General features: G+C 37.7%; 2 protein-coding genes across 4 annotated transcripts; both read left to right on the forward strand.

Annotated features, from left to right (window-relative positions):
• Positions 1 to 27459: 27459 nt before the first annotated feature.
• LOC145042706 (protein FAR1-RELATED SEQUENCE 6-like) lies at positions 27460 to 30809 on the forward strand. Of its 2 annotated transcripts, XM_078991168.1 has the most exons (4): positions 27460 to 27487; positions 28205 to 28313; positions 28465 to 28517; positions 28748 to 30809. In XM_078991168.1, exon 4 carries the CDS (start codon positions 28748 to 28750, stop codon positions 30728 to 30730), a length of 1983 nt encoding a protein of 660 aa, XP_078847294.1. In that variant the 5' UTR covers positions 27460 to 27487; positions 28205 to 28313; positions 28465 to 28517; the 3' UTR covers positions 30731 to 30809. The 2 variants fall into 2 exon arrangements, with proteins under 2 accessions (XP_078847294.1, XP_078847293.1); XM_078991167.1 differs by lacking the exons at positions 27460 to 27487; positions 28465 to 28517 and having other exon boundaries at positions 28211 to 28313.
• On the forward strand, positions 28214 to 32348 carry LOC145042707 (Hus1-like protein). Of its 2 annotated transcripts, none has more exons than XM_078991169.1 (2): positions 28214 to 28313; positions 31098 to 32348. In XM_078991169.1, the coding sequence occupies exon 2, from the start codon at positions 31221 to 31223 to the stop codon at positions 32187 to 32189; it is 969 nt and encodes a 322-aa protein (XP_078847295.1). In that variant the 5' UTR covers positions 28214 to 28313; positions 31098 to 31220; the 3' UTR covers positions 32190 to 32348. The 2 variants fall into 2 exon arrangements, with proteins under 2 accessions (XP_078847295.1, XP_078847296.1); XM_078991170.1 differs by lacking the exon at positions 28214 to 28313 and having other exon boundaries at positions 31000 to 31159; positions 31227 to 32348.
• Positions 32349 to 67306: the final 34958 nt, after the last annotated feature.

Raw genomic sequence — 67306 nt, forward strand, 5'->3', positions numbered from 1 at the left:
AGGATTTTAGACACAAATATACGCATTGAGGTCTTGGTATAATGGTTGAGCTTGAATTGGATTGTTCTATTTAATATTAGTGATAAGAGTTTAAGTTTAAAATAATTGGATTTGCTTAAGGGCAAGCAAAGAATAAGTGTGGGGTATTTGATATTGCCATATTTATACATGTTTTTAGGCAATATTTAGTTATATTTTTTTATACTTATTTTGGTTATTTGCATTGAATGATGATACTTATAAGTTTAAATTGTACTTTGCAGCCAAATAGAAGCATTTTTGAAGAAAATGGCTAAAATCAACAAAGCTTGGAACTTTGGAGGCTTGGAGAATGAAAGAAGAAGAAACCCACATAAACAGCTCAATTCACGACGTGAGGATTGAAGACTCACGACGTAAGTTAGAATATTCTAGAAGATAAGATGTGCGTAAAGGAGACCTTGTTCAACACAGACTATCACTATATTCACGTCGTGAGACATATAAGCTCACAACGTGAGCGCGGAAAATTCAGAAACTATATATTCGCTTGTTCCCTACGCCTTAAAGGACTTTTGTCTGACTTGGAGATTTTCTGGAGTCGAAAATCATAAGGAGTGAAGGTCTGGAAATTGGTTTGCATACCAAGGAAGAAGGAAGAGTTCATAAATAACTTAATAGATTGGTACTTTTAATATGTTTTTTTACTATGGTTTGTTTATGTTTATTTGTTAGCATGTCCAACTAAATTTAGCTCCTTCTGTTAACTAGATGAAGCTGGAACTCATGATTTTATTTTATTAATCTAGACTTTGCTTTTTGGTTATGTCTTGTGTTTGATTGGTATTCCTAGCATGTTTGATTTGATAATTAGATTGCTTAAACTTCTTATTTTGTGTAGTTAAAGACCATTATTCTGCATGAATTTGAACACCTAGTAATTTAGTGAACATTAGATTATTAGAGCTAATATTGAACCAATCTTAGTTAAGGAATTAAATTAATAAATTTTGTTGTGCTAGAAAACTCATGTTATGACCATAATTTGTGTTTGTTAATCCAATCTTACATAGCTACAATATTATTCAACAATTGATTATGTGTTAAATTATGTGTGACCATACATAGAACTACATGAATTAGTTGATAATTAGTACATTTAGAACTGAATTGCTAATAATGTTTTAATTGGTAACCAATAGGAATTATCATAATTAATTTATAAACCATTGAGGGAAAGTGGATTCGAACTAACAGAAGTGTTTTGTTTATTAATTGAATTGTGTTAAGAAATTAAGTTCATCTAAACTTGCAAAATTAGATAAAACCACTACTTTACTAGGAAATTAGGTTAATTTAATAGTAGGTAAATTAATTAGTTAAAATCGTTCCCTGTGATCGACACCCGAATTAACCAAACTATTGTATAATTCAACTAGGTACATTGCTTAGGTGCATTTTAGTTAGTTAAGTTAGTTAGGTTATAAATTTAGAATTAGGTGTAGCTATTTGCACGCATCATGTATCTTCACATTCTCTCTAGATCTAACTCTTCCCAATCTTTCTAGATCTCTTTTTCTTCTCATTATCTCTCTATCTCTAACTTTCATCATTCTCTCTATCTTTATCTCTTCTTATTTTATATATCTTTTTCTCTTCTCAATATCTCTTTATCTCTATCTCTAACTCTACCCATTCTCTTTATCTATATCTCTTTCTCTTCTCATTCTCTTTATCTCTAACTATCTTCCTTCTCTTTATCCCTGTCTGTCCTATTCTCTTTGTCTCTAACTCTTCTCATTCTCTCTATCTCTATCTTTTTTCAATCTTTTTATCTCTAACTCTTCTCATTCTTTCCATCTCTATCTCCTCTCATTGTCTTTCTATCTCTTCCCATTCTTTTTATATCCTTTATTCTCACTATCTTTTTATCTCTTATCATTCTCTTTATATTTTCTCTTCTCATTAACTCTCCATCTTTAGATATTCTCAATCTCTATATCTTTATCTCCTCTCATAATCTTTTTATCATCATATCTTCTCATTATTAACATATTCTTGTTCCTAAAGTAATTATATATCTCTATTCCCAAAGGAATCACATACCTCTATTCATTAAGGAATCGCATATCTCTATTCTCAAATGAATCACATATCTCTATTTTTAAAGGAATCACACATCTCTATTCCTGAAGTAATCACATTTCAACATTCTCATAATCTTCCATATCACCTAGCACATAAACATTATATCATATCATTTCATTAAGAAATATTCTACTATCAAGAAAGCATTAATTAAATCATTGAGCCTTATACTAAACATTTATTTAATAAGTTGTAGGTTTTTAACATAATACTACTAATATCTAACCATGCATACATACTCATTCATAGGATTATAGATTATATAATCATAATATAATAAAAAAAAGAATATAACTCACCTTGTTAGTTAGTGAAAACTAACTGTCATCAGCTCCAAAACTCCAATTAATGCATTTGATCCATCTCTTTGCCCAAGGCCTATTCAAACAACATATCAAGTTACTTAGAACTTGTCTGAATTCATTAAGAGCGTAATTACTATCCATATAAAAAATGGTCACTCATTGATTATAATTTGATGTCTCAACCTTCTATCTCCAAAATCAATCATGCATCACGAATTAAGATCATATACAACTTAATTCATTAAGTTATGAACTTATTTCTATCATTTCATCTCATTTCACTAGTTAAGGAAATCACATACAAATCTCAACAGATCCATTCTGGAAAACGGTTGTTACACGACAGCTGAAGCACGCATGAAGAAACCTCCTAGCTCAAAGCATACTCCTCTATTGTTGGCCATTGATCATGGTGAAAAAAGGAAGAGGGTTGGACAATCTGACCAAAACTCTAAAAGAAAGGTTAATACCCTACACTTGTCTTTTTGCTGCACTCAAACAACATTGATTTATTTTAAGTCAAACTCTCATGACCAAATATCACATAAGACAATCCATTGTAAACTCGACGATTATACCAAGACCTCAATGCGTATATTTGTGTATAAGGTTCCTAAATACTTCCCAATCCTAAATACTCACAATCCTTATGCCCCTTCACCCCTTAGCTTATACGACACTCATTTCTACAACCCTCCGAATCCACCCTCAGAAATCTTGTGACAACCGTCAAATTTCGGTCAAGTCAAAGTCAACTAAAGTCAGCAAGTCAAACCGTTTGACTCAATTTTCCCGTGGGTACTAGAATTTACATTATGAAACTTCTACACAACTCTCTATTCTAATGAGAGATCATAAAGCAAAAAGTGCGAACATCTAGATATCCTTAACCTTAAACTGTGGTACGTGGCGAGCCCAAACCAATAAAACAATGTTGCATACTCATCGGGAGTGTATAAGATCCTTAAACAAGGCTTAACAGGGTTTACGAACCTTGCCTTGCGAAGCCAGACACTCACAAATGCCACACTCGAAACCTCTCTCAATCGTTTTCACTCTATCTCTCTCTATTTGAAATCTCTCTAAGTATGTGAAACCTCTCCCAAAAGTCTCTTTGTATGAGAAATCTATCAAATCTCTCCCAAATCTCTCCAAGTATGTGAAATCTCTCTCAAATATCTCTCTGTATGAGAAATCTCTCCAAGAATGTCAAATCTCTCCTTAATCTCTCCAAGTATGTGAAATCTCTCGCAAAAATCTCTTTGTATTAAAAATCTCTCCAAGAATTTCAAATCTCTCCCAAATCTCTCCAAGTATGTGAAATCTCTCTCAAATATCTCTCTGTATGAGAAATCTCTCCAAGAATGTCAAATCTCTCCCTAATCTCTCCAAGTATGTGAAATCTTTCGCAAAAAAATCTCTTTGTATGAGAAATCTCTCCAAGAATGTCAAATCTCTCCCAAATCTCTCCAAGTATGTGAAATCTCTCCCAAACCTCCCTCAAAAGTTTCCCGTAACTTTTTAGAATCATTCGGGTCATTTCGACCCTTAACCGGGTCAAAAACGGCTTAAAACGGGGTAAAAACGAGAAAAATGGACCTTAGGAACTGAAACCCTTCTCAAGGAGCCGAAGCTCCTTAAGGCCGAAAGTATCCTGGACGAACCGAGCCTCTGTTGGCCGAACCCGGAGAACCGAATCACTGTAGCGAGGACCGAGTCTCGGTCTCTGTCTTCTTCGCGCCTCTCTGTTCTCCTCCCCTCCTCTCGGCTCTCTGCTTCGCTTCTCGCTCTCTGTCGCTTCTCGCTCTCTGCTTCGCTTCTCTCCTCTCTGTCGCTTCTTCACTCTCTGCTCCTCCCGCCTCTCTTCCCCTCTCGGTCTCTATTCTCTCTTCTCTCCTCTCTGTCTCTTCTCTTCTCTCGGTCTCTCTTCTCCCCTCTCGGTTCCTGCTCTCTCTCTTCTCCCCTCTCGGTTTCTACCCTCTCTCCTCTCGGTTTCAACATCAGAAGGCCGAACCTCGGCAAGAATTCGGAATATTGTCACTTTTAGCCCTTTTTTTTGATATTTTTAACATTTTAAGCCCGTTTTTCGTGATTTTAAAGCGGGATTTTCTCCAGAAATTATATTTTAACATAATAAACCCTAAATATTTATAATTTAAACATATTTTGATAAAAATCATTATCTAAATGATAAAAATCTAATGGGGGATTTATTTAAGGTGGAGTGTTAACCTTGCCTTAACTTATATCACAAGCAACCACCCCACACCCACTCTATGACCAGCCATATCTCCCCACCTTACCTAGGTCACTTCAATGTCCCTTACACTCAATTTACACTCATTCCCACGTTTTTAGAGCTGGAACAAACATCCTCTCTCCTCATTTCTCTTATTTGCTCTCATTTCACTAAGTATCAAACACCACTTTTCTCTCAAACTTTTTCTCCACCAAACTCGAGATTCAAGGCTGATTATCAAGTGATCTTCCACATTTCGTAAACATAATCCATTCTCCTTATGATTATCTCACTTATTTCCACTCAAATCATGGATATCTTACACAAACTCCATCATATTTGTGTTAGAGCTTCGAATCTTCAAGTGATTCTTCATGTGTTCTTGGGTTGAACACTTCTCTTCTTCATCACTTATCTACTGAAATCACTCAAGGTGAGTTCATACACCTACATTTTCATGTTTTCTCAAGTTTTCAGGGGGGGAATACAAGTTAAAACACCAAGAACATAACTAAAATTTTCTAACAACATTCATCAGAAAAGTTCAACTCCATTCACGGACTGTTTTGGGAATCTTAAAAATTTTTATTTTCAAAACTATACACGGTGAAAATAGTTCAAGTTTTTATCTTTAAAATGACTACTTGCACATCTCCATACGATTTTTCTACAATTTATGGTGATTTTTACAAAACTGCCTATCATTTCAAACAACAATCCGGACCAGTCTGTGATTATGGACTTATTCACCCAAGTTGGAGGTCATTAAAAATCGTGATAAAAATTATGAGTAAACTAGACACATCTTTTGAACTCTCAGAATTTACGGATCTAGTTTTCGACTTTGTATGATTTTTCTATGATTTTTCCAAAACAGTGCATAATGGCTAAAGTTAGCCAACAGCATGTAAATATCGTAACACTTTGTATTATGTTGAGCAAAGCGTATAATCATAAGTTCTAATTATTGAATGTTTTTCTTTGTTAGTTTATCATCATGAGCTAAAACTAAGTCATTCATAATAAATATTATTCATTCATTTTAGAATACGTATATTAAACTATAAAAAGTATAGTTTAATAAATTCATAACACTAATACATTTCCATAAAAGAGTTCATACATATTACAAACGTTTTAGATAAATTATAATAGGTATAGTTTATGATACATCACACAACACACTCGTACAGAAAGGGTACATTCATATAGAAAAGATTTATATTCACACACATTTCATGTAAACTTGTTAACCTATATTGTGAGACATTCTCTCCCCGTACGTCCGAGTGTGGGATATAATTTCTGGTAGTTATAATCAGAATCTCCTTGAGGGAGAACGTGATACTTGTATATAGATCTATATTGGGTTTGACACCCCACACCTTGCTGCTAGCTACAGTGGGACCTGCAGGTCTACGGGTGACAAATGTCATTTCAGTTTTCGCGACGCCTGAGAAATGTCGTGGCAGGTTCACATAGTCATAGTATGATTATAGCGACTCACATAGGGATATAACGATCCATAAAGTTTACAGGATTTTATTTATAAAACCTAAATGAGTTTTATGTCAATTTAAAATCACTTTTTATCTCATTGAGTACAAATATTACTGTACACTTTTGGTTTTGGTTGTTATGACTACACATCATTTGAAAAGACATTTATACATTTAAGTATAGTCAATACTTGTTCTTTCTCGGTCCTCGGATTTAGGACTACATATACATAAAGTATTAACAAACATGAGAACATACGGAAATTTCATTTAATTCAAACGCGTCCATGTCCATTTAAACACATAACATTTTCTATTAGTAAGAAAGGTTACTTATACATTTTGGTCTTTGGTCATAAGACTACATTACACATATTTTAAAGAAAATATCGGATTTTCTGGATACATATTCTAACGCTTTTACAAGGAAAACGGTTTACTTTTCTAACGAAATCTCTTATGAACTCACCAACCTTTGTGTTGACACTTTTCAAAACTACTTGTATTCTCAGGAATTCAGTGAAAACAGGAAATCAACAACGTTTTGAGGATGGGACGATAATCGTCAAACAGTTCATTTTGTATCATAATGTAATTGATGTGAATCATGTAAACATGTGCTTTGATGTAATGTTTTCAATTATATTTGTGATGGTTGTTTTTACTTTGAGCACTATTATACTCATTGTTGTGATACTCTACATGAAGTGATCCACCCCCGGACGTTTCCGCCATCCTTGGTTTGGGGGTGTGACAAATCTTTCTTAACCTCAAGGTATTTTTGGTTAAGCTACCCAAGCATACATAATCTAGAAAAATTATAACTTTGATACCACAATGGAGCTCTTGGAATTCTTCACTTCATTGATATTTACTCTTTAATTTCTTTGAATTCACCACCTTTGTTGTTTGATTTGGTATCTTTAACTTTTTTTTTTCTTCAGAATTTTGATCTTTTCATCTTCATACTTTGATAGCTCCAAAATTATTATAACTTTTTGGTAATTTCTCTCTCTCTCTCTCTCTCTCTCTAAATATCTCACTTTTTTCCAATTAAATCCTACATGCTTAAGCAAAGGAGCTTAACTTCAACCTTTATTGGTTAGAGGTATTAGTCTAAATGCAATGAGTACATAATCTCTTCTGGATAGATTTCGGGTACATGTTGCAAAACTTATTATGTCATATAAACTACTAGATTATCTTTCATATCTCATGACATTTCACTAGAACTTGGAAAGCTACAAATATACTATAACATATGTTGGCTTAATTAAACATTTGAGCTCGCATTGGATTATCACACATAACACTAGCAAATAAAGTTTTTAAATTATCCCTAGATTCAATTTTTAGATTATTATTTCAAATCTATTATTTCTAAATTTTTAAATTTTATAGCAATTCACTTTTTCGACTCCCTACCCCACACTTATTTCATATAATGACATCATTGTATGCATAAAATAATTTAAAATTATTAAAATAGAGAAAAAGGAACAAACTCCCCTGGGTTGTAGTGGCGAGATTGATTCTGGACGCGTGTGAAAAACTTGAACACATTGAGTTTGTGATTGGAACTTGGATCTTCTGAGATACGTAATTGTGTCGGAAAAATGTGAATCAGAAACTTGCATCTTCAAAAAGTATGGTGCATAAGATCTTCAAAGCATATCATCTCAATGTGGGAAAGCATATGTCACATTGTTAGTTTGCTTGACTCGTTCTAGTATTTGAATTTCTTCTTCCATCAATTTCTCCAGCTCTTGAAGCTCATTTACTTCACCCATGAAAAATACTTCTTTTTTAGCATAATCTTTCTTGAATCTGTCTTCCACTCCAAATGTCATTTCTTCATCCCCACTCGCAATGTAAGTTTTGACTCGCGAATACCCACCAAGGCTCATAAGGTATTAAGCAAAGGGCGTCCAATATGTGCATGTTTGATCATGTGTTTCATATAATATCTTAATACTTTTTGGCTATTTTTCTTGATTTATGAACAAAAGGTACTTAATTATGTTAAAATTTTATTCTCAGCCTTAAAGACATGCTCAAGTGAAAAAAGAAGCAGAACTAGCAATTGGGAGCTTGGGAATTAAAGTTTGAAGAAATAGAGCTTAAAATTAGAGGAACTCATCGAGTTGGCCATTACCTCGACGAGTAGGTTAGAACATTCGCGAACTAGCAATGCCTTACCGTACACTCGTTTTAAGTAAAGAGCTCGTCGAGTCGGGTCTAATAACTCGATGTCACAACTAGAAATTTTGTGTCTTGTAATCACTACACTCAAGTAAAGGTTGAATCAAAAATTTAAAAGCATGTGTGATGCTTATTATATGACATCAAAAATTTCAATCAAATGCATCATACAAGTACTACAAATAGTCAGCAAGCAATTGGAAACCCTAGAAGTTATTGTTTAGATCTATTTGGACTAGGACTTCCTTATTGGACCCAAATGGACCAATAAGCTTCCAATTTGACTATCATGGGCTCTAATTGGACCCACATCTATTTATTTCAACATTTTGGGCCATATTGGGCCTAGAATGAAATAAATTAAAAATAATGAACAATAATGAACTTAAACTAGCCCAACAAAGTATAAAAATCACACTTATATCTTACAATCATCAAACCTAACTCTAATATTGGGCTTAGGGGCATTAAAGCCCAATACTCTCTTTTTCCTTCCAAATTTCGGCCCAAGACAAGCCCAAGAGGAAGAAGTTGACTATTACCATGACACCTCACTTTTACATGGGGGATATCCATGTTTTACACTCCAAACATCCATACAATCTCATCTTTCCATGCAAACTCCTCTCTTCTTCTTCCCCTCTCCCATTCTCGGCCGAACACCCCTCTTCACTCATCAAAAATTCATTCCAAACCTCTCTAAGTCTTGAAGAGCATTCCTCCTTCCCTCTCCTAAAATTTTCGAGGTTTAAGTGCATTCCAAGGAGATTTTTCACAAAAATCACCATCCAAGGTAAGGTTATACTAAATTCTATGATCTAGGTTCCTTGATCTATCTAAAATCTCTTCTTAACTCTCATGAAATCATGAACTTGTGTCTTAGAACCCCTCAAACTCGAGATCTTCAAGAAAAGGGTGCTAAGGCCAAAAATCACTTCATTTCTTCCATCCTTTCTTCAAAAACCGAATCAACACCCAAGGTGAGCTTCATACCCCCTTATTTTCGGTTTTTATAAGTTTTTGTGGGGGAGAATACAAGCAAAGGTGTAGATCCATCATTATGTGTATGTTTTGGTTGATTTCTATGCTTATATGTATGTTTTGTATGATTATGATGCTAGATCTAGTTATGAATTACTAAAACCGAGATATATTTTATACTAGCATAAAATATACTACTACATGCCAAGTATACCAAGAAAAATAGCCAAATGGCTTGACAACACTTATTTTGGGCTAAAAACTCATTTTTTTGACATAAAATGTTAAAAATACAAAGTTGAAGGGCCTAAAATGAAATATTTCGAAATCTGATGGGTGAGATGAGTCAAAACAGTTTCCATAATGTATTTTCTGAAAATATACTATTTGGAGGATTAAAAACATAAATTTCAAGCTTAATGGGCTAAAAATGACAATTTCGGCCCAATAGGGCCCATTATGCGAAATTTTATGTTTTGGAGGGCCAAAACTATGTTTTTCTGTAAAACAATGGACTACTAGTGTTACAAGTACTTTTCAAAGGTTTAAAATGCTTTTCAAATTTAAAAAGGACCAAAGTTGCAAAAAATTTCCAATTTGGGCCAAAAATGTAAAAATTGCGAAAAAGAGGGGTTATAACCGAGAAAACTGCAATTTCAGGGACTTAAACTGTTTTCAATGAAAAATATGCTGAAAAATATTAATTTCAATAATTTTTGGTGTTAAAATGTCAAGAAAAATGGTTTAAGGACTAAACCGGAAATTATTTTACCTAAAGGGGTGAAAAAGTAAATTTACAAAATAAAGAGGGGTTGTAAACAGAAAATTTTCAATGATAATTCAATACACTCGTTGTGAACAAAGATTGACACTACGACTCTCGATGAATTACAATACACAATATCACCAACAATCGTTATCAAACGAATTGATTCGGTCTCGAATCAATAACAAATCCAAAACTACTAACACTACAACGCTCAATACACATATGGAACTCTCGGAACTCTTTACTGTTGTGGAATTACTCAATACGTCGACGTACACTCCTTAGGCCCAAAAGTTGCAAATCATGCTTGTTGAGCCTAGCTAGCCCGATGACATGATCTTTAGGCCCAAAGGACACTTGCTTACATGTAGTTGGGTCTAATACGACTCGACCGCGTGTAAAAGGACTTTCAATGGCAAACATGTTGCTGGTCCCCAAGGGCCCTTCGGCGCTGCTAGTAAAGTCGGGAACTCACGATTGCGGGTTGGGCTTCGGGCCCTTCGCAATTGCAATGGTCTTGAACGACGTAGGGAAATACCGAGGGTTTCGCACCTTCACTTTTTCTCCTCGGTCGTGGGACTACACAAGTCCGGGAGGATTGAGTTGTGTGAATAAGTGCGAGTGACGCCTAAGGGATCGCTAGTACGGTTGTCAACTGGACGTTTTCATTAACGTACGTTACAACAATTCACCACCCTCTGTATACTCAATGCCTCCGGAGCTCAACGAACACCCCTAACGTAACGAGATAACAACACACAAACTAAGTAAAGCAAAGTGATAGGAAAACATCGGGTTTTCCTAGGGTTTTCAACAAGTACACTTATGAACTACATGTCGAATTTCACATTACGCGTACATCTATAGAATTCAAACAAGCATACTCACGGATCTTCACATATTTTTACGCTATTCTATTTTCAGAAAATATCGGATTTTCTGGTGGTTTTTCAAAACATTACAAACATTGGATTTCAAACATTACTTATGAACTCACCAACATTTCATATGTTGACGTTTTTCAAAATACTTGTATTCTCAGGTAACAGATAAGTGAAGAAAGGACTGTACTCTATGATTGTTTTGCGGTTGTTTAAGTAACAATGAACAATGTATTTTGAAATGTAATATTTCGAAACAATGTAACGGATGTAAACGCTACCAGTTGTATTATTCCAATGCTTGGTGATGTATGATGTTATGTTCCATGTATATTCACTGTGATGGTATTCAATTGAGTCACAATAGCCCCCGGACGTTTCCACCGTCTGGTTCGGGGGTGTGACAGGTTGGTATCAGAGCTTTGTTTATAGTGAACTAGCATATCTAGCCACACATTGATATGCAACTATAAACCAAAAAGAGGGACTAACATAACTCTGAACAAAACAAGTAAATAAAACACCCTTGCTTGCATTAGGAATAGGAACATAACGCCGAACCAAACAAAAATAATACTAGTATCTCGGTTAAATTCAGGACTGTTCTTAGTGGTACCAAGGAGTGGATGTAGCCTGATCAACTACACTCTCTCCAAAGTATAACTAACACACGTCCTGATGAGATCGGGATAGCTAGGGAACCTAAAACTATACCCTTCTACCACTAAAAAAAAAAGAACGCCTGGTTAGCTTGTGCAATAGCGGTAGAATCGTAGGAAAGTGATAGCTTATTCGTATACTTTCTCCCAGTCTTCATGGAGGGAGAGCATCAGGACATTCAGTTTCACCAAGCCCTAGGGGCACATGGGATACTCGGAGACGAACCAGAAGGGAATCAAGAGGGAATCCACGGCGTTGAACCTGACGAGTACATGGACACCAACTACGAGTTCGAGGAGACCGACGATGACATGGAGGAGGATCAGGCCCCGGACGTGGATCGCGACACATCTCCTGTTAGCGAAGTGCCACAGGGTCACCACGTCCCACCAGTGAATCCCGCGAGGGAGAATCGCTCCCCAGAAGCCGAGATTGCCGACTTGCGGCAACAACTGTTCGCCATGGAAGCACGTGTCGTGCAAGCAGAGCATGAGAGGGATGAGGTCATTTTAGACATGACTGAGATGGCTCAGCTGTTGGCGCAGCACTTCGGCATATGACACCACCTCCGGACGCAGCTCATCGCGGTTAGGGATAGACTTATCTTAGTAGGTCGTTAGGAACTATGCTATGTACTCCGACTCTATGTTTAAGTGACTACACTACTCATAGAGTCGTTATGCTGTCGAACCAGTGTCACTCATGTATGCCCTTACGAGCAAAATTTTCATGTATCAAATCCGGATAATATTAATAAAGTTTTACGTGTTTTGTTACGATATTACGAATTACTATGTGTTGAGAAATTATGATCGAATGGTCAATAGTAGTAGTGTTTAAGTTCGCACCATGCACCTAGTCAGTAGGATCACAACCTCACAGAAACCACATACCCTCAGCATCTTTCCGTTTTGTCACAGAAAGATGCCTCTCCGACCTACTCGCAGAAACCTAGGACCAACCCCGCCTGAAGTCGACTCAGCCGCATTCCAGGCAGCTGTATCTGCAGCAGTCACTGCAGCGATTGCGCAAATTCATCAAGGGAACAATGGAGGAGTCAATGGGCAGGGAGCCGGAAGTTCGAACAACGGAATGAACCAAGGACCCACCAAGACATGTACCTACAAGGACTTCACAAACGCCAAACCACGAACTTTTAACGGCACTGGAGGGGTGATCACTCTGAAGCGCTGGATCGAGAAGGTGGAATCGGTATTCGAGATATGCGATTGTCCTGAGCCGATGAAAGTAAAGTTTGATGCCTGCACTCTTGTAGATCAAGCGCTCACCTAGTGGAACGGACATGTAGAATCCATGACGCTCCCTGTAGCCAACTCTATGCCGTAGGCAGAGATGAGAGAAATGTTAATGGCTGAGTACTGCCCACGAGGTGAAATACAGAAGATGGAGCAAGAGCTATGGAACCTCACTGTGCAGAATGCGAATATTGATGCCTACATATCGAGATTTAGCGAACTATCTCTGTTGTGCCCGGGTATGATCACCTCGGAAGGAAAGAAGATTGAGCGATTCGTCTGGGGACTAACATCACCAATTCAAGGGAATGTGATAGCTGCAAACCCCGAAACATTTGACAGTGCGAAAAGATTGGCAAAGAAGCTGTATGACCATAACAACAAGAAGGGAGAGAAGCCAGTGGAGAATGAGAAGACGAAGGAAGGTGATGGCAAGAAGGGAAAGAACAATAAGAGGAAGGGGCGCCAGGGACCCGACACCTCCAAGAAGCAGCAGACAGTGGCGGTTAATGCTGTTACCGCGCCGGTTCCAGCCGCACCACATGCTCCAACCTCAGCCACTTCAAATGCTTCCAGACCCTATTCCGGTAATCTTCGCAAATGCAACAAGTGCGGGTTCCATCACAATGGGGAATGCAAGAATTTTCAGTGCACCAGTTGCAACCGAAAGGGACATACTGCAAGGTACTGCAGGACTTACCCTCCCCATAACCAAAATCAGGGAACCAACAACAACAACCATCGCAGAAACAACAACATCAATGCCGGCGGAAATAACGCAGGGCCTAGCCACACCTACTTCGGGTATGGGAGGACTGGACACATCCGCCGAGACTGCCCTAACAACAATAATTTAAGAAACGGAGGAACAGGAAGGATGCTGACCATGGGTTAGGGTGAGGCTATTCAGGACCCCTCTGTTGTTACCGGTATGTTTCTCTTAAACCACACTTATGCATGCATCTTATTTGACACCGGAGCGGAGCGAAGTTTCGTAAGCAATAAGTTTAAGCATTTATTAAAACAACTGCCCCAAAAGCTAAATGAAACCTATACGGTGGAAATGGCCAATGGGAAAACCGAATCCACTAGGGAAGTCTACACCGGATGTACCCTAACTCTTAATCAGAATGTCTTCCGAGTAGATCTAATGCCAGTATCAATTAGGAGTTTCGATGTGATCATCGGCATGGACTGGTTAAGCCCCCACCATGCTGAAATTATGTGCCACGAGAAGGTCGTTCGTCTTCGTCTCCCAAATCACGAAACCCTAGTGATTTACGGGGAAAAATCTAGCATGAACCTTCGCCTCGTTTCGTGCATCAAGGCACAGAAATATCTACGAAGGAACAATCTGGCGTTCCTGGCTCACGTGGTGGATAAAACCAAGGAGGAGATTAACGTTCAAGACATTCCCGTAGCGTGTGAATTTCCGGATGTGTTTCCTGAAGATCTTCTGGGAGTACCCCCAAAGAGACAGGTTGAGTTTCGAATCGACCTCATTCCAGGAGCAACGCCTCTCGCTAAATCACCCTACCGGCTAGCTCCTGCCGAGATGCAGGAATTATCCAGCCAACTCAGCGAACTCTTGGACAAGGGATTTATTCGATCTAGTTACTCGCCATGGGGAGCTCCAGTGCTCTTTGTCAAAAAGAAGGACGGATCTTTTAGAATGTGCATCGATTACAGAGAATTAAATAAACTCACAATCAAGAACCGCTACCCACTCCCACGAATCGATGACCTATTTGACCAGCTCCAAGGAGCTAGTTATTTTTCTAAAATAGATCTATGGTCCGGATACCACCAACTCAAAGTCCGGGAAGAGGATATTCCAAAAACCGCTTTCCGAACTCGCTACGGAGATTATGAATTTGTCGTAATGCCCTTCGGTCTAACGAATGTCCCTGCCGCATTTATGGACCTAACGAATCGAATCTGCCGACCGTTCCTCGACAACTTTGTCATTGTTTTTATCGATGACATCCTCGTCTATTCTCGAAGCAAGGAAGAGCATGGCCAACATCTTCGACAAGTCTTAGAAACTCTGCGATCAGAAAAACTTTACGCCAAACTCTCCAAGTGTGAGTTCTGGCTGCGAAGTGTGAACTTCCTAGGTCATATAGTCAGCCAAGATGGAATCCATGTGGATCCCTCTAAGGTCAAAGCTGTAGAAGGATGGGCAGTCCCGACAACGCCCACAGAAATTCGTCAATTTTTGGGTCTAGCAGGCTACTATAGGAGATTCATTCAAAACTTCTCTAAGATCGCCAAGCCACTTACCTCGCTTACGCAAAAGGGCATACCATTTGAATGGACAGACAAACAAGAGATTGCGTTTCGGACCTTGAAACAAGCTCTCTGTAGCGCACCTGTACTATCTCTGCCCGAAGGAACGAAAGATTTTGTAGTCTACTGCGACGCGTCAAATCAGGGCTTAGGTTGCGTTCTCATGCAACGTGGGAGAGTGATAGCCTACGCATCCCGTCAACTAAAGACGCATGAAGTAAACTATACGACCCATGACCTAGAGTTGGGAGCTGTAGTCTTTGCCCTAAAGATTTGGAGGCATTACCTTTACGGTACGAACTGCACCGTCTTCACGGATCACAAGAGTCTCCAACACATCTTGAACCAAAAGGAGCTGAACATGAGGCAACGAAGATGGGTTGAATTGCTAAGCGATTATGAGTGTGAGATTAAGTACCACCCAGGCAAGGCCAACGTGGTAGCTGACGCATTAAGCAGGAAGGAGTACTCTAATCGTCGTATGAAGACTCTCTCCATAACCATTCAATCTCACCTGGCCACTCAAATTGCAGTAGTCCAGTCAGAGGCCATGAGGACGGAAAATAGAGCAAACGAAGCATTGCGCAAAATGGAAAAGAACTTGGAGGCAAAGGAGAATGGAGTATACTATTTCATGAGCCGTATTTGGGTCCCTAAACTTGGAGGGTTTAGAGATGTTGTTATGAAGGAAGCCCACAAGACGCGATACTCCATTCATCCCGATTCCGATAAGATGTATTTGGATATTAAACAACACTATTGGTGGCCTAACATGAAGATTGAAATCACGACCTATGTTAGTAAGTGCCTTACGTGCGCCAAAGTAAAGGTGGAATACCAGAAACCCTCAGGATTGTTACAGCAACCGGCAATCCCTGAGTGGAAATGGGAGGGGATTTTTATGGATTTCGTGACCAAGCTACCCAAAACGCCGGATGGATTAGACACCATATGGGTAATAATAGACCGATCTGCCCATTTCCTACCAATTAAAGAATCTTACAAGATGGAGAGATTGACGCGTTTATACATTCGAGAGGTCGTGAGACTCCACGAAATACCAACATCTATCATCTCGGATAGGGACAGTAGGTTCACGTCACGATTTTGGCAATCACTCCATAAGGCGATGGGAACAAACCTCGACATGAGCACCGCATATCATCCACAAACGGATGGTCAAAGTGAGCGAACCATCCAAACGCTCGAAGACATGCTCCGTGCATGCGTGATAGACTTTGGAAAGTCTTGGGATATCCACCTACCCTTAGTCGAATTCTCCTATAACAATAGTTACCATTCGAGTATCAAGGTGGCTCCTTTCAAAGCACTGTACGGGCGTAAGTGTAGATCACCATTATGTTGGGCCGAGGTAGGTGACACCCAGCTAGCAAAAACACATACGTCGGACAAAGCACTAACGGGACCGGAGATCATCCGTGAAACCACGGAAACGATCGTTCAAATCAGAGCTCGATTGCAAGCATCGCGTGACCGACAAAAGAGCTACGCAGATAAACGGCGAAAGCCCTTAGAATTTTAGGTCGGTGATCGAGTACTATTAAAAGTCTCACCCTGGAAAGGAGTTATTCGTTTTGGGAAGCGGGGAAAACTAAACCCACGATACATTGGACCTTTCGAAATCGTCGCCCGAATAGGTCCGGTAGCATACAGACTGCAACTACCCGCAGAACTAAACGGTGTACACCCCGTGTTTCATGTCTCTAATCTGAAGAAGTGTCTATCAGATGAAACACTCGTCATTCCTCTTGACGAAATCGAAATCAATGAGAATCTCCTGTTCGTTGAGGAACCAATCGAAATCATGGACAGGGAGGTGAAGCGTACTAAGCAAAGTCGCATCCCGATCGTGAAAGTACGGTGGAACGCAAAGCGTGGGCCAGAATTCACGTGGGAACGCGAAGACCAAATGAAGCAAAAGTACCCTCACCTATTCTAGCATTCTCAAATCTATCTTTCAAACAGAATTTCGGGACGAAATTCCCTCTAACGGGGGGATGATGTCACAACTAGAAATTTTGTGTCTTGTAATCACTACACTCAAGTAAAGGTTGAATCAAAAATTTAAAAGCATGTGTGATGCTTATTATATGACATCAAAAATTTCAATCAAATGCATCATACAAGTACTACAAATAGTCAGCAAGCAATTGGAAACCCTAGAAGTTCTTATTTAGATCCATTTGGACTAGGACTTCCTTATTGAACCCAAATGGACCAATAAGCTTCCAATTTGACTATCATGGGCTCTAATTGGACCCACATCTATTTATTTCAACATTTTGGGCCATATTGGGCCTATAATGAAATAAATTAAAAATAATGAACAATAATGAACTTAAACTAGCCCAACAAAGTATAAAAATCACACTTATATCTTACAATCATCAAACCTAACTCTAATATTGGGCTTAGGGGCATTAAAGCCCAATACTCTCTTTTTCCTTCCAAATTTCGGCCCAAGACAAGCCCAAGAGGAAGAAGTTGACTATTACCATGACACCTCACTTTTACATGGGGGATATCCATGTTTTACACTCCAAACATCCATACAATCTCATCTTTCCATGCAAACTCCTCTCTTCTTCTTCCCCTCTCCCATTCTCGGCCGAACACCCCTCTTCACTCATCAAAAATTCATTCCAAACCTCTCTAAGTCTTGAAGAGCATTCCTCCTTCCCTCTCCTAAAATTTTCGAGGTTTAAGTGCATTCCAAGGAGATTTTTCACAAAAATCACCATCCAAGGTAAGGTTATACTAAATTCTATGATCTAGGTTCCTTGATCTATCTAAAATCTCTTCTTAACTCTCATGAAATCATGAACTTGTGTCTTAGAACCCCTCAAACTCGAGATCTTCAAGAAAAGGGTGCTAAGGCCAAAAATCACTTCATTTCTTCCATCCTTTCTTCAAAAACCGAATCAACACCCAAGGTGAGCTTCATACCCCCTTATTTTCGGTTTTTATAAGTTTTTGTGGGGGAGAATACAAGCAAAGGTGTAGATCCATCATTATGTGTATGTTTTGGTTGATTTCTATGCTTATATGTATGTTTTGTATGATTATGATGCTAGATCTAGTTATGAATTACTAAAACCGAGATATATTTTATACTAGCATAAAATATACTACTACATGCCAAGTATACCAAGAAAAATAGCCAAATGGCTTGACAACACTTATTTTGGGCTAAAAACTCATTTTTTTGACATAAAATGTTAAAAATACAAAGTTGAAGGGCCTAAAATGAAATATTTCGAAATCTGATGGGTGAGATGAGTCAAAACAGTTTCCATAATGTATTTTCTGAAAATATACTATTTGGAGGATTAAAAACATAAATTTCAAGCTTAATGGGCTAAAAATGACAATTTCGGCCCAATAGGGCCCATTATGCGAAATTTTATGTTTTGGAGGGCCAAAACTATGTTTTTCTGTAAAACAATGGACTACTAGTGTTACAAGTACTTTTCAAAGGTTTAAAATGCTTTTCAAATTTAAAAAGGACCAAAGTTGCAAAAAATTTCCAATTTGGGCCAAAAATGTAAAAATTGCGAAAAAGAGGGGTTATAACCGAGAAAACTGCAATTTCAGGGACTTAAACTGTTTTCAATGAAAAATATGCTGAAAAATATTAATTTCAATAATTTTTGGTGTTAAAATGTCAAGAAAAATGGTTTAAGGACTAAACCGGAAATTATTTTACCTAAAGGGGTGAAAAAGTAAATTTACAAAATAAAGAGGGGTTGTAAACAGAAAATTTTCAATGATAATTCAATACACTCGTTGTGAACAAAGATTGACACTACGACTCTCGATGAATTACAATACACAATATCACCAACAATCGTTATCAAACGAATTGATTCGGTCTCGAATCAATAACAAATCCAAAACTACTAACACTACAACGCTCAATACACATATGGAACTCTCGGAACTCTTTACTGTTGTGGAATTACTCAATACGTCGACGTACACTCCTTAAGCCCAAAAGTTGCAAATCATGCTTGTTGAGCCTAGCTAACCCGATGACATGATCTTTAGGCCCAAAGGACACTTGCTTACATGTAGTTGGGTCTAATACGACTTGACCGCGTGTAAAAGGACTTTCAATGGCAAACATGCTGCTGGTCCCCAAGGGCCCTTCGGCGCTGCTAGTAAAGTCGGGAACTCACGATTGTGGGTTGGGCTTCGGGCCCTTCGCAATTGCAATGGTCTTGAACGACGTAGGGAAATACCGAGGGTTTCGCACCTTCACTTTTTCTCCTCGGTCGTGGGACTACACAAGTCCGGGAGGATTGAGTTGTGTGAATAAGTGCGAGTGACACCTAAGGGATCGCTAGTACGGTTGTCAACTGGACGTTTTCATTAATGTACGTTACAACAATTCACCACCCTCTGTATACTCAATGCCTCCGGAGCTCAACGAACACCCCTAACATAACGAGATAACAACACACAAACTAAGTAAAGCAAAGTGATAGGAAAACGTCGGGTTTTCCTAGGGTTTTCAACAAGTCCACTTATGAACTACATGTCGAATTTCACAACTCTTACGCGTACATCTATAGAATTCAAACAAGCATACTCACGGATCTTCACATATTTTTACGCTATTCTATTTTCAGAAAATATCGGATTTTCTGGTGGTTTTTCAAAACATTACAAACATTGGATTTCAAACATTACTTATGAACTCACCAACATTTCATTTGTTGACGTTTTTCAAAATACTTGTATTCTCAGGTAACAGATAAGTGAAGAAAGGATTGTACTCTATGATTGTTTTGTGGTTGTTTAAGTAACAATGAACAATGTATTTTGAAATGTAATATTTCGAAACAATGTAACAGATGTAAACGCTACCAGTTGTATTATTCCAATGCTTGGTGATGTATGATGTTATGTTCCATGTATATTCACTGTGATGGTATTCAATTGAGTCACAATAGCCCCCGGACGTTTCCGCCGTCTGGTTCGGGGGTGTGACAGGTTGGTATCAGAGCTTTGTTTATAGTGAACTAGCATATCTAGCCACACATTGATATGCAACTATAAACCAAAAAGAGGGACTAACATAACTCTGAACAAAACAAGTAAATAAAACACCCTTGCTTGCATTAGGAATAGGAACATAACGCCGAACCAAACAAAAATAATACTAGTATCTCGGTTAAATTCAGGACTGTTCTTAGTGGTACCAAGGAGTGGATGTAGCCTGATCAACTACACTCTCTCCAAAGTATAACTAACACACGTCCTGATGATATCGGGATAGCTAGGGAACCTAAAACTATACCCTTCTACCACTAAAAAAAAAAGAACGCCTGGTTAGCTTGTGCAATAGCGGTAGAATCGTAGGAAAGTGATAGCTTATTTGTATACTTTCTCCCAGTCTTCATGGAGGGAGAGCATCAGGACATTCAGTTTCACCAAGCCCTAGGGGCACATGGGATACTCGGAGACGAACCAGAAGGGAATCAAGAGGGAATCCACGACGTTGAACCTGACGAGTACATGGACACCAACTACGAGTTCGAGGAGACCGACGATGACATGGAGGAGGATCAGGCCCCGGACGTGGATCGCGACACATCTCCTGTTAGCGAAGTGCCACAGGGTCACCACGTCCCACCAGTGAATCCCGCGAGGGAGAATCGCTCCCCAGAAGCCGAGATTGCCGACTTGCGGCAACAACTGTTCGCCATGGAAGCACGTGTCGTGCAAGCAGAGCATGAGAGGGATGAGGTCATTTTAGACATGACTGAGATGGCTCAGCTGTTGGCGCAGCACTTCGGCATATGACACCACCTCCGGACGCAGCTCATCGCGGTTAGGGATAGACTTATCTTAGTAGGTCGTTAGGAACTATGCTATGTACTCTGACTCTATGTTTAAGTGACTACACTACTCATAGAGCCGTTATGCTGTCGAACCAGTGTCACTCATGTATGCTCTTATGAGCAAAATTTTCATGTATCAAATCCGGATAATACTAATAAAGTTTTACGTGTTTTGTTACGATATTACGAATTACTATGTGTTGAGAAATTATGATCGAATGGTCAATAGTAGTAGTGTTTAAGTTCGCACCATGCACCTAGTCAGTAGGATCACGACCTCACAGAAACCACATACCCTCAGCATCTTTCCGTTTTGTCACAGAAAGATGCCTCTCCGACCTACTCGCAGAAACCTAGGACCAACCCCGCCTGAAGTCGACTCAGCCGCATTCCAGGCAGCTGTATCTGCAGCAGTCACTGCAGCGATTGCGCAAATTCATCAAGGGAACAATGGAGGAGTCAATGGGAAGGGAGTCGGAAGTTCGAACAATGGAATGAACCAAGGACCCAACAAGACATGTACCTACAAGGACTTCACAAACGCCAAACCACGAACTTTTAACGGCACTGGAGGGGTGATCACTCTGAAGCGCTGGATCGAGAAGGTGGAATCGGTATTCGAGATATGCGATTGTCCTGAGCCGATGAAAGTAAAGTTTGATGCCTGCACTCTTGTAGATCAAGCGCTCACCTGGTGGAACGGACATGTAGAATCCATGACGCTCCCTGTAGCCAACTCTATGCCGTGGGCAGAGATGAAAGAAATGTTAATGGCTGAGTACTGCCCACGAGGTGAAATACAGAAGATGGAGCAAGAGCTATGGAACCTCACTGTGCAGAATGCGAATATCGATGCCTACATATCGAGATTTAGCGAACTATCTCTGTTGTGCCCGGGTATGATCACCTCGGAAGGAAAGAAGATTGAGCGATTCGTCTGGGGACTAACATCACCAATTCAAGGGAATGTGATAGCTGCAAACCCCGAAACATTTGACAGTGCGAAAAGATTGGCAAAGAAGCTGTATGACCATAACAACAAGAAGGGAGAGAAGCCAGTGGAGACTGAGAAGACGAAGGAAGGTGATGGCAAGAAGGGAAAGAACAATAAGAGGAAGGGGCGCCAGGGACCCGACACCTCCAAGAAGCAGCAGACAGTGGCGGTTAATGCTGTTACCGCACCGGTTCCAGCCGCACCACATACTTGAGATTATTACTGACGATGTCTATTCCTTGAGCTTTTTCGAAATTCCAACCATCTCTTTTTCTTCTTCTTTTGATAACTTGGTTGAAATTATTACTGACAATGTCTATTCCTCTCTAAGATAAACATACTTGAGATTATTAGGAAGAGTCTTCAAGTCAAGAATCGGTGGTTGTACTATGGAATGAAGGAGTTTTGGATCAGAATCTTTGAGCTTCATGTGGGTTGGTTCAACTCTCATAGGTTTCACTTTTCCAAAGAGTTGATTGCTTCAATTAACTCATCCTCCAAATTATACTTCTCAACTAGGCTCTTGATCCTTGTCTCATCAAAATGCTTGCTCAAGATGGTGGTTATCACATTCTGGCTTGACAATTAAAAACAATCATCGGTACATGAATCAATAACATCTATGAAGTTTAAGGAATGAATATCACTAGGATAACACATGGCTTTAAAGATATTAAAGTTGATCACCTCACCATCGAACTCCATAAACAAAGTACCATTTGCTACATCTATTTTTGTTTTTGCGGTACTCATGAAGGGTCTCCCTAAAAGTATGGAACTTGATTGTGGGGTGTTGTCATCACCTATATCCAAGACATAAAAATCAACATGAAATACAAGTTCATTGACTTGCACTAACACGTCCTCCAATACACCTTTTGGGTGTACTAAAGATCGGTCGCAAGTTGAATTATGACTCTGGTATTTGTTAAAGGTCCAATTCCCATTGTTTTATAACTTGAATAATGTAAAACATTAATTGATGCCCCAAGATCTAACATGACACGTGGCACAAAAAGGTTACCCATTTTACAAAGAACCTTGAATACACCCGGGTCCTTGCATTTATTTGGTAGTCATTTTTGTAACACGGCGGACATGTTTTCTCATACTTTCACCATTTGATTTCCTTTGAGCTTTTTCTTAGATGTGCAAAGTTCCTCAATGAACTTAGCATATCTAAGAATTTGTGTGATGGCATCTAAAAGAAGGATGTTTATTTCAACCTTTTGGAACATTTTCATTATCTCGTCATCTTCCTATTCTCTTTTTGTGCTTGTTAGCCTTGACAGGAATGGGGCTGGTGTGACTTTTACTTCGATGTCGATTGGCTTCTTTGGCTTTGAAGTATCATTCTTTTCATTCTTTTTGACAACTTCCTCCACTTTAATTTCCCTTTTCTTCCTCTTCTTCATTTGGCCTTCTTGGTCCATCATAACTTTTCCACCTCTTAAGGTAATGGCACATGCATTGTATTTTAGTTTCTTCTCGATTTGAGATGGTAGTTTTCCTTGTGATTCCATTTTGCTCATGGATTGAGAAAGTTGTGCCATTTGTAGCTCCAAACCTTTTATACTAGCCTTGGTTTCTTGTTGAAAGCTTTGAGTGCTAGTGGCAAGGCTTTTGACAATATCCTCTAAAGACATGCTTGATGAACCCATTTGTTGAGGTTGTTGTTGCGGCTGCCTTGGCTGGAAATTTTGAGGTTGAAAAGGCGGCCTTTGTTGATGTTGAGGAAATGATGGTTTTTGTTGATAACTCCGATGTTGATTTCCTCCCCAACCTTGATTGTTGCTCTATGTTTGGTCACCCTGTGGCTGCTCGTATCCTCTTTAATTTAACCCGAAATACCCTCCTAGACTCTTGCTTCTTTATAATCCTCCTCTTGAAGTTGAGGACACATGTCGGTTGGCTTCCCCACTTGAGTGCAAATACCACAAAGGATGGGGTGTGGGATGCACACCTTTATCTTTAGCTAGAATCATTGCCACTTTTGTAAGTTCGGACAATTGATCTTCAATTTGAGGAGTTTGGACTTCTTTTATACATTGGGGTGCATCCAGGTACCATTCTTCATCATGAATCGAATGCTCAGTCTTCAGCCATGTTCTTGATTAGGTTACAAATTTCAGTTGGAGTCTTGTAGGGTAAAGACCTGTCATTTGAGGCATTGAGCAATCTTCTTTCCATTAGAGTCATTCCTTTAATAAAATATTAAAGGATATGGTATTTAGTAATTCCATGCTTTGGACAATGGGCACATAACTTTTTAAATCTCTCCTAATATGTGTGGAAGGATTCTCTCTTATGTTGCTTGATTCCAATGATTTCCCTCTGTAGGTTTGAAGCTTTCATTTCTGGGAAGTATTTGTCCAAGAAAAGGCGTGCAAGATCTACCCAAGTAGTGATCATCTCCAGTGGGAGGTCATAGAGCCAGTCTTTTGTTGCATCTTGCAATGCGAAGGGTAATGCCCTAAGCTTGATTTGATCCTCCGTGACATTGTGTGGTTTCATGTTGACACACACAACATGGAATTTATTGAGGATCTTCATTTTTAAGGCCTATAAAGGTTGGGAGTAAGCGAATGAGTCCGGACTTTAGTTCAAGGTCAGTAGCTGCTGGATAAGTGTCGCAAAGAGGTTGTTAAGTAACCTCTTGACTCTCCCATTGGTGAAGGGTTTTCTCGGGTGGTGGATTTGGAGGACCTTGATTCCCTCCATAGTTATCTCCTATTGTGTGAGTAAGAATTAAGGTTTCTAAGGGTGTGAAGTTTGGGATGTTATGAGTAGGTGAAAATGGTGGAGTGGTACTTCTTGGTGATGATGGTTGAGGTGAGAGTGAGAGAGTTTCTGTTTCGGATGCGGATACACTTGAGAGGGGTCTATCCTCCTAAATGTTAATGACTGGAGGGGTAGGTGATGAAGAAGACCCAGAACCTGGTTGTCTCTTATGAATCTTGGCTTGCTTCCGTAACCTCTTTGTAGTCTTCTCTATCTCTGTGTCAATTGGCAATGGTGTACCTGTATGAAAAAATCTATGCATAAACAATTAGTAACACCATGTCCCCGACAATGGCGCCAATTTGTTAGGAGTGTCAAGCCCAACAAATAAAGGGGTACAAAATGACTCCAAAAACACTGTTACTTTGCACTAAAAATCTAATGCAAGGTAAGCAGGGTCAATCCATAGAGACACGGGACAAATGTTTATACCTTTTTGCGCAAGGTACAATAATAATCATAGAAAGAGGGGGGTGTAATGATTTAAATAAGAAATTAAAGCTATAAGTAAATGATCAATTAAATGAAATAAATTCAAGATTTGTGAGAACTCCAATTCTATGCAATACAATTTAGCAATGCGATTCCAAGGATGATATAATATCTACTAAATTCTACCTAAGTTGGTACTTGAAAGTGTTAACAAACTCTAACACTTCCTATTCACCAAATTGTCAAAATCAAAACAAGCTCTTTGAAAATAACATAACCTTCTAATTTAAGTCTAAACAAGCTCTTAGATAGAAATCAGAAGGTTGCCATAGGATTTATGTGAATATTACCAACAACATCCAATACTTCTCACAAGCTCGGGAGTGTAAGAATGTGTGAATAAGATTTACACTAAATTCATTCGATAAAAATCAGTTTGGTGCTTGTTACCTAGTCCAATTTACAAAACAATTACAAATTTTGCAATTAGATAACTTGAATGACCTAACCCTAATTCAAATGACCAATAAGAATCACAATTAGAATCAAACATTCGATTCAAACAAAATCAAATTCACTACATAAAAATTGAAAGCAAACATCAACTTACATGATTGAAATCACAACTAAGAAGTCAAGACATGAAGTTGCAGAATGTTCTAGCCGCCGCCACCTTCGGCCCCCTGATATGGTTTCAGGACACTTGTGGTGGCTTATGAAGATGCAGTTCAAGTAGCCATTTTGAGCGGCAAAGGAAACGAAACACTTTACGATCTGTTGAGATTCAACTGTCATGGCTTATGTTCGTCAGAAATGAAAAAGTTCAGGTGTTGATACCTAGAAACACCACCATTCCGCCATCACTATGTTCATCAGATTCGATTGTGTTTCTTAAAGCTGAAAATGGTGTTCTTTGTATTGGGATTCAAAGGGCAAAAAAGGAAACCTTATTGAGAAATTTAATGGTGAAAGCTTCAACTGTCATGGCTGTTATGATAATTCAATGGTGTCTAGGACGGGGGTAATATGTTGCTTACTACATTTGCCCTTCCATTACTTTTTTACTTCTTGATCATGAAGGTGGTTGGAACACAGTGAGTATCGTGATGATGGTGATCTTGTGAAGGCAATAAGAAGATGGTGATGTTTGGAGAGAGAGAGAGAGAGAGAGAGAGAGAGAGAGAGAGAGAGAGAGAGAGAGAGAGAGGAGTCCTTTTTTTAATTATTAAAATAAATAAATAAATTTTATATGAAAATCTGAAAGAAAAATGAAAAATAAATACCCAAAGGGTATTACAGTCATTTCAATTTACTGAGAGACAAAATTTGCAACGAATTTAGCTCAAAATGACCACAAAGCCAAAAGAGTCGATGTTTGAACTAAACCTAAAAAAAAATGCATACCAAAGAGACCATTTTTGTATCTTTATCAATAAGATTTTAATGTGATCTTGTACGCAAAGCTAACATCTATAAAATATAAGAGGGTGTTTGACTTTCATTTTTAAATGATTTTTGTGATTTTTGGTTTTTTCAAAAAAATTAAAATTTAAAAAAATTGTTTGATAACTTTAAAAGACGTTTTAAATTAGCTTTTTAAGAAAGAAAAAAGAAGAGATTAAGAAGTTACAAATCTGTGATTTCGAGCAATTTCTTTTTTCATATTTTAAAATTTTATACAAACACATTTTAAAATATCTTTTAGTAAAAAAAAAAATTGTTTTTAGTTTAGAAAGCTATCCAAAAACCCCTAAGTTACAAAATTTGCATTTTGCAAACCCCTCATTATTTTTTTAGTATTATTAGGTAACCATCAATTGGCCATGGAAAGCTAGGGCTCCAATTGTGCAAAGCAAAACCCCTAATTCTGAAAATCATAAAACCGAAGGGCACGGATTTTCAAAATTAGAACATTCAATCATTACATAGCTTTTTTCTTTACCAGAACCTGAAGGTATCAGCCTCATCTCCACTGTTGTCAGTTTGGCGGTTTCAGACTGAGTGGACTAATTCTTCATTCACTTTCGATCTTGTATACGAAGGAAATTTGTTGATGAACGACATGGAAATTGATCCCATATCGGGTTGATGTCAGTGACGTGGGTTCTGTACATGTTCGGCCAGTGATGATACCTTGCCGGTTCTCTCTCTGCGCCTCGCCGGCTCCGCCCGCCGCCCTGCTCCGCCTGCTGCCTCTTAATTGAGGTATTTTTGATATGAATTGTAATTTGTTGTTTAGTAATTGCTAATACTTAGTTATCTGTTATCTATTTGTTATTGTTAATCGTGGGAATGTTTAGTTGAGTTAGGATTTGTTGAAAATCGATTTGTTTGCTGTTAATTCTTAGTTGTTACTACTTGATATTTTGTTGCACGATTCCTATTCCCTTCAAAACCAAAAAGTAAAAGACTCCATTAATCTCAAAATAGAAAAAGAGAAAGAGAGGAAGAGACAAACTGCAATACTCTTTTTGGTTCTCTTTTTAAGGATTAGACTATGTGGGAAAAGGCATGTACAATACCACTTTCAAGAACATTATCATAATTTAGATCAAAACCATCTTCAAAAACAAGAAACCTGGCTCGATCTCTCTTTGATTCTATCATCTTTTATACTTGCATCATGCCGATTTTCTATCATTAATTGAAAGATTATAGTTTGAAGACAGATCATAGTTAAAGGAAAACTATGATCAAGAACAAGAAAACTCTAGCAAACGATCAACTTTGTATGCATAAAAATTAAAAAGTATTGAACCCTAGAAGGAATGTAAAATGATGCTTGGGGTTTGCAGAAATGGAAGATGAGAGATGAACTGAATTGAGAATAAGTTGTTTATTATTTGTTTATATTATGTATTACATTGTATATATGTATCTAATATTTTATTATATCATATATAACACTAGATTTACGTATAGGTAATTATTGGGAAGCTTCACAAGGATTTATCCTGCCACAGACACTGCATTCCTTATCAGTGTTGACTATCCAATTAGTCAACTGATGAAGCATTTAGACTTAATTCAGGTGACATATTCTTATACTTCAAAGACTCCTTATCTTTTTTGTTCATACTGTGATTCTAGATTCCCAATTCTATAATTCTGTAACTTGCTTTTAGATATAAATTTATAGTCTCCATTCGATAGCTTATCAACTTAAAATTAGGATTTGTTAGGTTTGAAGGAACGGAATAGGAATGGAATAGACAGAGTAATTGAAAAAAGCAAGGTGATGGAATTAATTATATTACAAAACCTCATCCATTCCATGTTAAAATTAAAAAAAAAAAACAGAAGGGATGGAATCACATTCTTTCAAGAATATTTTTCATTCCAATTCCAATGGAATCGACGATTCCGATTCCATCATACCAAACACTACCTAAATCATTAAAACGACAAGGGAAAGTATAAAAGTAAATATATCCGGATATAACGATACTTTTTTTTGATTTCCAGATGGAACAAGTCTCTCCTAATAGCAAGCATCAAAACAGTGAAAAACCGGAATTGGAATCCGAAAATGGGAAAAAGGAATTCGTTGCCCCATGTGTAGGAATGGAATTCGAATCCTACGATGACGCATACAATTACTACAATTGTTATGCTCGAGAAGCAGGATTTCGCGTACGTGTAAAAAACTCATGGTTTAAAAGAAATAGCAGAGAAAAATATGGAGCAGTTTTATGTTGTAGTAGTCAAGGCTTTAAAAGAATAAAAGATGTCAATCGTTTAAGAAAAGAAACAAGAACCGGTTGTCCAGCAATGGTCAGAATGAGATTAGTAGATTCCAGAAGGTGGCGAATTCTCGAAGTTACCCTCGATCATAACCATTTACTTGGCACCAAATCTTTCAAATCCTTCAAGAAATCCGGCATTTGTGGAACAAAAAATACTATTCAATCAGATTCCGAAGGGCAAACGCAAACAGTAAAATTATATCGTGCGCTTGTGATTGACTCCGGGGGTAATAACGGAATTTCACATGAAACGGGTCGGGAATTGGGATCGGGATCGGGGCCCGTACCTGATTTTCATCCGGATCGATTGAATTTAAAGAAAGGCGATTCGCAAGCGATTTATAATTACATCTGTCGGATGCAGTTGACAAACCCTAATTTCTTTTACTTGATGGATGTTAACGACGAAGGGCGTTTAAGGAACATGATTTGGTTAGACGCCACGTGTCGCGCTGCGATTGGGTATTTTTCCGATGTGGTTTATTTCGACACGAGTTACTTGTCGAGTAAGTACGAGGTCCCGCTCGTGACATTTGTCGGAATGAATCATCATTGTCAAACGGTGTTGCTAGGTTGCGGGTTGCTTTCGGGAGGGACAAAAGAGTCTTTTTCATGGGTTTTGAAAGCATGGTTGACTTTGACCACCACATCGGGACGGGTCCCACAAACAATAGTGACCGACCGGTGTCGGGTTTTACAAAGTGTTGTTTCCGAGGTGTTCCCGAAAACCCACCACCGGTTTAGTCTGCTTCACATCATGAAGAAAGTTCCGGAAAAATTAGGGGGGTTAAGAAACTACGATGCTATTAAAAAAGTATTGATGAAAACCGCTTACGAGACGTTAAAACCGTATGATTTTGAAACCTCGTGGGGTTTCATGATCCAACGGTTTGGAATCGGGGACCACGAATGGCTCCGATCTTTATACGAAGATCGGGCCTGGTGGGCCCCGGTATATCTAAAGGACACATCGTTCGCCGGAATATCTTCTGGCGACACGCTGTGTCCTGTATTTGATAAATACATTCACAAACAAACGCCGCTAAAAGAATTTCTCGATAAATACGAACTCGCGCTACAAAAAAAGCACAAAGAAGAAGCAAACGCTGACATGGAATCGAGAAATGTGTCCCCGGTTTTAAAAACGAGATGTTCGTTTGAGTTGCAGTTATCGAAGATTTACACGAGGGAAATTTTTAAGAAATTTCAAGTGGAAGTTGAGGAGATGTATTCGTGTTTTAGTACCACACAAGTGCATGTTGATGGCGCGGTTGTAATTTTTTTGGTGAAAGAGCGTGTTTTGGTGGATGGAAGTCGGCGGGAGATTAAGGATTACGAGGTTTTGTATAATAGAGGAGCGGTTGATGTTCGATGTATTTGCAGTTGTTTTAATTTTAATGGTTATTTATGTAGGCATGCTTTATGTGTGCTTAATTTTAATGGGGTCGAGGAGATTCCTTCCAAGTATATTTTATCGAGATGGAAGAGGGACTATAAACGTTTATATGTTCCGGATTATGATGCTGCTGGATGTAATACTGTTACTGGTACTGATGCTGTGCAAGGGTTTACTCAGTTGTATAGAAGCGCGTTGCAAGTAGTGGAGGAAGGTGTTATTTCTTTGGATCATTATAAGGTTGCTTTGGAGACATTTGGAGAGTGTTTAAGTAGAGTTCATAATATTGAAGATAAACATGAATAGAATTTATGTTGGTTTTTTTTTTTTTTGGTTGAGGGGTGTTTTTGCCCATTCTTGTGCATATTTACTTTCTATTCGCTTATGCTTGGTATAAAATGTTCGATTCATGGGACTTTTTACATTTGCATGTACATGTACATATTGTAATAATTCGTCCCATCTGGATTGAAAATATATACACATATATAGTTGACTACTGTTTTCTAGTCAACGTTGTGGAATATTCCGTTTACTTTTTCTTGGCCATATGGTGACACCAAACGGAAGGTTTATAGGGTATAAGAAACGAGGTCTTAAGTGTAAATTTCTAAACATTGAGGGTGTAAATTGGCATACCGGAAAGTTTTTAACATTTCTTTTTTCTCTCCAGTAGGACGCGGGACATTTTCCCTCCAATCTCTCATCGCCATTTTTGGTCTCGTCAAGCTAAAGGTACTCTGTCTCTCTCTATCTCTAACTCATATCCATCAAAGAATCATTACTGAAGTGTGAAATGAAGTTCAAGGCATTTCTCACCGATCATGGAGTTAACCTTCTGGAGAAGAGATTCCTTCAAGCCCTAGACAAAATGGGGAAGACATGCCATCTTTACCTAACGAAAGATCACGCTATTTTCCTCCACAATCTTCTCAACGGAGATGGAATCCAATCAATTGCTCAGTTCCGAAAAGAAGCCCTTTTCGAAGACTATCGAATCTCAAGCCAAAACGACGATCGCATCGCCTTCACCATCGACCTCTCGCTCCTCCACCGGGCCCTCCGCAGCATCGTCACCATTTACACAGAATTTGGAGGTTCCCACAGTTGCCCTACTGTCAATCGCCTTCAAATCAAGTTAGTAAAGAAACTACCTCCTCATTCACAGCAACCGATGCCGTTTCTCACTTTCGAAACCAAGGGCTACAAATCCGCTGTTATCCAAGACGTTCCGATCTCCAAACCGTTATCCAGATCTGATGTTCTCGAACTCCAAGCCGCGCTAGACATGGCGCAAGATCTGCCTCAAACCCTAGTTCAAGTTCCTGACATGAATCAACTACAAAACTTTGTGGATCGGATGAAGAATGTCGGTGATGTGCTAAATGTTTCCATAAGCAAATCCGGCGACCTCCATTTGCAAATCTCGACTACTTTGGTCACACTTGGAGCAGAGTTCAGGAAACTGGTGGTCATCGGAGAGCAGGCGGCGGTTCCAGCCGGAGATGATAATCTGAGTGCTCAGACACGTTCGCGGAGGGCAATTGAGAGGGGGGATGCGTTGAATGTTCAAGTAAGCGTGAAACATTTCTTCAAGTCTCTTCAATGTCACTTGGCGAAACCAGATTCTGCTTTCTATGGGATTGGGGAACAGGGTTCTTGCTTGACAGTGGTGTTCCAGTTTTTCATACCAGGTACCCGTCAAACAGATAAATCTATCAGTCTCCATTGTCGTCTTCCTGTGCTTGACCCTGGTACCAATTAAGGCCTTTAACGGCTATTTACAGTATACATTATTTTTAAGTTATATGCCTTGCCTTCTTCTTATGGCTTTGTTGGCTTTTCCTTGAATTAGGTGGATTAAGTGTTAGACAATTGATAGTGAAATGAATTTGTGAATATTTTCAGTTTTTAAATTCCAACACTTATAATTTGGCCATTTGCATTAAAAGTTGGGTGATTTATGCTAAATGGTAACCAGATGTTACACCTGAGTAGGTCACTTCAACTTTTTAAAAAAAGGTTTAGGTATATTAAGTTTGAATTTTGCTTCATTGTTGTGATTTTTCTCTATTTAATCACTTTCGTATCTTCTCAAGTATTATTGCTTTGGCTTTAAATATTTGGAAGTCTATACATTTGAATTGCTAATTACCTTATATGAACTTTTTTCTACAATTTTTTACAACAATTCTAAACTCTTTTATATATATTTTTTATACTTTCATACAACCTTTTTAAGCAAAAGTAATTCTAAATGTTACAGCAGGTGCAAAAACAGAAAGCAAAGATCTATCTATCTATCTTCCATCTGCATGTAATTATGCACAGCTAAGAAAGCAAAACATGACCATAACATCTAACTCATCGTCCTTTGATTAAGAGCTACTATATGAAGAATATGACATTATAACACTTCATCTGCGAAATAAATCATTAATATTTAATTTTCGTCAAGTAAAATAACATATGAAGTTCATACATAATACATAAAATACACCAAATTCAAACACCACATAAACTAGTGCAATAAGTGGTATAAAGTTTCATATGACATCCCTAAATTATAATATAACTATTTATCGAAACTATCAAGCCAATCTTTCCTCATATTCTAAGACATCTTTAAGGTCGGACGGAGTCGTCGGAAAAGGTAAGGGCAGGACCAGGGGTACCGCCGGGAAACGATAATGCAGGCCATGGGTTCAGCGATTTCATTGTCTTTAAGTGGGTTGGTGAACCGGTGTCTAGGCGGCAGAATTGTTTTGTTCTTCTTGAACAATTATATGCTTTATGCATGTATGTACCTTTTCAGCCATTTAAAGAAGAGTCCTTGCACACTTACACTCTTGAATGCATGATTTTAGAGTGACTTTGACTTTGACTACATTAATAATATGATTTCTTTTTTATTATTTATTTATTTTTTGTTTTATAAATTTATTTAATTTATGGTTTTGTAGTGTTTTTCCATATTACATTAAGAAAAATACACAATTCATTCATTTATTTTTAAATGAAAAAGGGTTATGTTTTATTTTATTTTATATTTTCTAAAATAAATAAATAAATTTATCGTTTATTTTAATACTTATATTGAATTGTCCATTTTCTCATTTAATATTAATAAAGATTACTGCACATTTTCCTCATTTAATTGTTATAAATTACTTTGCCTCTTTTGACCAATCCATGAGGTTTTTATTTTTTTTAAAAAAAAATTCACTGTATAAGATTCCATGCAATATTAAATTTATAAAAACACAATTCACTTATTTGTAGTGTGTTTTGTTTGGAAATTTTATACAAATCGGTTCAATTTCTTCGGTTACATTCAATGGATTCAATGGATTCTTGAGTCAAAGATACACAAATCGGTTCTAGCCAAAGACACAAAGCCACACAAGGAGGTTCAAGTCAAGATATTCCAATTTTCTCAAGATTTTCAAAATCTAAACTATCAGCAATATCAAAACTACAAAAACTATCAACAAAACCAAAACTACCAACAACAATATTTTTTTGGTGCAACAATCTTACAACACATTTAGGCTTCCAAAAGAAAATCAGAGTTATAATCCATGAAATCAATTTTCTCAAAGGGTTCCAGAAACCTAATGCTAATTTTCTCAACCCGAGAATTTCCAGTTTCGTGATGCTGAGAATGAAGAATCTAACAGTTCTAGTGACGACCCGACTCCCAAAATAAACGAAGAAGAAACCAGTGAGGAGTTGCTGAGAAAAAACGCAACTATACACACCGCCAGAAGAGGAAGAATTGGGTGGAACGCGAAGAGTTGGCTTTCGCTAGGGTATATGTTGATGTTTCTAAAGATAAACAATACGGAAATCAACAAAGGTTCAATACATTTTGGGAGAGGGTTCTAGAGCATTTTAGTGTTCAAATGGGAGGTTCAGATCGATCACGACACTAAGTAAACTTAAAATGGAAAGACCTCTAAAAGAAATGTAATGTTTTCAAAGGCATCTATAACCGTAAGATGAACAGTGTTGCTAGCGGGAGATCTGAGGTTGATGTTTTACAATCTTCACAAAGCGAGAGTATCGGAGGACTATTAACCAAAAAGATTTTCCTCATCAACAAGTTTGGGAGTGGTTGAAAGACAATGCGAAATGGGCATTTGTTACAAAAGCGGGTGAAGACTTCCCACCCCCTTCTTCAAAACAAACAATAGCATCTTCATCCAACGCCTACACATCATCATCGGATCCACAATATCCTCATGGACCCCCCCCCCCCCAAAACAGTCGTTTAGTGTTGAAGACTCACCGCCTCAGAGAAAAAGAAAAGGAAAGAAAGTGGTATCAACATCATCATCAGAAAATGAAAATTTGATCTTGTCAAACAAATAGCCAGCATCAAGACTGCAACCGAAACAAAGGCGGAACAGAGACAACGGTACCGGGAACAAAAATTGCTCATTCTCGAAGCTGATGAAGAATGAAAATCTCAATTGTTGGATCGAGAGATAGAGAACCAAGATATGGAGTATTTTCTCCAGCCGCATGATCATTTGATTGAACGTATTTTGCGCATGGTGCTTGAAAGGAAACAACAAATTGCAACTAAGTATGGTTTGAAGTTGGAGAACCCGTGAAGTTCAAAATATTAACATCATTTGACCGGAGAATCTTTCTCTTTATTATTATGTTTATTATTTTTATTTTTATTAAGATTCTCTATATATGTATCCTTGTTCCATTATCTATATATAGTTATGCTTGTTTCATTATATATATATATATATATATATATATATATATATATATAGAGAGAGAGAGAGAGAGAGAGAGAGAGAGAGAGTCAAGATCAAATAAGAAGGAATTTTTTGGTAAGAAGGTAAGAAATTTTTTATACACATATTTTCTTAGGAAAAAAATGATGTTAATCATTAGATGATTCAAAAGTAAGATGATACACAAGAAAAAAAAAATCCTGAAAAAACACTTTTATTATTCATTTTTAGGTAAATAAAAAAAAATTCATTTTATGACAATTTTAGTGAATATTAACAAAATCATCGTAAAAATGAATCATCGAAATATTTTTTCGGGATTTTTTTTTGTGAATCATGTTATTATTGATTCATCTAATGATTCATTTATTTTGTTCGCCAAAAAAATAAGACAAAAAAAAATTTCTTACCTTCCTACCAAAAAAATTTTCTTACCGGATTATATATATATATATATATATATATATATATATATATATATATATATATATATGTGTGTGTGTGTGTGTGCGTGTGTGTGTGTGTATGTATATATGTTTGTTTCATTTTCTATCTATCTTTCCTTTTTTGTCAAAATGAATCCAAATATTCGAAAAATAGTAATGGAAGTTAATGATGATAGTTATCATCTGATGATGACTTATCAACAATAATTTGTTGCTTGTATTGTCTCGTACTACACAACTTCTTCAGAATAATGCTAGTTCAAGCAACATTCAAAGGAGAAACACAATCCGGATCGTTTAGAGGCTCAACGACTGTTGATCCGACATTATTATGCAGATGATTCAACCTATGGTCACGTGCAATTCCGTAGAAGCTTTCGTATGAGCAAAGGTTTGTTTATGTGACTTGTTGGTGACCTGGAGACAAATTATCTTTATTTTCAAACAACATGGGATGCAACAAATCAAAGAAGTTTCAGTACGCTACAAAAATACACATCATCAATATGTCAATCAGCGAATGGTTATAACCTAGACTCGTTAGATGAGTATCTAAATATGTCAGAAAGAACTTCTCGTGAAGCTCTTGAAAACTTTTGCTACAGTGTTGTCTAAATGTTTTAGGCTGAATATTTACGTCGTCCAATATCAACTGATATTCAACTTTTGTATCAAGCACATGAAGCTAGACATGGATTCCCTGGAATGCTTGATAGCATTGACCGTATACATTGGAATTGGAGGAATTGTCCAACGGAATTGAGAGGTCAATACATGACGAGTGACTATCAGTATCCTTCAATGATACTAGAAGCGGTGACGTCACAATATTTATGGTTTTGGCATGCAATCTATGGTATAGTCAATTCTAATAATGATTTAAACGTCCTCTACCAATCACCATTGTTTGATGAGAAATATCATGACACATGACCCGATTGTTCATTTTATCTGAATGGTGAACATTACAAACATGGTAACTATCTTGCGTATGATATATATCCATCATGGGCGGTATTTGTGAACGCATATTCATATCCGGTAACCGACAAAAATATACGGTTCAAGGTGGCACAAGAATCAGCAAGAAATGATGTAGAACGTGCTTTTGGGGGTCCTTAAAGGATGTTGGGACATATTAAAAATGATTGCACGAGCTATAACGGTGAAGAAAACAAAAAATATAATGTACGCTTGTATTATACTACACAATATGATATTGAAAGATGAGGGTGTTGCGATATCTCCTATGTATCAGCCCGACCCCCACCGACGAAGTTGATGACCAAGAAATAATATATGAACTGCGCAATGTTGAAACCCACCACCAACTTCGATTCGATCTTACTGATCACATTGAACATGTCTACATTTCAACTCTAGATAATAACTAGTTAATTTTAATTGTTGTTTTAGGATTTAAATTATGTTGTTTTTCTAAGTGTATTTTTTTAATTATCGTGTTTTATAATTATCGTGTTTTTCTTTTTATTTGTAGTGTGCCTTTATAATTAAATGTTATTTTTAATATTATTTTAGATTTTTTTTGTTTTAAATTAGTAAAACAAAAAAATAAATATGTTATGTTTTAATTTAATCTATATTTTCTAATTTAATTAAATAAAAAAGAATATTAAATATTATTTTTAATATTATTTTATAATTTTTTATTTTAAATTAGCAAAAAAAATGAAAAAAATGTTATGTTTTATTTTAATTTATATTCTAATTTAATTAAATAAAAAAGAATGATATGAGAAATGGATTGGGAAAGATAGGGTTTCCATATGTTATGATTTAGGAAAGATAGAAGAAAAAAAAACTGATTTGGCAGTGGTTGGGTGGGGCTTCCTCATCTCTAAGAAGATTTTGGTTCGGTTAATATTATGAAAGAATGATAATGCTTTGGTGTAAGATCTAGAACTAACACCTAGTATAGCTTCTAAATTAGTCATGCAATCACCAATGAAGTATTCTTCTATTATTGAGTTTGTTATTTCATCTAAGAGGTGACAAAAATTGACACGACACGAAACCCGATACGAACTCGACACGAAATAAACGGGTTTGAGTAATATATTTCAACCCGTTTAAATAAACGGGTTGACACGATACGACACAAAAATTAAACGGGTAAGGTTAGGGTTGAGAATTTCAACTCGAATATGACTCGCTTATTTAAATGTAAGTTTTTTGAATTATTTAAATAAACTAGAAAGATACAAAACCAAAACCATAAGTAAAAGAAAAGCTTCAAATTGAGTCGTTTTGTAATGTTGAAATGACTTAATAGTTAAGACCGAGACTTCATTTTCAGTTTTTCCATTCTCTCATAAACTACACAGTCCATTTGACCACTCTCTTATCCTCATGACTTTGTTTTCTGCCTCCCCAACTCCCACTCTTTCAATTTTGTCATCTGAACCTGATATGACTTCATTTATTCTGCCTCCAAACTATTTGTTTTTCCATTCAGCCTACCTAACTCTTACTCTTTCAACATGTTCAATCTTTTAACCTCACATGACACGATATATTTCAAGGTATACCCCTAACATGAAACCCTGCACGAACTCGATAAGAAAATAAATGGGTTGACACGACATGACACGTTAATTAAACGAGTCGGGTTAAGGTTAATCACTTCCAACCCGTTTAGTCTTTCGACACGACACGAACCCGACACGACACGACACGATTGTCACCTCTAATTTCACCATACTTTGACTAATATTGTCTTGCTTTTACTAAATCTTGCTCCTTTCTAGCAAACATTGATTTTGACAATACATCCAAAAGGGAGTCGTATTAGAAGTTTCTAGAACACTTATTCTTCTCATACCTCTGTCCCCTTATGAATTACACATCATCTTCAGACTTAATCAAACATATTGTTGCCAACACTACCATTATCTATGTACATGTCTTCAATCCTACACCCTTCTTGTGATGTTCGGGGATCACAAGTTGAAGGATCATGAAAAGCATAGAGGATGATGACTCAAGAGCGAATAAACCTTGCAACCCTTTTTTGAATGATTTAAAGATTTTATCTCGTTGCTATAGTATATTGCATAACAATACTTTATTAGTTAGTATAATAAGTCCAACATTAATAAAATTATTAGGCTTAACAAAGTTCATATCTTAAAATAATCATCGCATACAATATCATTAGCAATAATTTTTCCACATATAAAATCACATTTGACAGAGGTATTGTTGATCAATTCACTAAACTTGGTATGCGCATATCTGAGACGGTGGTCTTTTGCTTTTAACTTCTTAGGACCATATTCTAATATATTTTTTTTCATCTATTTCTATCTGATCAGTTCCTTTGAAGATTGGAAACCCATTAAGATCTCTCTTAAATCTTTCAACTTCATGTGCGTGTGTAGATTATTTATATGTTGTTGATAGTGTGTATTCAAATATAAAGGAATTTTTAGCTCCATATATTGGTGAGCAGTATCTACGTTCTGGTTGGCAACGTGTTAGTGGAGTTCGATGAAAATACGAATCATTCAACTATATGCATTCATCTGTGTAGAATGCCATAAAATGTGTGTTCGGTGTTCTTAAAAAGGGATTTCACATTTTGCAAGGTATACCAAATTATCCGTTGAAATATTAAATGTTGATCATGTATTGTTGTTGTGCATTGCATAATTACATACATATGGGATGGAAGAGAGAGTAGACAATTTATTTACTACATATGGTGATGAAAATCTTTAAGGCCGTGAAGAATATTTGAACTTTGTTCAAGAGGGGTTTCATGTGGATATGACCCATCAACATGAAATGCTTCGAGTTAGAGATTTAATTGTTGATGTGTTATGGGAAAGTAAACACAACATGGTTAGAGACATTGCAACCTTATACCATGTAAGTCGTAAAAGTTGTTTTATTTGAAATGTGTTTTTTTATGTTGATTCTTATGTTAAAATTTTGTTTTATTTTATATTCAAATTTGTTAATCCGCTTATATACCATAGGGGAACTTAACCATCAAGCTTAAGGAGATGACAACATTTGATTCATTGGGCTTATAGCCCATTGGTAATCCAACCACATTTTATAATTTCTAAATGAATAAATTCCTGAAATTGTCTTTATGGTTTGATTAAAATTGTACGTTTGGTTCTTAAATTTTATTTTGCACTCAGATCATCCTTATGGTTTGATTTTGTTGCGTTTTTCGTCCCTGTTGTTTGGTCAAAATTACACATTTGGTCCCTAACTTTATGTATGCAAGTAACGAAAAATGCAACAAAATCAAACCATAGGGATGAGCCGAGTGCAAAAAAAAAAAAAAAAAAAAAAAAAAAAAATATGAATCAAATATTCAATTTTGACCAAACCATATAGACGATTTCAGTAATTTACTATTTCTAAATTGAAAAACAAAACTCAATAGCTTTAAACAAATGTATTTTCTAATTTTTTTTACTAAAAATAAAAATTTGCCTCATTTGTAGAAGGCCAAGTTGCTTAACCATCATTTTCGTCTCCATAAATACTTACAAGAAATTTCTACCGTGAAATGGCAAAACTATGTCGTTTTTACCAATTCGCTGGAATTTCCCCCACTTCGAAACAGGCCCATGGAAAAGTGGTTGATAGTTGCATAATTTTCTTATTTTTTGGCTAATTTTTTAAGATAGTTGCATAATTTTCTTATTTTTTTTTGGCTAATTTAAAAAAAAAAAAACCTAACGCCTTGTTCCCGAGTTTTTATGTAACTTCGTTAAAGGAAAGGGAGGGAAAATTTTGACAGAAAGAAAGGGAAGGGAAGGAAAATATTCACTATTTTGTGTTCCCGAGTTCGAAGGAAATGAAAGGAAAGGAAAATAAAATTTTTAGTTTTTGTGTTCCCGAGTTAGAAGGAAAAAGAAAATACAACTTAAAATTATCTTTCCCCTCACTTTCTTCCCAAATTCGCCCAATTTGGGAGGAAATTTTGAAAGGAAAATATGACTCTAAAATCCTTCCCCTCCCCTTACTTTCCTTCCATTAATGAAACTCGGGAACATGATTTTCCTTCGATACTCCTCACATTCCCTCCGTATCCTCCCATTTCTCTCCTTAAGTTGAACTCGGGAACAAGGCGTAAGAAGTTGCTATCTTTATCTTTTTAACTTTATAGAAACATCTAAACTCATATATAATCATAAACAATGTAATTTGTACACTGCTAGTGACTAACATTTTAATTGGACATAGTAGCTCCTTAAAGTCGCCAACTCTTATCAAATTGTACATTTTTTGTCAATTAATTTTTGTCAAGTTGGTTTTTCAACGACTTGTCATCTCTGGCTACTTCTAATATTATCATAAAAAACCAAATCACTTTTCCAAACCCGACTTTCTCCCTACATTGTTTCTCCTCAGCGATCATCAAAAATGTCAAATTAGTGTTCAAATTCGAAAAGCAAAAGACAAACTATCAAAGATCTTGTATGCTTCATCAGCATCTACATAAACAAAGCAAAGCTCAAGTTGATTGCTTTTGTTTTTAGAATTTCTTTTCTACACCTCTCAATCACTAGATTTTTCACTTTGATCTTATTAAAAATTTCTTGAGAAGTTTGATTCAATTAGTTACGAAATCTATCAGAACAGTCATGCATTAAGTGAAGAAATTATGAGATCAATTGGTTATAATTAATGTACAAATGACAGTTTTTAACCCGTTTCCCTTTAATAAACAATGATTATATAAAATTATGTAAACAGTTCAATTGTAAGGTAATATTTATATCACTTGTTTAGGAATCAAAGTTATATATATTTTTATAAATCGACCCTACGAATGTGAATTTTCACATTTGGTTGCAACGATGGTTATGATTACCAATATTTGTTCATTGCTCTCTCACATGTTAGTATAAAATGAACTTTCATATTTCTCATTTATACAAAATGGAGGCACATTTTTTCCCTAATTAGAAATCGATCAGACTAATCACATGATTCAAGTTTCTTAGGACATGGACTAAATAAAATGTGAATGAATTGCTTACAGCGAATGCGATGTCAGGTCGCGTGCAGTGAGTAGCATACATCATGCTCCCAACTGCACTAGCATATTCTAGTTGGGCCACAGCTCGACCAGAATTCACCTTAAGTTTCACACTTGAATAAAAAGGAGTGTTAAATTCCTTAATGTTCAAATGTTGAAACTTTGTTAGAATTTTCTCTATGTAATGAGATTGACTCAGAGAAATCTGACCACCTGTCCTCTTCACCTTGATACCAAGAATAATATCTACTTCTCCAAGATCTTTCATCTTAAAGTTCGAGGATAGGTATTTCTTCGTCTCAAGAATACCTTCTAGGTGAGTGCCAATGATCAACATATCATCAACATAAAGACATATAACTACTATGTAATCAGATGTATGTTTAGAGTAAATACATCTATCAGCACTATTGTGCTGAAAACCAAAGGCAGTCACAGTGGTGTCAAATCTCTCATGCCACTGTTTAGGAGCTTGTTTCAACCCGTACAAAGACTTAACAAGTCTACATACTTTGTTTTCTTGTCCAGGTATTACGAAACCTTCAGGTTGCTCCAGGTAAATCTCCTCTTTGAGATAACCATTCAGAAAGGCTGTCTTCACATCCATTTGATGAATATACAATCCCTTCAAAGCTGATATTGCTATGAGAGTTCTAATTGAACTAATTCTAGCAACTGGGGCATAGGTATCAAAATAATCGATCCCTTCTCGCTGCCTATAGCCCTTTGCAACCAACCTTGCTTTATAAGCAGATATGGATCCATCAGGATGATATTTCTTCTTGAATATCCATTTGGATCCTATGGGTCTTCTCCCATTGGGTAGATCAGCTAACTCCCAAGTTCCATTACCCATAATTGAATCCATTTCGTCATTGATTGCTTCCTTCCACAGAGGAGCATCCCGAGACGTCATGGCTTCAGTAAAGGTCTTAGGATCATCATCCAAATTAATTGAAAAGATGACCTCTCTTGTCACTTTCTTTTGTGTTCCTTCGACCAAATAAGAATAGAAATCATCTCCAAAGGTTTTCTCAATTCTAGCCCTAGTACTTCTCCTTGGATCCTCCACACTGGGAGGAGGTGGGAGTATTTCTCGAGAGGTACTTGTAAGTGTTGTATGACTAGAGTTTTCTTCATCCTTAGAAAACTTGTCCTCAAAGAATTCCACATCTCCGGATTCCACAACAACACCAGAATCAATATCTAGTAATCGGTAAGCCTTGCTATTTTGAGCATATCCAATAAATATACTCTTATTAGCTCGTGCTCCCAATTTGGTTCGCTTAGGATCAGGAGTCCGATAATAAGCAACACACCCCCACACTTTCAAATAGTCTAGGTTAGGCTTTCTACCTTTCCACAACTCATAAGGGCTTGTAGGAATCACACGACTAGTGATCCTGTTATGAACATAACAAGCAGTCAATAGTGCTTCCCCCCACAGATTGTTTGGTTGACCCGATTGGTTCAACATACAGTTGACCATCTCACAAAGAGTTCGGTTCTTCCTTTCAGCCAAACCATTCTGTTGAGGGGTGTATGGTGATGTTCTCTCATGTTTGATTCCATTCTCTTCGCAGAATGTGTCAAACTCTTGGTTGAAATATTCTCCGCCTCTATCCGAGTGAAGAATTTTGATGTGTCTTTCAAGTTGATTTTTGACCTCAGCCTTATATCGTTTAAATGCATCAAAAGCTTCATCTTTTGATCTCAGCAAATAAACATGTAGATATCTACTGAAGTCATCACAAAATGTGATGAAATACCTTTTTCCTCCTCGAGTAAGGATTCCATTTAACTCACATATATCAGAATGAATCAACTCAAGTAAAGATGTGTTTCTCTTAATTGATAGAAATGGTTTCTTAGTGAACTTTGATTTTACACATGTTTCACATTTTTCAAAATCTTTTGAGTCATATTTTAACATACCTTTAGTTTGCATTTTTTCAATGTTTTTAACATTAGTGTGAGCTAAACGTTTATGCCATAAAGAAATTGAACAAACAATATAACAAGAAAAGTTCACTTCATTCACATTAGCAACCAATCCATCAATTACATCATTTCCAACACTAGACACACTAGCAACACCACTCTCAACACTAGGACCACTCATATTACCCTCATCACTAAGACATAAACGATACATTCCCGAAGTGTTGTTAGCCCTCCCAACATATCTTCTGCCTTTAGTGATCACAATTTTGCCTCTCTCAAGCACCATCTTGAACCCACCCTTGTCAAACTTGTCTGCAGAAACCAAACCCTTCGAGATAGTAGGAACATGAAGAACATCTCGAAGAGTCACCCATTCACCACGTGTGAACTTCAACCGAACATCACCCCTTCCTAGAACTTCAGCTCTATGGCCATCAGCACAGACGACAACCGTCCCATGAGGCATGGGTTGGTAGGTGCGAAAGCTCTCTCGTTGCCCACAAACATGCACCGTGGCTCCAGTGTCCATGAACCAACGTCGAGCACATATTGCTCGAGTAAGAGAGGAGATCATGAAAATCTCTCCAAGGTTCACACTAGCCACCATGTCAGTTACCTTCTCGACTGCATGTGCAACCGGTATGGATTTGCGATCTTTGCATTCTCTCGCATAGTGCCCAATCTCTTCGCAGACGTGGCAAGGACCGGCCCTTTTTGGCTTTGAGTTAGGATTTTGATGACCCGGTTTCTTGAAGCTTTGTTTCTTGGGCCCAAAATTCTTCTTGTTCTGTCCCCCAGAATTACCTTTGTGGCTAGAACTCCCACCTGACACATGATGCACACTTTGTCCAACTTTACCTCGCTTGTCCCTGATGCGAGTTTCCTCCTCAATGCGGAGGTGTTTCATTAGATCATCCAAGGAGTAGTCCTCAGATTTGTGCATCATTCTCTTAGAGAAATCTTTCCACGAGGGTGGCAGTTTTGCGATTATCGCACCAACCTGAAAGAGTTCTGGAAGAGAGATGGTGAGTGCGTTCAACTTGTTGACCATGACTTGGAGTTCATGCACTTGCTCCATAAATGGTTTGTCATCAACCATTTGAAACTCAAGTTACTTGGACACAAGGTACTTATTAGTACCTTCTTCATGTGCCTTATACTTGAGTTCCAACGCACTCCATAGCTCTTTAGGATCTTTGACTGGCGAGTAAAGATCATAGAGTCGATCAGATAGGGAATTCTTGATGTGACCCACACACAATTCCTCGGATTCTCTACGCAGAATCCTTTGTTTTTCCAATTCTGTAATGAGCGCTGGGTCCACAGATTCCCCTTCCTTTGGAATTGGATCATCAGGAATTGGTGCCAGTTTTGGGTCCAACAAAAAGGAGAGCTTCAAGACATGAAGCATGAACTTGACCTTTTCGGCCCAACGAGTGTAGTTCTGACCATCGAATTGGTCAAGTTTGGCAAACTCTTGGTTCATGAAATGGAGGCTAGCAGTAGAGTCCATTAGTCTGTTGATTGATCACAAATAAAAAACCTTTAAGATTGTTGTTAATCAAACTAATAGACGCGCAAGGAAACCGACAAATAATATTGAGAATTATATGTCGATTAGTTGTGAATAATAGATCCAATTATTATTATATTACCGAGTTTCGTCCAGAAACCAGATCTATCCTTCTCGATTAGATCCGATTATAAGAAAGGTAGAAGAAGACTGTCCTGTTATTGGACGAATTAAACACAAGATAGAAAAGTAAAACCGACCTGTTGATTGCTGACTTGATCTTGAAGCAACTGCACGGATCAGATTCCTGTCCTTAAAGGTTTTTACTTTGCTTGTATTGGCTGTAAGCAACAGAGTAAAACCCCAGGATTTAATGCAGCTAGATCGATGTGACAACCCGATATTTTTCCAAAAGCAGTGTAACGCTCAAAAGTCAAATACAACAAAAATTATTTGGAGTCAATTAAATTAACCTCAAAAATATCTAAGTTGGGATACATCAAATGTTAGATATCGTGCCAAGGTTTCCAAAAACATAAAGAGCGTTCAAAACCGGGTTATATTGAAGAAATTATAACCACTCGTATATTTACGACACACCGTTAAAACGCCATTTAACGTAAAAAGTAAAATTTCAATAAAATACATTTTAGCCTTAAGTATCTAAACAAAAGATGTAGAGTTCGTTAGACTGTGAACATACATAAAAAGATCGCCCAAATTGGACCTCGTATGAAGAAGTTACGAATTTCCTAAGTTTTGTAACAGTAGTAAAGGGCTAAAAACTCGAATTGAAGATTGAGTGTTATTTAGCTATCGCCACCTAAACGGAAGTTGAAGATCTCCACAATAGTATTAAAATGATAAAAAGACAGACAAAAACCGATGTCGAATAAAGAAACTACGAATTTTTAACGGACTTTAGTAGTCCCGACCTATTAACAATATATCATTAAAAATAAAGTCAAAACTAGCCGACGGAGTCTAAATGAAAGTTTTAGAGCATAATCTCACCTACGCGTGGATCTAAAGAACGCGAAAAACGGAGCCCATATGCGAAAGTTACGGAATTTAGAAGATGGAAGACTGGATTACGCCCCGCGTAATCCCAGAGTACGCCCCGCGTACTAGACCCAGTGTCAAGTCCCATCGGCTTGAGTGCTCTACGCTAGCTAGACCTGAGTCGTAAGCCGTGACGCATTTTTACGCCCCGCGTAACCAAAGTACGCCCCGCGTACCGAGTACGCCCAGCGTACTCCGGTAGTACGCCCCGCGTACGAGGATCCTCCAACCTATAAATAGAGAGGTTGAGCTTCGGGTTTTTGCACACAATTCTCAGATCCTCTCTCACTTTTACACACCCTAGAGCTCCAGAGACCATCCCGACACCTCGGTTTCCGTACCCGAACCCCCGACGAAAGATCTACGCTACCAAGATCCCCGAAGAGTCCGAAGACGCAGCTTTCCGCGATCAAAGTTCTGCTCAACTTTAGCCTCTCTCTCTCTTCGAACCAAACGAGTGAGTTCATACCCCTACCTTTCAATTCTTTTCATGTTTTAGGGGGGGAATACAAGTACATTACACGCTAAAGTATCATTTTATAAACATAAATGTAATGTCTATCTTTGAATATCGATACAAACATCTTTATGTATAAAAGGCTATTATATCACCAAGTTATTTTCACCAAATGGAACATACTTTCTGAAAAACTATAATGGGTATAGTTAATGAGTCAATCGTACATTTTACATATACATCTTGAAAAACGAAACACTTTCAAAAGAAGTAAAGTCATTCTTATTGTAAATCTATTTATACTAAGCAATGTGAGGTATTCAAACTTCAACGTACATTTATGTATGCATTTCAAGTCCTGTATTATATACCATAATCTCTTGGAGGGAGAGCGTGATACTTGTGTATAGATCTATACGGGATTGACAATTCCACACCTAAACTATTAGCTATAGTTAGACCGGCAGGTCTGGGGTGACAAATGTCATAACACTACAACACCTGAACAATGTTGTTACAGGCATTCAGTGTCAATAGTATGGTTATAAAACTCACATAAAAAGTATAAAAACAAGTTTGATTTATGAGATTCATATATGCATTACAGTTTTCTACATTATTTTTCATACAAAGTTATCTTTGTCATTCAAGTACGAAAAATACTAACGCATTCCAACTCCGGAAACTCTTCGAATCATTTATAGAAAATATTGGATTTTCTGAAAACCTCATTTACCGATTTGCTGCCAAAAAGGATATACTTTTCAACTCAAAACACTCATGAACTCACCAACTTAATTGTTGACATTTTTTCAAAACCACTTGTATTTCTCAGGGAACCAGTAATACAGGTAACCATCAACCTTTGGAAGAAGGAACGCTAAGAACGTTTATCGTTAAACATTTATATCATCATATTGTAATATTCTTTTGGAAATATGTATAACGCAACAATGTACGTTTTTATTATATATATGATGGTTGTGTACTTTCTTTACGATATTCAATTGTTATGGTACTACGTGAAGTCATCCACCCCCGAATGTTTCCACCATTCTGGTTTAGGGGTGTGACAGATTGGTATCAGAGCATTGTTTATAGTGAACTAAGTATATCGAACCACATAAGATATACAAACTATAAATACAACGGGAACCAAAAACCCTCTGACAAAACATTTTCATAAAAATATATTTTCTTTTAAATATATACATTTTTACCCGCATGTATCAGTCTCGTATCATGACAAGTTTTCTAAAAAGTATTAAGGCAAGTTGCGATACCACGATTGGGCCTTGGGGTATGTAATCAAATCAAGAATAAATATAGCCTGATCAACTATATTTATCCTGGATTTGACTAATGTACGTCGAGGAATGGTCATAGTAGTCAACAAGTCAAAAACTTATAAAATTATTCTAGATTCGCTAATTTGGAATACTAAAGGACTATTGTTATAAATAATAGTACAATGAAAAACTTGCACTCCGTAGGATATAGTTAAACGTAGGATGTCGTTAAATAGAAATTTCTTTTCTTATAAAAATCTCATACATCTATCCCAGTACAGACAAATGGCCGGATTTCCTTCACCGGGAGACCCCTACTACCTAAACCAAGGTAACGACGGCTGGATAGAAGAAGACCCGGAGGAAGACCCAGAGGAAATCGAAGAAGAGGTCGAAGAAGAGTTCGAGGAGGAAGTCGAAGAAGAATTCGAAGTCGAAGTCGGAGAAGAATTCGAAGTCGACGAGGAGATCGTGGAAATTTCTAGTGGGACAGACTCCGAACCGGAAGTGATCGACCTCCTGCTCCTTATCCTCCCGAAGTCAGACCATATTACCCAGGACCCATCCCCATCTGGGGAATCCATCTCTACAACTGGAGCCGCCAACTAGGTGTACGCCCTCCTTTCGGCATGTGTCGAGATTTTTACAATGTCAGTGGGGGAGGCTCAGCTGATCGAGCACTTCCTGTTATTGTGGGAACTATCGCTACCCAGAACTACCATGCGGACCAGCAAGCAGCCAGAGTTCGCGAGATCAATGCTGCTACTCAGGGTAATGCCGCAGACATCCGTCATCTGGAAGGACTACACGAAAATACCCAAATCTACACGGGGACGCTTCAGAATCAAATGGTGAACGCACTAGCAGAAATAAGAGAAATGAAGGAACAACAAGTAGATCTTGAAAGGCGCCTGATGGGAGTCAAGCGGTCAGATGCCGAATCTAACTCCAAACGTACAACAACCCGCAAGTAGAACTTGCTCAGCTCCAACAATTTTGATATAGACTAGGACCTCGGATAAAGTTTTTCCCTTATTTTCTTTTGTATCTGTAAACGGAGACCTCTAGATAGGTCAAATTTTCCTAAAACTAGAAGCATAATGTAACACACCTTAGGTGTGACATATATATAAATATGAAGTACTTCTTTATATACCTCTCGAAACCTATGAAATTAACTAAATTGTTGTTTCTAAATTGAAACCAAAAACTAAAGTCAAAACAAATTACAAGATACGACTAACCCTCAAATACACGATTGTCAAAACATTAGAAACTTATAGTATTCGTTCTTATTTTCTCTACCAGAACATGCCTCCTCGTAGATCAACACGCAGAAACTTAACTCCAGCACCACCTTCACCACCCCTTCCAACTATGGATGCAACTATGTTCCAAACTGCTGTAACAGCCGTTGTAACTGCGGCGATGGCTCAAATGAGCAACAATGGGTCAGGAGGAGGAATAAACAGCTTTATAAGTGGCCCAAGCCAAGGTCGTTCCGGAGTATGCACTTACAAAGACTTCACCAATGGAAAACCTATTCCCTTTTATGGGAATGGGGGAGTATTGGCTCTGTCCCAATGGATAGAGAAAACGGAAGCCGTATTCAAAATTTGTGCATGCCCTGAAGAAAGCAAAGTAAAATTTGCTGCTTTTACTTTCGTTGAACGCGTACTGACGTGGTGGAACAGCCACGTCAAGACACTAACCCTAGTGGTGGCGAACTCCATGGGTTGGGAAAACCTGAAACGAATGCTTCTACGAGAATACTACCCAAGAGGCGAGATTCAGAAGCTTGAACAAGAACTGTGGGGCCTTTCAATGGTAGGCTCGGACATCGCAGGCTACACCAACAGGTTCAGTGATTTGATAACACTTTGTCCAAGGATGTTGATTCTAGAAAGCCAAAAACTGGAGAGGTACATCTGGGGACTATCACCCCAACTTCGAGGAAGTGTGTTAGCTTCCAAGCCCATGACCTTCGACAGCGCCAAGGAACTGGCGCAATCTCTCGTTGATCATGGCGTCTGCCAAGGAGTCACGACTATCGTAGCTGAACCAACCAAAGGGAACAACAACAACGATAACAATGCCAACAACAACAGCAAGAAGAAATTATGGAACAAGAGAAAGGGGCAAACCTCGCAAGAACCTTCAAAGAAACAAATGGTAGCGGTTCATGCTGCTACTGCTCCCACCACAACTCCTACTACCCCGGCGCCAACAAAACAATATGCAGGGAACCTGCCCAAGTGCAGCAAATGCAACTACCATCACCACGGTAATTGCCGCGAGATGCACTGTAAAAACTACGACAGGAAAGTGCACATTGCCCGTTTCTGTAAAGCGCCAGCGCGACCAGTCACTCAAGTTCCTGGTACTGGGATAAGCCAAGCATGTTATGGGTGTGGAGAAACTGGGCATTTCAAGAGGGACTGCCCCAAGACAAGGAATGTTGGTGGTATTGGGAGAGTGCTGGCGATAGGTCAAAATGAAGCAATAATTGATCCAACAGTGGTTACGGGTACGTTTCTCCTAGAAAACATTTATGCATGCATACTCTTTGACTGCGGTGCAGAGAGAAGTTTCGTGAGTCATAAATTTAAACACCTACTTAACCAAAGACCCCAACCACTCAATAAAATATTCACTGTAGAAATGGCTAATGGAAAAACAGAAAGCACAAGTGATATGTACGTAGGGTGCACATTAAATTTAAACGAACACTTATTTCAAATTGACCTTATGCCCATTTCGATAAGAAGTTTTGATGTAATCATCGGTATGGACTGGTTGAGTCTTCACCATGCCGACATTCTTTGCCATGAAAAGGCCGTTCGTCTCAATCTGCCCAACGATGAAAATCTTTTCATATATGGAGACAAACCTAGTTCAAATTTGCAAATCATCTCCTGTGTTAAAGCACGAAAATATCTTCACAAGGAATACCATGCCTTTCTAGCCCACGTAGTAGACCAGAAACAAGAACCAAAGAACATTAAAGACATTTCGGAAGTCTGCAACTTCCCAGGCATTTTCCCAGAAGATCTTCCAGGAATTCCACCAAAACGCCAAGTCGAGTTCAGAATCGACTTAATCCCCGGAGCTACTCCAGTAGCAAAGTCGCCTTACTGTTTAGCCCCAGCCGAGATGCAGGAACTGTCCAGTCAATTAAACGAGCTGCTAAGCAAGGGCTTCATCAGACCGAGTTTCTCACCATGGGGAACACCGGTCCTGTTCGTGAAAAAGAAGGACGGATCTTTTCGCATGTGCATCGATTACCGGGAGCTGAACAAACTCACAATCAAGAACCGATATCCCCTTCCACGCATAGACGATCTGTTCGACCAACTACAGGGAGCGAGCTACTTCTCAAAGACCGACCTAAGATCTGGTTATCACCAACTACGAGTAGTGGAAGGAGACATCCCCAAAACGGCTTTCCGAACACGCTATGGTCACTACGAGTTTGTAGTAATGCCCTTCGGATTGACAAACGCTCCAGCGGTGTTCATGGACTTGATGAACCGAGTATGTCGTCCCTTCCTGGACAAATTCGTGATCGTGTTCATAGATGATATACTCATCTATTCTAGAAGCTAGGAAGAACATAGCCAACATCTCCGCCAGGTTTTGGAAACACTGAGGACAGAGAAACTGTACGCAAAATTTTCAAAGTGAGAATTTTGGATTCGGGAGGTGGATTTCCTAGGACACGTAGTAAGCAAGGAGGGAATACATGTGGATCCCTCGAAGATCAAGGCAATAGAGAGTTGGACAATTCCAAGAACCCCTACAGAGATCCGACAATTTTTGGAACTCGCTGGGTATTACCGAAGGTTCATACAAAATTTCTCCAAGATTGCCAAGCCACTCACCACACTAACTCAGAAGAATGTGACCTTCGACTGGGGAGAAAAACAAGACGCCGCGTTTCAAACGCTAAAACGAGCATTATGTAGTGCGCCCATCCTAACCTTGCCAGAAGGAACGGAGGACTTCGTGGTCTTCTGCGATGCATCAAACCAATGAATCGGGTGTGTCCTGATGCAACGAGGGAAGGTCATCGCCTATGCCTCAAGGCAACTAAAGACGCATGAAGTGAACTACACAACGCACGATCTTGAGCTAGGAGCAGTCGTCTTCGCTCTAAAGATATGGAGACACTACCTCTACGACACGAAATGTACGATCTTCACTGACCATAAAAGCCTCCAACATATCCTCAACCAGAAAGAACTCAACATGAGACAAAGACGGTAGTTAGAACTGCTAAATGATTATGAATGCGAGATTCGATATCATCCCGGAAAGGCTAACGTGGTGGCCGATGCACTCAACCGGAAGGAATACTCGGGCCGTAGAGTGAAGTCTTTAACCATGACAATCCATTCACACCTGTCCACATAAATCAAAGAAGCTCAAATAGAAGCCTTAACATCTGAGAATGTGGCAGGGGAAGCTTTAAGGGGAATGGATAAGAAGCTTGAAGTCAAGAATGATGGAGTTCATTACTTCATGGATAGGATTTGGACACCGAAGTTTGGAGGATTTAGAGAAGTCGTCATGAACGAAGCCCATAAGACACGATACTCCATACACCCCGGCTCCGATAAAATGTATCTCGACCTCAAAAAGTTGTACTGGTGGCCGAACATGAAAGCCGAAATTGCTACCTACGTAAGTAAATGTCTGACGTGCGCTAAGGTCAAGGTAGAATACCAAAAGCCCTCAGGATTATTGCAACAACCAAAAATACCCGAATGGAAGTGGGAACGTATAACCATGGATTTCGTAACCAAACTACCCAGGACGGCAAGCAGACTCGACACCATCTGAGTGATAGTCGACAGGTTAACTAAATCAGCGCACTTCCTACCGATCAAGGAGACGGATAAATTGGAGAAGCTAACTAGGACGTACCTCAGAGAAATTGTACGACTACATGGTGTGCCCATATCCATTATCTCGGACCGAGATAATAGATTCACCTCAAGGTTCTGGCAGTCACTACAAAAAGCTCTAGGAACAAGACTGGACATAAGTACCGCTTATCACTCACAAACTGACGGCCAGAGTGAGAGAACCATACAAACCCTAGAAGATATGTTGAGATCTTGCGTAATCGATTTTGGCAAAGCATGGGACACCCACCTTCCCTTGGTCGAGTTCTCGTACAACAATAGCTACCACACTAGTATCAAGGCTGCCCCATTTGAAGCTCTCTACGGCCGTAAATGCAGATCACCTGTGTGCTGAGCCGAAGTGGGGGACACACAACTAGCAAGAGGACAAGCAACAGACCACACGCTCACTGGACCAGAAATCATAAGGGAAACTACGGAGAAGATTGTTCAGATCCGGGAACGCCTGAAGGCGTCAAGGGACAGACAAAAGAGTTACGCGGATAAAAGACGAAAACCCTTGGAATTCCAGGTTGGAGATCGAGTCCTACTAAAAGTCTCGCCCTGGAAGGGGTTAATACGCTTCGGAAAGCGTGGGAAACTAAACCCAAGATACATCGGACCATTCGAGATCCTTGCAAGGATCGGTCCAGTGGCGTACAAACTTCGATTACCTCAGGAGCTCCACAACGTACACCCTACCTTTCACGTATCAAACCTAAAGAAGTGCTTGTCCGATGAGACCCTTGTCATCCCGCTAGACGAAATTGGAATAAATGATAATCTCCAATTCGTGGAAGAACCAGTAGAGATCACGGACCGGGAAATAAAAAGGACTAAACAAAGTCGCATACCTATTGTAAAGGTCCACTGGAATGCCAAGCGAGGACCTGAATACACCTGGGAACGCGAGGACCAGATAAAACAAAAGTATCCGCACCTTTTTCCTAAACCTGTAAACTCTATCTTAGATTAAATTTCGGGACGAAATTCCCCTAACGGGGGGATGATGTGACAACCCGATATTTTTCCAAAAGCAGTGTAACGCTCAAAAGTCAAATACAACAAAAATTATTTGGAGTCAATTAAATTAACCTAAAAAATAAAGTGTTCAAATATCTAAGTTGGGATACATCAAATGTTAGATATCGTGCCAAGGTTTCCAAAAACATAAAGAGCGTTCAAAATCGGGTTATATTGAAGAAATTATAACCACTCGTATATTTACGACACACCGTTAAAACGTCATTTAACGTAAAAAGTAAAATTTCAATAAAATACATTTTAGCCTTAAGTATCTAAACAAAGGATGTAGAGTTCGTTAGACTGTGAACATACATAAAAAGATCGCCCAAATTGGACCTCGTATGAAGAAGTTACGAATTTCCTAAGTTTTGTAACAGTAGTAGAGGGCTAAAAACTCGAATTGAAGATTGAGTGTTATTTAGCTATCGCCACCTAAACGGAAGTTGAAGATCTCCACAATAGTATTAAAATGATAAAAACACAGACAAAAACCGATGTCGAATAAAGAAACTATGAATTTTTAACGGACTTTAGTAGTCCCGGCCTATTAACAATATATCATTAAAAATAAAGTCAAAACTAGCCGACGGAGTCTAAATGAAAGTTTTAGAGCATAATCTCACCTACGCGTGGATCTAAAGAACGCGAAAAACGGAGCCCATATGCGAAAGTTACGGAATTTAGAAGATGGAAGACTGGATTACGCCCCGCGTAATCCCAGAGTACGCCCCGCGTACTAGACCCAGTGTCAAGTCCCATCGGCTCGAGTGCTCTACGCTAGCTAGACCTGAGTCGTAAGCCGTGACGCATTTTTACGCCCCGCGTAACCAAAGTACGCCCCGCGTACCGAGTACGCCCAGTGTACTCCGGTAGTACGCCCCGCGTACGAGGATCCTCCAGCCTATAAATAGAGAGGTTGAGCTTCGGGTTTTTGCACACAATTCTCAGATCCTCTCTCACTTTTACACACCCTAGAGCTCCAGAGACCATCCCGACACCTCGGTTTCCGTACCCGAACCCCCGACGAAAGATCTACGCTACCAAGATCCCCGAAGAGTCCGAAGACGCAGCTTTCCGCGATCAAAGTTCTGCTCAACTTTAGCCTCTCTCTCTCTTCGAACCAAACGAGTGAGTTCATACCCCTACCTTTCAATTCTTTTCATGTTTTAGGGGGGGAATACAAGTACATTACACGCTAAAGTATCATTTTATAAACATAAATGTAATGTCTATCTTTGAATATCGATACAAACATCTTTATGTATAAAAGGCTATTATATCACCAAGTTATTTTCACCAAATGGAACATACTTTCTGAAAAACTATAATGGGTATAGTTAATGAGTCAATCGTACATTTTACATATACATATTGAAAAACGAAACACTTTCAAAAGAAGTAAAGTCATTCTTATTGTAAATCTATTTATACTAAGCAATGTGAGGTATTCAAACTTCAACGCACATTTATGTAGGCATTTCAAGTCCTGTATTATATACCATAATCTCTTGGAGGGAGAGCGTGATACTTGTGTATAGATCTATACGGGATTGACAATTCCACACCTAAACTATTAGCTATAGTTAGACCGGCAGGTCTGGGGTGACAAATGTCATAACACTACAACACCTGAACAATGTTGTTACAGGCATTCAGTGTCAATAGTATGGTTATAAAACTCACATAAAAAGTATAAAAACAAGTTTGATTTATGAGATTCATATATGCATTACAGTTTTCTACATTATTTTTCATACAAAGTTATCTTTGTCATTCAAGTACGAAAAATACTAACGCATTCCAACTCCGGAAACTCTTCGAATCATTTATAGAAAATATTGGATTTTCTGAAAACCTCATTTACCGATTTGCTGCCAAAAAGGATATACTTTTCAACTCAAAACACTCATGAACTCACCAACTTAATTGTTGACATTTTTTCAAAACCACTTGTATTTCTCAGGGAACCAGTAATACAGGTAACCATCAACCTTTGGAAGAAGGAACGCTAAGAACGTTTATCGTTAAACATTTATATCATCATATTGTAATATTCTTTTGGAAATATGTATAACGCAACAATGTACGTTTTTATTATATATATGATGGTTGTGTACTTTCTTTATGATATTCAATTGTTATGGTACTACGTGAAGTCATCCACCCCCGAATGTTTCCGCCATTCTGGTTTGGGGGTGTAACGATCGATATTCCAACAGCACTGGAAATCGACAAACACAAAGCGACTACTCGGAAACTAGAAGAAAAAATGCAGAGAGAGGGAGCGCTTTCAGATTTTCGTGAGAGTCTATATGGCTCCTAGAACCTAGAAGGCATCAAACGGACCCCCATAGGCCGGCCCCAGAAACCCTAGGGCGACAGCTTGCTCTCCAAGCAATCTGTTTCCTGATCCTTCTAGAATACCCTGACTTGGCCTCCACGCCATTTCGCATACTCGCGGCGTCGGCTAGTGCTAGGCTAGGCTAGGCGCGCGCGTGGGCTTGGCCCATTCCTTTGATCCACTAAAGCCTTTGAAGGCTTACCAAGGGAATAGGCTTATAAACCCACAAAAGTTTCTTCCCCCCACCAATGTGGGATACAAAGGAAATTGCCAACTTGCAATTCCATTATATATAAAGTTCCAACACTATTTACTTTCTACGTGATATTTTTCTTAAAAACATCATCCTATCATTCTATGTTATTAAAAGAGTAGTTCTTTTGCCAAATGTCATAATATTAGACTTCATAATTAATATGATATCACTTGTCATTCTATTAATTTTCTATTTTAAATTAATTAAACCTCCTAATTAATGTGATTATATTTGTTTAATATATATGGAAAATTAACTCCACATATTTAATTGAATCATCCTATGCTAATAAAAGAATAGTTTTTTTTTTTGCCAAGTGTCATAATATTAGACATCCTAATTAATATGATTTCACTTATCATTCTATTAATTATCTATTTTAAATTGATTAAACCTCCTAATTAATGTGATTATATTTGTTTAATATATATGGAAAATTAACTCCACATATTTAATTGAATCAATGATTATAATTTTACATAATTAATAAAAATATATTTTAATTAATAACTTATTTAAAATTTTATATAAAATAAATGATTAATAATTTTGAATTTTTTACAAGTTTAATAATTTTATAACCATGGTTCCCACGAGTTATAAACTAGTTTAAATAATATAGTTTCTTTTTGGTTTATGTTTCGCTTTCAATTGATCATTTTTTTTTTCAGTTTTCTTCGGTAACAAAATGTGTTTTTTCTCATAATAAAAATAACAAAAGGTATTCATGCAACCATTTGTTATGTTATAATCGAATAATTGATCATTTTTACAATGCATTCAATCATGCACTCTTTTCCTTGTTTCAAGTGATGTTTGTAAACTTCAAGAAAATGGATCATTGAGTTTCCATCGATGTAATTTTGTAAGTATCTATTTTATGTTGTTTCAAAAGATTGTTAAAAAAAATTGTAAAATTTATGTTTGTTATCTTAAAATTTGGAGTTTCTCTCTATATAAAAGTCATAACTTTATAACTAGGAAAAATCTCCGACTATCCATGTGGATCTTGTTCCCCCTTTTTCTTTTTTTTTGGAAGGAGTGATATTGTTTAGACAAAAGCTCTAGAAACTAGAGCATAAAAAGTACAAAGGAGCTACGATTAATTGGGGGATTACACATCCAATTATCTCAGGGCATCTTGCACTTTATCAAATTCAAAAGAAAAACATACATAATATCATCAGATATATCATCTTCTTTTGGTTTTACCGCTCCAAATACGTATTGTTCCGAAATTTCCAAATAATCCAAAACATAGTTATGACAATCGCATCGAAAGTCTTTCTTTTCCATAGTAGCTACGTTGGTGGAATCTACCCCTTAAATGAAGCTAGAAACCAAGTATCAATAGCACACATGACATTTGGTGAAAAACCAATCCGATGCCACAAAACCATAATCAAAGGACAAGAGATGAACATCAAAACAGACGATCAATACTAACTACTTCTTAGTGAAATAGTATTATCATTCGGTCGAAAAAACAAAAGAATTCACACAAGGCAAACAAAACTAAATGATTGATTAAACTTTTTATAAAAGTATGAATAAACTAGTCAAAAAAACGTTGATTTTTGTTATTTTTAGGGATATTCACAAAAATGACCACATGATGTTGTATAATAAAGAAAAATTACCTAAGTTTTAATCGTTTGCGAAAATGATCATGAATCTGAAATACCCTTTTTAGAACTACACAAGAATCATGTCAGAGAGTATCTTCTTAAGAATATATGATTTAAAATGTCTCAGTCATTTTCAGCTAACTATTTATAAAGTATGTTTCAGATGTTCTTTTACCGATATAAATCGGACTAAAAGTGTTTCCTTGCATATGTGTTTGTTAACATTAGGACATACTTATCTTTACCATTAATGCAAATACACTCCAACTAAAAATGAGTTCATCCAATTGAATTCATAAAAAAGTCTCCATGTCTACTATTACGATATTGAAAATACCAATCCCGATACATTTACCCATATAAAGAGAGATGATTCCGATCAGTTTGAGTTCTTTTTTGTTGTCATTAGGTTACATGATAAGATTCATTTTTAATAGAGCACTAATTTGTTTGTAGTTCAAGTATGATTAATATTGTTTTATTTGATGGTCCAATAATTTATAGAGTCGTACATTTCTAGACCACATGTGGCCATTGATATTGATAATCAATGCACCTTCCCCCTAAAGGGAACTACTTGGGCAACATGTTATTCACGGTTTCATGGATGGAAACTACGATGTGGCGGCGAGCGTTTTCGTGATTGTTTTGGTGTATAGCCACCACGACGTAGCCATGGTGTTAGCCACTGTGTGGTGACTTGACTGTTGACTTTTGACCATTGATTTTTTCGACTAAGTGGACTTGAGCTCAAGCTTTACGGTTTAGGTCTTAGATCGAGGATTTATCCTTATTTGGCTAAGTTGGCTTAGTAATAGTTTATTGTGTGTGACGAGTTATAGGGATTTCTTCTTTCGTCTGTGATGTGAGTTTTCTCACTATACTTTGTAGTGCAGTATGTATCATTTCTATGTTAGGATGTTCATATGTTATAGTGATCTGTTAGACTGGTAGACCTGTTATGATTACTTATGTTTGCTTGTTATTGTGATTTGCATATGCCGACATATTGTAGTGGGCTTGAGGCTGTCTTGTGTTGTGATGTAGGCCAGGAGACCTGGGCGGTCCAGTTAATACTGTAGGCCCAAGGGGAGTAGCCTAGCTTAGATGTTGTAGGCTCCGAATGGCGATCTAGCCTCGTGTTATAGCCCTTGTGTGTAACATCCATAAAATTCACACCAAATTTAAACTTTTTCAATCATAAATAAAAACCACATAGCATTGTTTACAAAATGTTTTCAAATCATTTTCCATCAGAGTGTCCCAAAAATCATAACATAAGGATGAGGAGCGATACGGTCACGCCTTCACTTTTCCACGATCTCTTGAAGTACCTGAAACAGTAAACTGAAAATTGTAAGCCCGAGGGCTTAGTGAGCTACCCCCAAAATACCAATACCATACTAACAATACCACAACAGTAATAATCAATCAATCAATCAACATGCATACTGGGCCATCTGCCTGACTGGACCGCCCTACCGGGCCTACAGTCTGTCTGGATCTATCCCGAGCCTTCAGCATGACTGGTCCACCGCGTGGGCCTACAGTCTCCCCAGACCGCTCATAGGGTATGTTGGCCTTCAGCACAAAGCAGGACCGCCTCAACCCAACCAACAAGCAAATAACCATGTGCGTATAGCTATCATATACTAGCATATACAAACATCAACATATCTATCTCACTGATCACAATCATAGAATTCTCCTGTAACTAGGGTACCAACCTACCAGGTCAATAACACACCAATCCCTATGGATCATAAAAGCATAACATATTGTCTACCTCGATTCCAAACTAACAAATCATAACCACATGCAACATACCATAACAATAACAATTAAAAGGGTCGGCCTTGGTCCCGTAGACCCTATCGATATAATGAGGATAACTCACCTCGCAGATGTCGACTCGGAAGGTAAACTCCAACTCTCCAATCACTCGACACCGACCCTACCACTTATAACCATAGTTCAATATACACATAAGTCTTTAACCTTGTAAGGTATTCCATAACCCAAAAGTCGACCACTGGTCAAGGTCAAAGTCCTCAGTTAAGGTCAACAGTCCATGTTGACCTCAATTCTCCGAGTACACCCAACTACTCGCCAAGTCCCTTGAAGCACAATCTAACTCGCAAGTCATCGAGGTGACTCGTCGAGTTCCTTCGAATCCCGATCAGGCCTTAAGGCCACCCGTCGAGTTCCCTCCCTACGACTCGACGAGTATACTCGCGAACATTATTCTTGGTTAAAACTCATCCGACTCGCCGAGTTGTTCCTCAACTCGTCGAGTCTCATGAAAATCTTCATCAGACTCGCCGAGTTGTTCAACTAACTCGTAGAGTTTAATGGCCATCTTCATGCGACTCGCCAAGTCGACCCTGCGACTCGCCAAGTCCATTCAGTCCTCTTTCCATACAGATCCATTTTGAACCATGCAGCGGCTACAAATCACAGATCCAAGCTTCTAGGGCATGCTTATCACGTAAAGTTGCAAACTTTACGTGCATGCATGGCTTTAAAGGCTCAAAATGGCAAATCTAAGCTATTAATGGGTCTTTATGCACAAAGGGGACCTCAATCACAACCAAAGCTACAACTTTATGCTTCTAGAATCCAAAGATAGTCCAAATCTGAAGTTACAACTTCAGATCTAGACCATAGCTCATCATACCAACTTGATATTCCATGAAAACCCTAAAACTCACCCAATAAGGGGGATCTATAGGGAGAATGACGGATTAGGTACCTTTTGAAGTTGATATCTGAGATGAGTGTTGATTCCCACACTCCAATTGCTTCAATCTCCTTCTCCTCCAAGTCTTCTCCCTCCAAGAACTCTCTTTCAAGCTTCAAACACACACACAAGGCACACACACACGAATAAGGCTCTCAAGGGTTCTTTGGAACTGTAAGGAGGTCCAAGGGAGGCTAAGCTCCCTTTAAATAGGGGTGCAAACCCTGGGAATTAGGGTTTCACTTGCCATCTCTTACTCGTCGAGTCCCAAATATGGACTCGCCGAGTAGGTCACTTAACCTGCGATCCTTCACACTGTTACTCGACGAGTAGGTCAACCAACTCGTCGAGTAGGGCCTAGTCCAAAACTCAAATTAACAATACTTGAGAATCGGGGCGTTACATTGTGGGGTATGTATTGTATGTGTATTGTCGTGTGGGGTGTTTTGGGAAACTCACTAAGATTTGACTTATATTTGTCAATTTAAATGTTTCAGGTATTTCTGAGGATCGGGGAAGGCGAAGGCATGACTGTACACATCATCCAACAATTTTATGATTTGTGAAGAGACTATGATTTAATACTCTGATATTTCTATATATTGTGAGACTGTGTTTTAATGACTCATGGTTATTTAGAACTACTTTATTTCTCTAAAAATGAAAATTTTTACTGTGATTTTTGGGACGTTACATCGTTATAAAAGGGCAAGTGCATATTGTCGATGTCATGTACATATTGTCGATTGATGAACAAAATACATTCACTGAGGTTTTCCATGGCATGATGCAACGTTGATATTCTCAATGACATGTTGGCAGAGGTAAACATCAACATAAAACTACTTTTTAGCATTTTATGACAAGATGATGGGTTTTGATACAAAAATATAAGAGAGTTTTTCATAAAAACCGCAATGGAAGCCTTTTGTAACATTTGAAAATTTCTTAAAAATTTTAACTTTTGAAATAACTAAAAAACATCATTTATTGCATATTGTTTTCATAATAAGTTTCACATCACAGTTTTCCTAAAAATCATAACACAAAATACGATGAGGTGCACAATCAAGCCTTTGTCTTCTAGCGATCATCTGAGGTACCTAAAACATAATCAAAAACTGTAAGCCCAAAGCTTAGTGAATCTTCCCCAAAATACCACCACATAAACATAACAGACAACATCATGCATAAATGAGCCTTCAGCCTGACTAGACTGCCTCGCTGGGCCTTCAGCCTATCTGGACCGCTCCCGAGCATTCGACATGATCGGACCGCCTCGCAGGGCCTACAGCCTATCCGGACCACTTGCTGGGCCTTCGATCTGACTTGACCGCCTCACAGGCCTTCAGTCTATCCGGACCGCCCTAGGTCTGTTGGCCTTTAGCACAAAGCAGGACCGTCTCAACCCAACCACACACACACATGTCGACATATATAGAACTCATAAACACATAATCAATCGATAGGAAAGCACAGATTATACAGATCAATAAGCATAGTATCATCCTATCTACTAGGATTCAGATTTAACCAATTAATATAATACTCAATTATGCGATAACTAGGATAAAAATGCAAAGGGTCGGCCTTGGTGCCTTCGACCCAACAAGTACAGCAAGGAACACTCACCTCACAAGCAATGCTGAACTGGTAAGATCAAACTCCAAATCTCAGTTCCAGACCCAAATGCCTACAACCACCATGTGATCATTTCTATCAAAAATCCAAAATGCCCTCAAGAGTCAAACTTGGTCAACCATAGACAAAGTTAAAGTCAACATTCAAGGTCAACAGTCCATGTTGACCCAACTTGTCGAGTGCACCTACCAACTCGTCGAGTTCCTACAGTATTGCGAGAATCGGGAAAACCCTAACCAACTCGTCGAGTTTTCCCAGCTTAACACATTCAGACCTTTTTCATCAAGTCTAATACCTTAAAATATAGATCTGATACTCAAGAAATGGAAAACCACATAAAGTTGCTAACTTTACGTCCATGCATGTCACAAAGAGGCTCCAAAACTCAAGAAAGGCTTAATAAGGGACCTAAATCATGAAAGAGTCCTAGAACTTGATAAAGCTTGAAACTGTAAGTCTAATGAGGCCATAGAACGTCCAAATCTGAAGTGATAATTTCATGAAATACCCAACCCATGAACAATCCCAAAAATATGACAATAAATTTCCAAAAAGGAGATCTAAGCAGTAGATAATAAAGGTGTCGACTTTATACCTCAAAATGACTACAAAAAAGAGTAGTTTCTGGATCCATAGCCTTCCTTTCAATCAAACCACTTCAAACTTCAAGCTTCTTCAAAAGAACACCAAGAAATCACTCTTCAAGCTCACACACACACACACACAAATATAGGAGAGGATGCACGAACTAGGGTTTTCTGGACAGAGGAGACGGATAAGGAGGCCACCCAAAGGGTATAAGGCCTTTAAATAGGGTGCAACACCCTAAAAAATAGGGTTTCTTAGTCAGCCACCAACTCGTCGAGTTTTCCCTCACCAACTCGTCGAGTTGGTCCAAAAATATATGCGGACCAAAAGTCTTCAACACGTCGAGTTGAGGTCATCAACTCGACAAGTTCCAAGAGGAATTTTCCTTTTAAGAAATAAAGCTCTACCTGGAAGTTGGGATTTTACATATTAAAAATAACAACATTATTTTCAAGTATATTTCAAAAACAAAATCACTAAGGATCCTTTTATAGAGGTCGGAATGATATTAAAATCAACCATATGGTGTTGTAGAATGACAACCTTTGAAGCCTTTCAACCCACTTAGTTTTGGGGTGTTGATGAAGATAGAGATATCAAAGAGGATGATATTCTCTACAAGTATCCACCATCAAAAGTAAGCCACCAAGAATTGCTAGATTCTATCTTGTATGCTTTGTTCTTTAAGCCTTTAAGTGCTTAACAAATAAGCACTAAAGGAAGACACAAAGGAAAACATTTAACATTAACAACTAGCTTCAAAAGAAGATGATGATATATAGAGAAAGATGTCACGATTTTAGGAGGAGAAAAAAAGACCAAAAAGTTTATTTTCTCATGCATAAGACACTCTTATATACTTCATACAAAGTAAGGGCAAAATAATATAATACTCTAAAGTATTATAAAGTGAAACTAGATATGAGGGACAAGTAAGTGAAGATACACAAGTAACCTCCCACATCCCTACGCACTTTCAGCCATGAAGCCAAATAGAAGACAAAAATGTCTTCTAGTTTATTTAATCAAATAAACTTAACGAATTATTTAAATCATGGTTAACCAAAGTGTCAAAAAATTTTGAACACAACTTATTAATCATACCATATGATATAATAACTAGTTTCTTTTTTCTTTTATTATTATTTTCATAAAACGATAATTTTATCTAAAAAAAAATACAATAGTTGAATTTATTTATTAATAGTAAATATTCAATAAGTACCAACTTGATTAAGATGTGACCCTATATGATCATAAGTTATTAGCAATGTCACTCAATAATGATTCTTAAGCATATAGATCCAACACAAGAATCCTAATATTATGAATCATGGCTTCATAGTGAAATCACCCCTTATACATAACTCATACTCAGAAGGAAGATAGTCGAGTGTGGATCTTAGAAGGTACACCGCATACATAACTTCATCTATGTCGTTAAAGAAGGTATAAATAACAATGTTTTCAATCTACAAGATTTGACTTGTATATGTCGGAAATCACAATGTTCTGGTATATCATGTGGTCATGCGATAACGTTTGTGAAATCAACTGGGTTTATAGCAATGTTTTAAAACTCGGGTTTTTAGTTGACCCGGTGTGATGACCGGTTCACGGGTCAACCGGTTCAACCGGTTGAACCGCCGGGTCAACCCGGTTTATGATCTTTTTCTATTTCTATATATTTTTACTTTCATGCATAATGCATAAACATATAAAACCAATAATTTGATGTCCACAAAGTTTAAACATTGAAAAACATTGAAGAAACCGCAAACGGCTCGTTGTTTTGGCGCTCACTACTTGTGTCCAACTATCCAAGCTCTATTAAAACGGGTCAATCCGGTTTAACCGGTTCAACATAAGCGGTCGAACCGCGGTTTAGGGGAAACCCGGCCGGTTCGATCCGGTTCGTATTTTTACAAAAAATCGGTCTCAATTGACCCGCCTTTTACCCCGGGTCACGGTCCAACCGGTTGAACCGGCCGGGTCAACTCGGGTTTTAAAACATTGGTTTATAGACTTTCACAATTTCCTTCAACTTTGTTCACTGTCAACAGTTTATAGATCTATGTATCGGTTAGGTAAAATGCATCACTTTTGCATATTTATTTCATGTTTTTTTTGTATTTTAGGCTTAGTTCTAGCATATAACTCATTTTTGGTGGTTTTCAAAGACACATGAAGGTTGGATCTGGGTTAGAATGACATTAAAAGGCTCTGGGTCAAATTTCAGAATTTTTGGACAAGAAATGAATGAGTTATGAAGTCGAGGAGATTTGCATATAGAAGACTACACGACCGTGTAAATTAACACAGAGATTTTATATGACCGGGTAAAAGTTGGAGGTTGGCATGTAGTAAGTTGTTTACACAACCTTGCTTATTACAATACAAAATTACATGGTTGTGTAATCGAAGAAAATGCATATTTTAGCAACGTACTTTAAAGACTTTTCTTATTTTCGGAGACCTACTTTAAAGGCTTACACGACTATGTAAATTACAATGCAAATTTACATAGTCATGTACATACATAATGAAGTTTTGGACAACTTCTCTCATTCTGTGAAAGGCAAACCCAACTTCATTTTTGAGACACCATGATTAAATAGAAGAAAAGACGATTCTATAGAGAAGTTCTTTATCATTTTAAAACGTGGAAACATCATGATTTTCATTTTTTAAGTTGAATTCATAATTATCTTTACACTTAGATTTTGATTCCAATTTAGTCACGTGTAGCTAAACTCTTTCACTTACGGTTCTATAGTTGTTTTTTAATTATGTTGTCAATCATATGATTTGATGTTGAATTCAACTTCTATCTAGAAAATTTTAGTTTTGCTTTAATTATATGTGTGGTTTTTTTACTCGATTTGATGTTTAATTCAACTTCTATCTAGCAAATTTTAGTTTTTTACTCGATTCATTTTTTCCACTTGAATTAGGGTTAGATCATTCATGTTATTCAATTTATGAAATTCATAATTTTTTTGTGAATTGATAATAAGTAACAAACATTAAAGTGGTTTTGTAATGGGATCAATGTCAATGTATTTATATGTTTTAATGCTTCCAAGCTTGTGAGAAGTATTGGATATTATTAGGAATATTCGCATAACATTTACTGCAATATGGCAATCTAAAATCTCAAAGCTTGTTAAGGTTGGGTTAGTAAGATTAACTTTATTTCAAAGATCTTCTTTTTTCTAAACATTTTGGCGAATGAAATATATTAGAGTATTTGTATCTTTAATACCAATTTAGATATAATTGAATTTAATGTCATTTTAAGGTTGATTGTATAATTCGTTAAGTAAAACTTGCACCAAGATCTTTCTTAATTATGATTTTCATTTCGATTTACTACCCCCCCCCCCCCCCCTCCTACCATTATGTTATTACATTGTTTTATGCAAAAAGGCATACCATTTAGAGTTGTCTCTGTGGATCGAACCCCGCTTATATTGTACTACTGTCGGTGAGATCTTATTTGTACCCACTTTATTTAGGCTTGACACCCTAATATCTGAAAATAATGCATCATATTTGTTGAAATGCCCTATGAAGATATGGTCCTTAAACTCCCCTAATGCCTAATGGACTAACATTAAGTCAAGAATTTGCAATTTAGGTTTATGTAATAGAAATAATTACTTATTTGTCAAGAATGTCATGCTATTTACTTATTATGTGGTCGACTTTTATTTTTATAAATCATATTCTTCGTTTAAAAAGATATATAACACAAATAAGTATGGAAACAAACTAATTTCAATTACATATATATAATAATACACTTTCAAACATAAACGTAAACCCTGACCCCCTAACGAAATAGAATACACTCTAAAACGTAAACATAAACCCCATAAATCCTGAACCCTAATAAAATAGAATACACTCTAAAACATATACATAAACCCCGTAAATCCTAATAATTAAGCGATCGATCGCAAGTATGTTATATATGCCTATATAGTACACATTTAAGTTATTCCATAGTGGCTCCCGTAGGTTTTTTGGTAGGCGCCGTACGTCTAAAGTACAAGGAATTGAAAAAAGTACCATTTGACATGACACATTTTTAGATTTTTTCGTGGTAAGCCACCACTTCTTTTATATTCCTTCTTCGACTACTACTTGTTTGTGTCCCCACAACGGAGCATATATATGATGTTAACTGAAGTACAAACGCTTAAAAGATGCATTTTAGATGCCAAATAACATTTCCAAAATCCAAAAACACATCG

The sequence above is a fragment of the Lactuca saligna genome, chromosome 4 (genome assembly GCF_052625555.1).
Source record: "Lactuca saligna cultivar CGN05327 chromosome 4, ASM5262555v1, whole genome shotgun sequence".
In the NCBI taxonomy this organism is placed as follows: Eukaryota; Viridiplantae; Streptophyta; class Magnoliopsida; order Asterales; family Asteraceae; genus Lactuca; species Lactuca saligna.

Coding starts and splice junctions, on each gene's coding strand:
- LOC145042706 (XM_078991167.1), top strand. CDS start 28,290: ATGAAGCATTTAGACTTAATTCAG. Junction 28,314..28,747: donor AGCATTTAGACTTAATTCAG/GTGACATATTCT, acceptor TTTGATTTCCAG/ATGGAACAAGTCTCTCCTAA.
- LOC145042707 (XM_078991169.1), top strand. CDS start 31,221: ATGAAGTTCAAGGCATTTCTCACCGATCATGGAGTTAACCTTCTGGAG.